Source organism: Loxodonta africana, chromosome X, assembly GCF_030014295.1.
Source record: "Loxodonta africana isolate mLoxAfr1 chromosome X, mLoxAfr1.hap2, whole genome shotgun sequence".
NCBI classification, from domain to species: domain Eukaryota; kingdom Metazoa; phylum Chordata; class Mammalia; order Proboscidea; family Elephantidae; genus Loxodonta; species Loxodonta africana.
The window spans coordinates 57,295,776-57,366,579 of record NC_087369.1 but is presented as its reverse complement, the minus strand read 5'-3'; the positions used below and the strand labels follow the sequence as shown (position 1 = coordinate 57,366,579).

The window sequence follows — 70,804 nt, the reverse complement described above, 5'->3', positions numbered from 1 at the left end:
AAGCCAACTCTTCAGACAAAGATTAGACTGGACTATAAGACATAAAATGATACTGGTGAGGAGTGTGCTTTTCAGTTCAAGTAGATACAGCAGACTAAATGGGCAGCTCCTGTCCAGAGGAGAGATGAGAAGGCAGAAAGGGACAGGAGTTGGTTGAATGGACACAGGAAATCTGAGGTGGAAAGGGGGAGTGTGCTGTCACAATATAGGGATAGCAACTACGGTCACATAACAATGTGTGTATAAATTTTTGTATGAGAAACTAACTGGAGCTGTAAACTTTCACCTAAAGCACAATAAAATAGTAATTAATTAATTATACAATAAATTTTTTATATTCTAGGTCCTTTGCATTGCCATATAAGTTTTAGTATCAGCTTGACAATTTCTACAATAAAACCTCCTGGGATTTTCTTAGGGATTGCATTGAACCTATAGATCAATTTTGGGAGAATAACCTCTGTATTCAATTCCTAGGGCCGCCAAAAAAAAATACCACAAATTGGGTAGCTCATAAGAATAGAAATGTATTGTCTCACAGTTTTGGAGGCTAAAATTCCAAATCGCGATATCAACTGTGTTGATTCCTTCTGAGGACTCTGAAAGAAAATGTTCATGTCTCTCTTAGTTTCTGGTAGCTCCAGACACTACTTGACTTGCAGCTGCAGCATCACATGGCATCCTTCCTCTGTCTCCCTGTCTCTGTATATCTTTTTCTCTTTTAAATGTAGACGAGTCATATTAAGGATGGAAAAAAGAAATTCATAGAATCCAATGAGAATGAAAACACTTCCTATCAGAACCTTTGGGACACAGCTAAAGCAGTGCTCAGAGATCAACTTATATCAATAAATGCACACATCCAAAAAGAAGATAGGGCCAAATCAAATAATTATCCCTACAACTTGAACGAATAGAAAGAGAGCAACAAAAGAAACCCTCAGGCACCAGAAGAAAGCAAATAATTAAAACTAGAGCAGAATTAAATCAAATAGAGAACAGAAAAACAATTGAAAGAGTTAACAAGACCAAAAGCTGGTTCTTTGAAAAAATTAACAAAATTGATAAACCATTGGCCAAACTGACAAAAGAAAAACAGGAGAAGCAGCAAATAACCTGAATAAGAAATGAAATGGGCGATATCACAACAGACCCAACTGAAATTAAAAGAATCATTTCAGATTACTATGAAAAATTGTACTCTAACAAATTTGAAAACCTAGAAGAAATGGATGAATTTCTGGAAACACACTACCTACCTAAACTAACACAAACAGAAGTAGAACAACTAAATAAGCCCATAACAAAAGAAGAGATTGAAAAGGTCATCAAAAAACTCCCAACAGAAAAAAAGCCCTGGCCCAATGACTTCACTGGAGAGTTCTACCAAACAGAGAAGAGTTAACACCACTAGTACTAAAGGTATTTCAGAGCATAGAAAAGGACGGAATACTCCCAAACTCATTCTATGAAGCCAGCATATCCCTGATACCAAAACCAGGTAAAGACACCACAAAAAAAAGAAAATTACAGACTTATATCCCTCATGAACTCAGATGCAAAAATCCTCAGCAAAATTCTAGCCAATAGAATTCAACAATGTATCAAAAAAAAATTCACCATGACCAAGTGGGATTCATACCAGGTATGCAGGGATGGTTCAACATTAGAGAAACAATGTAATCCATCATACAAATAAAACAAAAGACAAGAACCACATGATCTTATCAGTTTATGCAGAAAAGGCATTTGACAAAGTTCAACACCCATTCATGATAAAAACTCTCAGCAAAATAGGAATAGAAGGAAAATTCCTCAACATAATAAAGGGTATTTATACAAAGCCAACAGCCAACATCACCCTAAATGGAGAGAGCCTGAAAGCATTCCCCGTGAGAACGGGAACCAGACAAGGATGCCCTTTATTACCGCTCTTATTCAACATTGTGCCGGAGGTCCTAGACAGAGCAATTAGGTTAGGTAAAGAAATAAAGGACATCCAAATTGGCAAAGAAGTAAAAGTATCTCTATTTGCAGGTGACATGACCTTATACACAGAAAACCCTAGAGAATCCTCAAGGTAACTACTGAAACTAATAGAAGAGTTCAGCAGAGCATCAGGATACAAGATAAACATACAAAAATCAGTTGGATTCCTCTACACCAACAAAAAGACCATCGTAAAGGAAATCACCAAATCAATACAATTTACAGTAGCCCCCAAGAAGATAAAATACTTAGGAATAAATCTAACCAGAGACGTAAAAGACCTATACAAAGAAATCTACAAGACGCTACTGCAAGAAACCAAAAGAGACCTACATAAGTCGAAAAACATACCTTGCTCATGGAGAGAAAGACTTAACATTGTAAAAATGTCCATTCTACCAAAAGCCATCTATAGATACAATGCAATTCCGATCCAAATGCCAATGACATTTTATAATGAGATGGAGAAACAAATCACCAACTTCATATGGAAGGGAAAAAGGCGCCACATAAATAAAGCGTTACTGAAAAAGAAGAACAAAGTGGGAGGCCTCACACTACCTGATTTTAGAACCTATTTTACCGCCACCGTAGCTGGGTGGGTAGTCAAAACAGCCTGGTACTGGTACAGCAACAGATATATAAACCAATGGAACAGAATTGAGAATCTAGACATAAATCCATCCACATATGAGCAGCTGATATTTGATAAAGGCCCAGTGAGTTAAATGGGGAAAAGACCGTCTCTTTAACAAATGGTGCTGCCATAACTGGATATTCATCTGCAAAAAAAATAAATAAATAAATAAAATAAGACCTATACCTCACACCATGCACAGAAACTAACTCAAAATGGATCAAAGACCTAAATATAAAATCTAAGACAATAAAGATCATGGAAGAAAAAACACAATGCTACAAGCCCTACTACATGGCATAAAGAGTAAAAAAAACATTATTAACAATGCACAGACACCAGAGGAGAAACTAGATAACTGGGAGCTCCTAAAAATCAAACATCTATGCTCATCCAAAGACTTCACCAAAAGAGTAAAAAGATTACCTACAGACTGGGAAAAAGTTTTTAGCTGTGACATTTCCAATCAGGGTCTGATCTCTTAAATCTACATGATACTGCAAGAACTCAACAACAAAAAGACAAATAACCCAGTTTTAAAATGGGCAAAGGATATGAACAGGCACTTCACTAAAGAAGACATTCAGGTAGCTAACAGGTACATGAGGAAATGATCACGATCATTAGCCATTAGAGAAATGCAAATCAAACATCTCACTCCAACAAGGCTGGCATTAATCCAAAAAACACATAATAAATGTTGGACAGGATGTGGAGAGACTGGAACACTTACACACTGCTGGTGGGAATATAAAATGGTACAGCCACTTTGGAAATCAATTTAGCGCTTCCTTAAAAAGCTACTAATAGTACTACCATACAATCCAGCAATCCTACTCCTTGCAATATATCCTAGGGAAATAACAGTCTTTACACGAACAGATAATATGCACACCCATGTTCATTGCAGCACTGTTTACAAGAGCAAAAAGATGGAAGCAACCACGGTGCCCATCAACGGATAAATGGATAAACTATGGTATATTTACACAATGGAATACTATGCATTGATAAAGAACAATGATGAATCAATGAAACATTTCATAACTTGGAGGAATCTAGAAGGCATTATGCTGAGTGAAATTAGTCAGTTGCAAAAGGACAAATATTGTAGGAGAGCACTATTATAAGAATTCGAGAAATAGTTTAAACAGAGAAGAAAATATTCTTTGATGAGAGTGGGGAGGGAGGAAGGGAGAGGGGTATTCACTAATTAGATAGTAGACAAGAACTATTTTAGGAAAGACAACTCACAATACAGGAGAGGTCAGGACAACTGGACTAAACCAAAAGCAAAGAAGTTTCCTGAATAAACCAAACACTTCAAAGGCCAGCATAGCAGGGGCGGGGGTTTGGGGACCATGGTTTCAGGGGACATCTAGGTCAATTGGCATAATAAAATCTATTAAGAAAACATTCTGCACCCCACTTTGGAGAGTGGCATCTGGGGTCTTTTAAAAGCTAGTGTGTGGCCACCTAAGATGCATCAGTTGGTCTCAACCCACCTGGAGCAAAGGAGAATGAAGAACACAAAAGACACAAGGTAATTATGAGCCCAAGAGACAGAAAGAGCCACACAAACCAGAGACTACATCAGCCTGAGACCAGAAGAACTAGATGTTGCCTGGCTACAACCGATGACTGCCCTGACAGGGAACACAACAGAGAACCCCTGAGGGAGCAGGAGAGCAGTGGGATGCAGACCTCAAATTCTCGTAAAAAGACCAGACTTAATGGTCTGACTGAGACTAGAAGGACCCTGGAGGTCATGGTCCCCAGTCCTTCTGTTAGCTCAAGATAGGAACCATTCCCAAAGCCAGCTCTTCAGACAGGCATTGAGTGGACTATAGGATAGAAAATGATACTGGTGAGGAGTGAGCTTCTTGGCTCAAGTAGACACATGAGACTGAGAGGGCAGCTCCTGTCTGGAGGGGAGATGAGAAGGCAGAGGGGGTCAGAAGCTGGCTGAATGGACACAGAATTAGAGGGTGGAAAGAAGGATTGTGCTGTCTCATTTGGTGGAGAGCAACTAGGAGTACATCCCAAAACCAAAAAAAAAAAAAAGCTGTATATAAATTTTTGTATGGGAGACCGATTTGATTTGTAAACTTTCACTTAAAGCACAATAAAAATTTTAAAAAACTACACTAGTCATATAGGCTTGGAAGCCCTGGTAGCGTAGTGGTTAAGGGTTTGGTTGCTAACCAAAAGGTTGGCAGTTTGAAGGGCACTCCTTGGAAACCCTATGGGGCAGTTCTAGTATGTCCTAGAGGCTCACTATGAGTCGGAATCGACTCAACAGCAACAGGTTTGGGTTTTTTTTTTTTGTTTGTTTCATATAGAATTAGGGCCCACTCTGTTCTAGTATGATCTCATGTTAACCTAACTGAGAACATCTTCAAAGACTGACTCTATTTCCAAATAGGGTCACATTCATAAGTACAGGGGTTGTTGTTGTTACGTGCCGTTGAGTTGTTTTCGAATCATAGCCACCCTATGTACGATAGAATGAAACACTGCCGGGTCCTGTGCCATCCTCACAATCGTTGTCATGCTTGAGCCTATTGTTACAGCCACTGTGTCAGTCCATCTCATTGAGGGTCTTCCTCTTTGGTAAGCATACTTTACAAAGCATGATGTCCTTCTCCAGGGACTGGTTCCTCCTGATAACATGTCCAAAATATGTGAGACGTAGTCTCACCATCCTGGTTGTACTTCTTCCAAGACAGATTTGTTCGTTGTTTTGGCAGTCAATATTCTTCTCCAACACTACAATTCAAATCCGTCAATTCTTCTTTGGTCTTAATTATTCATCGTCCAGCTGTTGCATGCATATGAGGTGACTGAAAACACCATGGCCTGGGTCAGGTGCACCTTAGTGTTCAAGGTGACATCTTTGCTTTTCAGCACTTTAAAGAGGTCTTTTGCAGCGGATTTACCCAATGCAATGCATCTTTTGATTTCTTGACTGCTGCTTCCATGGGTGTTGATTGTGGGTCCAAGTAAAATGAAATCCTTGACAACTTCAGTCTTTTCTCCGTTTATCATGATGTTGCTTATTGGTCCAGTTGTGAGGATTTTTGTTTTCTTTATGTTGAGGCATAATCCATTGTGAAGGCTGTGGTCTTTGATCTTCATCAGTAAGTGCTTCAAGTCCTCTTCACTTTCATCAAGCAGAGTTGTGTCATCTGCATAAAGCAGGTTGTTAATGAGTCTTCCTCCAATCCTGATGCCCATTCTTCATATAGTCCAGCTTCTCTGATTATTCGCTCAGCATACAGATTGAATACATATGGTGGACGGATGCAACCCTGACGTACATCTTTCCTGACTTTAAACCATGAAGTATCCCCTTGTTCTGTGGGAACCACTGCCTCTTGATTTATGTACAGGGTCCACAGGAGCAAAATTAAGTGTTCTGGAATTCCCATTCTTCACAATGTTATTCATAATTTGTTAATTTATCTTTTTGGAGGCACAATTTAATCCATAACACCATCTTAACAATATTAAATCTTCCAAGCCATGAACATGGATTGTTTCCCCATTTATTTGGATCTTCTTTAATTTTTCTCAGCAATGTTTTATGTGTTTAGTGTACAAATCTTGTATTTATTTCGTTAAATTTATTCCTAAGTATTTCATTCTTTTGGATACCATTGTGAATGAAATTATTTTTAATTTCATTTTTGTATTATTCATTGACAGTATATAGAAATACAATTGATTTTTATGTGTTGATCTTGTGTCCTGCAACCTTGCTAAATTCACTTATTAGTTCTAATAGTTGTTTTTGTGGATTCCTTAGGATTTTGTACATATAAAAAAATATATAGGATCACATTATCTATGAATAAAGACAGCTTAACTTCTTCATTTCCAATGTGGATGCCTTCAGTTCCTTTTTATTTATTTATTGTTTTGCACTGGCTGGAACCCCCAGTACAATGTAGAACAGAAATGGCAAAAGCAGACATCCTTGCCTTGTCACTGAAACTAATGACAGCTGTTTCTCCACTCCAAGTAAGAAACTCTATGCCACACGGTTTCTTGATGATGTTTGAATGATAGTAAACAGTTACTTAAAAATGTCTTTTACCATTTTTATGTTTGTATTTATAGAAATGATTTTAAGAATTTTGTATTAGAGATTGGAAACCCTGGTGGCATAGTGGTGAAGAGCTACGTCTGCTAAGCAAAAGTTGGCAGTTCGAATCCTTGGAAACCCTATGGGGCAGTTCTACTCTGTCCTATAGGGTCACTATGAGTCAGAATTGACTCAGTGGCAATGGGTTTGGTTTTGGTTTTTTTTTTTTTTTTGGTATTAGAGATTGGAACTCTTATGCACTGATGGTGGGAATGCAAAATGGTGCAACCATTTTGGAAAATGATACGGTGCTTCCTTAAAATGCTAGAAATAGAAATACCATATGATCCAGCAATTGCACTCCTAGGAATATACCCTAGATAAATAAGAGCTGTCACACAACTAGACATATGCACACCCATGTTCACTGCAGCACCGTTCACAATAGCAAAAAGGTGGAAACAACCTAGGTACCCATCAACAGATGAATGGATAAACAAACTATGGTATATACACACAATAGAATACTACGCAATGATAAAGAACAATGATGAATCTTTGAAACATCTCACAACATGGATGACTCTGGAGGGCATTATGCTGAGTAAAATCAGTCAGTCGCAAAAAGACAAATATGAGACCATTGTTATAATAACTCAAGAAAAGGTTTAAACATGGAAGAAAGCATTATTTGGTGGTTACAAGGGTGGGGAGAGAGGGGGAGTGGAATTCACTAACTAGATAGTAGACAAGTGTCAACTTCGGTGAAAGGAAGGGCAACACACAATACAGGGGAAATCAGCACAACTTGTCCAAGGCAAGGTCATGGAAGCTCCATAGACACATCCAAATTCCCTGGGGGACCAAATTGCTGGGCTGAGGGCTGTGGGGACCATGGTCTCAGGGAACATCTAGCTCAATTGGCATAACATAGTTTATAACGAAAAGGTTCTACATTCTACTTTGGTGAGTAGTGTCTTGTGAGTGGCCATCTAAGATACTCCACTGGTCTCACCCCGTCTGGAGCAAGGGAGAAAGAAATCCAAAGACACAATGGAAAGACCAGTCCAAAGGACTAAAGGACCACAACTACCACAGCCTCCACCAGACTGAGTCCAGCACAACCAGATGGTGCCCCGCTACCACCACTGACTGCTCTGACAGGGATCACAATAGAGGGTCCCAAACAGAGCTGGAGAAAAATGTAGAACAAAATTCTAACTCACAAAAAAAGAACAGATTTCTGGTCTGACAGACTTGAGAAACCCCGAGGCTATGGCCCCCAGACACTCTATTAACTCAGTACTGAAGTCACTCCTGAGTTTCACCCTTCAGCCAAAGACTAGACAGGCCCATAAAACAAAACAAGACTAAGTGGGCACAGCAGCCCAGGGTCAAGGATCAGAAGGCAGGAGGGGACAGGAAAGCAGGTAATAGGGAACCCAAGGTCGAGAAGGGGAGAGTGTTGACATGTCATGGGGTTGGCAACCAATGTCACAAAACAATATGTGTATTAATTGTTTAATGAGAAACTGTTTTGCTCTGTAAACCTTCATCTAAAATAAAATAAAAAAAGAAAAAAATCAGCCAATGAAAACCCTATGGGTCACAGTGGTCCAATCCTGTTGTGCATGGGGTCATGATGAGTCAGGCCCGACTCAATAGTGGCTAAAAAATAAAAAAAAAAGAATTGTGTATTAATTGGCTTTTGCTGCATGACAAACAACCCCAAAACTTAGTGGCTTAAATGATAAACATCGGTTATTTCTTATGATTCTGTGGGTCAGCTTGATGGTTCTTCTGGTCTGATCCAGAGTACCTGGAGGGTACAAGATGGCCTCACTTACATGTCTGGTAGTTGGAAGACTGGTGAGCCTGAGAGGGCTTCTGCTGGGATGACTCACCTCTTCTCCAGGAGGCTAGCCGAGGTTCAGGATTGCCAAGGGCAAGACCCAATGTGTCAGCACTTCTGAAGCCTCTGCCTGCATCACATTAGACACTTCACCAAAGAGAATATAAGGATTGCAAAGAAGCACTTAAAAAGATGTTCAAATTATTAGCCATTAGGGAAATGAAGATTAAAATCACTATGGGATACAAACATGTTGTCGTTAGTTGCTGTGGAGTTGATTCCGCCTCATGGTAACCTCATGTGTTACAGAGTGGAACTGCTCCATAGGGTTTTCTTGGCTGTAATATTAAGAGAAGCAGGTTGTCAGGCCTTTTCTTACACGGTGCTGCTTGGTGGGTTCATACTGCAAATCTTTAGATTAGCACTTGAGCACAAACCGTTTGTGCCAAGTAGGGACCTTACACACATATTAGAATGGTTAAAATAACACTGACAATATCAAGTATTGGTGAGGGCACAGATTAATTGGAACTCTCATACATGCTGGTGAGAAACAAAATGGTACAGCCACACCAGAAAATGGTTTGGCAGTTTCTTATAACCTTGTGACCCAGCAATTCCACTCCTGCTAATTTACCATAGAGAAATGAAAACTTACAATCACATAAAAAACTGTATATAAATGTTTATAGAAGCTCTATTCATAATTTTCCCAAACTGTAAGCAATCCAAATATCCATCAGTATTTAAATGGATAAACTTTGGTACAGCCATACCATGGAATACTACTCAGCAATAAAAAGGATCAAACTATTGATAACATGCCACAACTTGGATGAGTTTCAGTGTAATTATGCTGAGTGAAAGAAGCCTGTCTAAAAAGATTATATGCTGTATGATTCCATTTATGTGACATTCTTGAAAAGACAAAGTTATAGTGATGGAAGACAGATCATTGATTGTTGGCAGGTAGAGGTGGAGGGAAGGGGTATAGCTATAAAGGGATGGTGCGTAGGAGTTATTTGGGGTGATGGAACTGCTCAGTATCCTGAGTGTGGTGGTGCTTACACAAATCTATATGTGCTAAAATTCATAGAACTGTACGCTAGAAGAAAAAAAGTCAATTTTACTGTACAATAATATTTAAAAATCAAAGATATGATTCTTGTCCTGAATAAAAGCTCAGGGAGATGTAGGTGTAAACATACCCTCAGAAATCAGTCTGATACCCACAGAGTGCTGCGAGAGCTTGGAGCAAGAAGTGGCTTGTCCGTCTGGTTGGGGAGGCTCAAGGAAGACCTTACAGACAAATAGCACTTCTTTGATTATCAGTCAGGTGTTAAATATGCTTTCATATGTGTTTTGGCCACTTGTGGGTTTTCTGTAATATGCAATTTGTCATTCTTTGCCTATTTTTAAAATTTGAGTGGTTTTTTTTTGGGGGGGGGTGTAAGAACTTTTTATGTATTAAAGATATTGATACCTTGTCTTTTCTTCCATTTATTTCCCTTTGAGTTTTTGTGTGCTGTTGATTTTGTGATAAAGAAATGCTTATTTTTGAGAAAGAATAAGAGTAAAAGTTTCTGTGGATGTTGAACCCACCTAGTGTGCTTCATACTGGCCAGCCTGTAGGATGAGTGGAGCATCCCAGGCTGACTCCATGGCCCATCTACTGGCTCCCCTCAGCAGCTCCCAAACCAGCTCTGCAACGACTTCTCCCACTGATCCTCTTGGTGATGCTGGGCCCTCCTCAGGGCACTCCTAATTGCTTTGGTAAACAAGTGTTCCCTGGGCCCTCCCATGGAACACAGTCATCTAGTAGGTTTTCCACTTCACACAGCATGCCCACTCCAGCATGCCCACTTCTTTGAATCTCTTGAACCCCTCCTTCAAACATCCGCCCCACTAGTTGTGGCATTTGTCGTTCCCTTGGCATAGTGCTTTCTCCAGATTTCCAGTGCTGAGCTATACATAAAACAAAATTTATATCTAGACAGATGGCAGTGAAATCTCAAAAATGCAGCGCTAAAAAGAGAATTGTAAAAAGCTACTGGTCCTACCTTGTCTGGAGCAAGGGAGAATGAAGAAAACCAAAAACCACAAGGGAAAGATTAGTCCAAAGGACTAGTGGACCACAACTACCACAGCCTCCACCAGATTGAGTCTAGTACAACTAGATTGTGCCCAGCTACCACCACTGACTGCTCTGACAGGAATCACAATAGAGGGTCCCAGACAGAGCTGGAGAAAAATGTAGAACAAAATTCTAACTCACAAAAAAGACCAGACTTACTGGTCTGACAGAGACTGGAGAAACCCCAAGAGTATGAACCCCAGACACCCTTTTAACTCAGTACTGAAGTCATTCCTGAGGTTCACCCTTCAGCCAAAGATTAGATAGGCCTGTAAAACAAACACTATTTCATGTAGTTCAACCATGTATACGAGACTAAATGGGCACATCAGCACAGGGGCAAGGACAAGAAGGCAGAAAGGGACAGGAAAACTGAAAGAATGGAAATGGGGAACCCAAGGTTGAGAAGGGAGAGTGTTGACACATCGTGGGGTTGGCAACCAATGTCACAGAACAATGTGTATTAATTAATGAGAAACTAATTTGCTCTGTAAACTTTACCTAAAGCACAAACACACACAAAAAAGATACAACCTAAAAAAAAAAAAAAAAGCGGCCTGTGAAAACACAGATTCTGGGACTTATCCCCAGAGTTTCTGATTCAGTGAGTGGGGTCTGAGAATTTGGATTTCTAACAAGTTCCCGGTGATGCTGATGCTGATGCTGGGAGATCACTCTTGTGATGTGATATGTGGTCCAGGGACCACACTTTGAGAACCATTAGCTTAGTATCTGGAGCCCTGGTGGTGTAGTGGTTAAGAGCTCGGCTGCTAACCAAAAGGTCGGCAGTTCAAATTCACCAATCACTCCTTGGAACTCCTATGGGGAAGTTCTACTGTGTCCTATAGGGTCGCTATGAGTCAGAACCAACTCAACAGTACCTAACAACAACAACAGCTTAGTATCTGGGTCCACAAATGTAGGAGGACACCCCGCGAGCCTGGAAGGGGCGTGAGGCCAAGGACCTTGTCTTGGTTATCTAGTACTGCTATAACAGAAATAACACAAGTAGATGGCTTTAACAAAGAGAAATTTATTCTCTCAGTCTAGTAGACTCTCAAGTCCAAATTCAGGGGGTCAGCTCCAGAGGAAGGCTTCCCCTGTCGACTCTGGAGGAAGGTCCTTGTCATCAATCTTCCCCTGGTCGAAGAGCTTCTCAGGCTCAGGGACCCCATGTCCAAAGGACGTGCTCTGCTCCTGGTGCTGCTTTCTTGTTGGTATGAGGTCCCCAACTCTGCTTGCTTCCCATTCTTTTCATCTCTTGTAAGATAAAAGGTGGTACAGGCCACACCCCAGGAAAACTCCCTTTACATTCGATCAGGGATGTAACCTGAGCAAGGATGTTACGTTCCACCCTAATCCTCTTTAACCACAGGCAGAGATTATGATTTATAACACATAGGAAAATCACAAAATGGAGGACAACCACACAATACTGGGAATCATAGCCTAACAAAGTTGACACATATTTTTGGGGGACACAATTTAATCCATGACAGACCTCATGGCTCGGTAGCAAGAGATGCTGTCTACCATGCCTTTGGCGTCCAACAGTCCTGGTTCCCTTAGAGGCCTGCATCCCTGAGACTTGCCTCCTCAACTGACAACTTGACAACATGGGAGAATGCAGGGAATCTAATGTGGGGTGAACTAGAGCTGACTTACAAAGCCTAGGTGCAGTAGAAATGGAATTTTTAGAAAAGATGTCTGACGAAACTTTGCAGTTTAGGTGTCAGATGGATTTCAGATTCAAAGAGGAAAGAACTGCAGCAGCAGTGAGCAGGTTTCCTGCAAACCCGGCTCTACTGTTGCCGTGGAGACCCTATAGGACAGAATAGAACTGCCCCGTAGGGTTTCCAAGGCTGTAATCTTTACGGGAGCAGGCTGCCACATCTTTCTCCCACAGAGTGATTGCTGCATTTGAACCACCAACCTCTGCGTTGGCAGCCAGGCGCTTAACCACTACTCTACCAGAGTTCCTTACCCATTGCAGTTGAATAGATTTCCGACTCGTAGTGACCCATAGGACAGAGTAGAATTGCCCCATACGGCTTCCAATAAAGTAGCAAAAATGTATTTTTTTTAGTGTTTTAATAGAGAAAATATATTCTCATTTGTTTTAGTATAGCTGTATAAACTGTGATTAATCTCTAAAAAAACCCCACAACGCAGTGCCGTCGAGTCGATTCCGACTCGTAGCGACCCTATAAGACAGAGTAGAACTGCCCCATATAGTTTAGTCCTTAGAAAATGGTGCAGGCTCTGTTCAAAATATAGCTGAGCAGCCTCTTCCACTCTTAAACATAACAAACACCCTAATACCTTACAACATGTTTTCCCCTATTCAAAATAGGTGATTGAGAGCTTGACATGACTAACGCCATAATGATGCTCTAAGTAATCTCTAAACATTTTTTTTTCACCAGCTACACCGGTCTCTTCCAAAGGGGTGTGGAGCTCTCTCAGCTCCTGTGGCCTTGGTCTCTTTTCTTCTTTCTTTGTTCTCTTGAGAAATGGCCTTCAGCCTACAAACCGACAGGAAGGCTTTCTCTCTTGCTCCCTATCTCAGCCACAGTGGACTTGGCGAAACAGCTCCATTAGCCGAGAGATTCTTAGGAGAGTTTTTCCGCCTGTTACAAATATGGTGATTAGAGTCCAGATGCCTGACATGTTTATCTTTAGTTTAATAAAGAGTTTTTGTAGTTGTTTTGTGATGTATAAGACCATCTGTGGACTACGTGCTCAAAACATTAGGTAACCCTGACCTTTCCCATATAAAACCCTCCCATCAACCCTTCAGGGCAGACAGAATTTGAGAAGAATTTAACCCCCTCTGTCTCCGGGTCTCTTGAATACCAGTATTCAATAAAGCCCTCTTACTGCTTACCTCCTCCTGTCTCAGTATTAGCTTTGAGGCAAGCGGCTCGAACCCACAATTTGCGGTAACACCAAGGAGCGGCTGGTGGATTCGAACTTTAAACCTTTTGGTTAGCAGCCAATTGCCTAACCACTGCGCGGCAGGCAACCTGTTTCCCAGGAAACTTCAGGGCTCAGTGGCATTTTTTTCAGACATGAAGGGCGGAAGGAGAGAATGGTGGTGGGGGCGGGGGGGTGAGTTTTTGGACATTTCTGGTGCAACACTGCCATCAAGAGGAAATTGTGATAAAACCACAAGTCATATGGGCTTATAGAACAAACATGGATCCTCAGAAAGAAATACCTTTTTGTAATGAAAGAAAGAAAAAGGATTCCGAAGGCAACTTGAAGATGATCCCAATGACTGAAGTAATATGATGTCAGAGATTTGTTTCAAAACAATCTGGGGTACAGATGAAATAAGATTGGCCATGAATTGATGGTCGAGTGATGGGTACATAATGTTCACTCTACTGTTTTCTACACTTTTGTGTATGTTTGCAGTCTGCCATAATCAAAAGTAAAATCAAATCTGACTACTGGAATTATAACTTTTATAAACACAGTGCCCTTATTTCAGAGCTTCTCTGAACACACTCTTAGAACATACCCCAATCACATAATTTGTATACATTCAGCTTGTGTGAAATGTGACTTAATACAATGTTAGATGTCCTAGTTTCATACAACTCTGATTCATGTTCCAAATTCATGGCACCTAGTTATTATTAAGGAAATAGCAACTCAGCCTATGCTTAGCTTTTCTTTTTCTATAAAGACAGACTTAAATTAATGTGGTTCTGCATTTTTTATGTATTTGGAGTTATGTTTTATTTACAGAATTCTGGGAAACACAGAATTTCACAACTTGCCCTTAACCGTTTCATAATTAATTGCACATGTAAGAAGTTCATGTTTCGCTGAATAGACACAAAAACAGTGGAGGGAAGGAGTGTGTTGTCTCATTAGGGGGAGAGCAACCAGGCGTATACAGCAAGGTATATATAAATTTCTGTATGAGAGACTGACCTGATTTGTAAACTTTCACTTAAAGCACAATAAATTTTTTTTAAAAGTTCATGTTTCAGCCGCTTCTGAGATATGAAGTGTCTGTCCTCTATCACCAGAGTTATCACTTAAAACCCTTCAATGTCTCCCCAAGTGCACACCAAACAAAATACAAACTCCTTCCTTTAACCTGCTTCTCCAGCTTCACCTTTCTTCATGTCCCCCTTGTACTATAAACGCCAACATCTACTACTACAATCACAATAAAAAACAAACCAATTGCCATCCAGTTGATTCCAACTCATGATGACCCCATGTGTGTCAGAGTAGAACTGTGGGTTACCATGAGTTGGAATCAACTCCACAGAAATGTTTTTTTTTTTTAATAGTGGCTTATTTGGTCAGTAAAACTGCATAAATTTAGGGGGAAAAAAGACATGTAGAATAAAATGCACACTTGTATTATACTTCACACTAATAAATCAGAGAAAGCATAATTATTTTAATTAAACCAAAATTATTAAACTAGCCTCATTTGCCAGAGATTTACCTTAATTATGTGAACCTGGATTCTTAAAAAGGTTCTGCATTAGTTTCTCTAAGTTTTTTTTTTAATTTTGTCCATTTAAAATATTTGAAGCTCAATTTTCCTGGAATTTTAGGAATGTTTGATTTGTATAAGTGCTTATTTATATCTATAAACCAATCAGAACAGAGCTCCTTGCAGTTAAGTGACTTCACAAAATTATGTATTGATACCCTCTGGAGATAGAAAAATGTCACACACACAAGACGTAAAGGCCTTGCTGAATTACAGACATGTAGACACACGGACACAGAGATGGCTTCTAGCTTCAATTCTACAACATCAACCATGGGTCAAGAGATCCAAGAAGCACAGACAAACCAGAGACTTTGCCATCTCTCACCCAACATCCACTAATTCATTTACAGAGATCACTAAATTGTCCCATCATAATACCAAATTCCCAACCATTGGGCCAGCAGTGAGGAATAATTTATCAGCCACAAACCAGAACCAGAACTAAGACACAGGTGCAGCCCGGCAGTATGGCCCGGCTGTGGCTGTCCATTTTCCCTTATTTGATCCACATGAAGAGCAGGGTGATCTGCAGTAAAATTTCTCTTTCCTGCACTTTGGCTGACTGCTGCTGGAATAGACTGTCTAAAGATACATACTTCTTTGCACTCCTGCTCAAGAGCCCACAGTGACTCCCGCCTTCCTGTTACCATGGATCCAGCTGATTATTTCCTTAGCTTCCATTCCAAGCCATCGTCAATCTGAATATTCATTGGGGCCCTGGTGATACAGTGTGTCAAATCACTACAAGGCCAGGGGAGACCTCTGCTCTGAGTCTGTCACTGGATGGATTGTAGGGTTCTTGGGAATGTCAGCTCCCTGGGGGCAGAGGTTTTGTCTGTTTTGTTCACTGTTAATCCTGGCACAGTGCCTTGCACACTGCAGACACTCAGCCAATATATGTCAGGAGAATAAATGAATTCACTTCCCAACCCTCATCTGAGTCGTGAGGAAAATGAGGCACAGAGTGGCAAAGTGACTGGCCCAGGACCATGTCATTGAGTAGTTAATGGGAAGCCAGGTTTTACCTAGGTTCCTATTATGGATTGAATTGTGTCCCCCAAAAATGTGTGTCAACTTGGCTAGGCCATGATTCCCAGTATTGTGTGGTTGTCCACCATTTTGTCATCTGATGTGATTTTCCTGTGTGTTGTAAATCCTACTTCTATGATGTTAATGAGGCAGGATTAGCAGCAGTTATATTAATGAGGCAGAACTCAGTCTACCAGATTAGGTTGTATCTTGAGTCAATCTCTTTTGGGATATAAAAGAGAGAAGTGAGCAGAGAGACAGGGGGACCTCATACCACCAAGAAACAAGAGCCAGGAGAACAGCATGTCCTTTGGGCCTGAGGTCCCTGCACTGAGAAGCTCCTCAACCAGGGGAAGATTGATGACAAGGACCTTCCCCCAGAGCTGACAGAGAAAGCCTTCCCCTGGAACTTGCACCCTGAATTATAGCCTTCTAGCCTCTGGTGAGAGAATAAATATCTCTTTGTTAAAGCCATCCACTTGTAGTATTTCTGTTACAGTAGCACTAGATAACTAACACATTCTCCAACTACTTACTCAACGGACGTCCATTTCTTTTCACAGCCTCTCTCCCCATGCCTTTCCTGGCAGGGGTAGACAGGGAAATGCATCACCTAGACCTCCTTCAAGGATGAACTCGCTGCCCAGCTGTGGGGAGTGTGGTCAGCAGGCAGCCTCCAGCTGTCAGCTCCTTCTGGGCTCACCTCATCTGCACAGAGCTGCCTCGCCTGAGGTCACACTCTTCTGGGACAGCCCATCTCCAATGACTGAGCAAGGTCTAGGCATAAAGGGCCAGCCATTTCTCCAAACAAGGGTACCCTGACAGGCCATACTTCCTTGAAAGCTTCCTGCTGGGTTGGCCAAGGCTTTATGGGTCCTGCTTCCAAGTTCATCTTTTCCCTCTGCCCAATCCTGCTTCCTCCCCCTTCCCTCCACAGGAATTGATCCCTAAACAACATCTTGTACCCCAAACTCCATCTCAGTTTCTACTTCTGGAGAACCCCACCTGTGACACTTGCTATCCAGCAAAGGCCCTGAATCCAATAAAATGTCAACTTTTAACATTTGATCCCTCAGGAATTACAGCAATTTGTGAGAATCATATGAATTCCTACCCTGTTTATCAGTGGAAGGTAAATATCTGACCAGTTGAAGGAGTCAATAAAGCTGACCTGAGAAAGTTGGAGCAGTAAAAGATGCTTGAAGTGACCGTGGGGACTTCACTGGCCCTCAGATTAAGCAGGTGAGACAGAGCAAGAAAACACAGGGCTGGCTTTTTTCAGAACACATTTCTGCCCAGTTCTGAAAAACTGAGGGGATATAAAATCCAAAAGCCCAAGAGAATAGCAGACAGATTGCATTTTTCTGAGTCTGGGAAATCAGTCTGCAGCTCCTGAAACAGGAAACAGACCCTGTCCCTCAGGAATTTGTGTTTGGAATTGATTCCATTCTCTTTGTGAATAAGAGGTTAAAGGGAAGAAAGGCATTCAATCTGAGACAAGGGCTCTGCCACTTCCTTATCTTGGGACCTGGGATAACATCACTTAGTTTCCATTCCAGGCCTTCTTCAAACTGAATACGCATTTTATCTTGAATTTGCATTGCAGCTGCTGTTTTTTTATCTTTACTGTTCTTGTCATTTAAAACTCTCTGAAACTCATTTAGTTGAATTTTGCATTTTTACTCAGTCTGAGGGCCTCTGTCATTTCATGTGTGAAATTTAATCCATTAATATTTATTGTCAGGATTGAAATTACTTCTTTCCTCTTGTTTTGTGTTTTTGGTATTTCTTTATGCTTCCTTGATGTTTCCTTAGTGTTCTACCTTTTGCTATGAAATTATTTCCCATTCTTTTTCAAGTGGTTTGGAAATTCTATCTCCTGGTTAAGTGCTACAGCTGGTAACCAAAAGGTCAGCAGTTGAAATCCACCAGGCGCTCCTTGGAAGCTCTATGGGGCAGTTCCACTCTGACCTATAGGGCTGCTATGAGTTGGAATCGACACGAAAGCAACGAGTTTTGGTTTTTAATTCAAGTTGTGGTTACCTTTAAGTTTTAAAAAAAACATAGTCGAACCTACATTTACCTAATTATCAACAGGAGAAATGAAAAAATATCTATTCATTCCTTTTCTCTTTGGTGAATAGTGTATGAATGCTCCTGGGCTCACACAAACACGGGTCTGGACACTCCAAGAATCACACATACCGGGATGTGGGCACACTTGGGGTAACAGGCTGGGGTGTGGACCCACCTGAGGTCATGCAGACTGGGGTTTGGAAATGCTGGTGTCAGACAGACTGGAGTGTAGACCCTCCTGGTGTCACACAGACTAGAGTTGATTTAGGAAATAGTATTGGAATCATTATTCCCTGCCCTTGAGCATAGAGAATATGACTCACAAAGACACATCAACTGGGCCCAGAGGTATAAAGACAACAGTTAAAATAATCTTGGAAAATATCTTTAGGGAACCTTTCACATAAAACAGAACACAAAAGACTTTCCACTCTTATCTTTTTCTATTAGCGCTTAGTGAATAGAAACTTGTTGGACCAGTGAAGACCTTCCTGACTGTCGGTTATGGAAATCTGTACCAGTGATTGTTAAGAAAGATGACTCAAAATGTAGGATCACAGTCTCTAGCCAATCTGTGAAAAAGCGAAGCTTTCAATGGTTTTGCCTATTTTGTAATGTTAATATATACTGACGACTCTCTAACTTCCTTTGGAATCAGGCAGACATGGCTGTGGCAGCATGCTTGTCCATTTTCCCATTCTTGCTTATTCTGTAATATTTCCTTGGATTCAGGCAGACATGGCTCTGGCACCATGCTTGTTTGCTTCTCAACTTTTGCCTTTTTGAATATATGCCAAATAAAACTTTCTTTTTGCTTTACTAAACTTTGTGATTTTTTTTTCACCCTACAACAGTGTGGATACTTTTAGGGTCACAAAGACTAAATTTGGACATTGTGAGTCACACAGACTAGGGTGTAGACATATGTACTGGGGTATGGACTCTTCTGGGGTCACAGAGTGAGCTAAGTGAAGTATGGATCATAGGCATGTCCATGTCCCAGTCTGTGACTCCACTAGAATCCACACTATTTCTGTGAACAGTTTTGTTCACACCGTGGTCTCTCACCCCCATTATATACTGACTGCAATCTGTATTACCCCAGTAGTGACCACTTTGAATTCCTAGTAAGTTCAGTAGTTTTCATCTCCTATATCTGAATTCAGATCAGAGGGCCAAGCCACTGGCTGTGGAATATTTACCATAAGCCCAGGTTTGAAGTTTTACCAAAATGGCATCGATGTTGAAAGCCTTAACCTGGTCCAGGTTAAGGTCAGAAAATAGAGCACTGATGGTGGGTTAGTTAATAAATGCCAGGGTCAGTACTCTAAAACAGGAGGGTCCCAGACTCGGATGAGGGTATTGATGGTGAAATCACTCACCAAAGGCCTTGCTTAAGGTCAGGCCAGAGGGGCATTAATAGTAGGAGCCTTATCAGAATGGAAGGCAACATCACCAGAGGGGAACTGATAGTGAAAGAATTGAGAGACAATGGTTCAAAGTCAGATGAGAAGGGCATTGATAGCAGAAGAGTTAATACACAGGGTTCAGTAAGAGTCCAGAAAATCATTGGTTATGGAATGAAGAAACCCAGATTTCAGATCAAATTAGTTAACAATTGGTCTGTTTGAATATCTAGACAGAGAGATGTTGATGCTGGAATCGTTGGCCAATGTTTGAACTCAAACTAGAGAGACACTCGTTGTAGTGTAGTAGTTAACAGGGACCCTGGTTTAGGGTCAGACCAGAGAAGCAGGGATGGGGAAAATTGAATATATATCTGGGTTTGAGGTCAGTCAAGGGGGGAACAGATTCTGGAGTAGTTAACAGAAGCTAGGATTTGAGTTCATACTCTAGGGACACTGATGTTTCAAGAAATAACTCCACAAGTTCAAGGACAGACCCATAAGGGCACTCACTGGTCACAGAACAGTTATCAGAGGATCAGGCTTGAGGTCAAAACAGAGGGAGTTGGTGGCATATTTAACAAAGAACTGGGTTTGAGGACAAGCCTGGAGTGGAGAAATTTTTGGAATAGTTAACAAATGTGTGTGTTAGATAACTAGACCAGTAGATCTTTGAATATGGAAGAGTAAACAAGTCTTTGTTAAGAGTCAGACAGATCAGAGAACAAGGATGGTGGAAGAACTTTGATTAGGGACCAGGATGACCCTACATACTACCCATTGCCATCCAGTCAATTCTGACTCATAGCAACCCTATAGGACAGGGTAGAACTGCCCCACAGGGTTTCCAAGGAGCACCTGGTGGATTTGAACTGCTGACCTTTTGGTTAGCAGCTGTAGCGCTTAACCACTACGCCACCAGGGTTTCCAGGATGACAGTGAAGGCAAAACAGCCATAAAAGAGGCTTGGTTTGAGAAGACACCAGGACACCGATGCTGTAGTGCTTAATAATGGACCAGGTTTTTTTTGAGAAGAGGTGAAAGGAGCACAGATGGTTTAAGTGTTAAAATGGCCTGAGTTCAAAGTCAAATCAGGGAATCGAAGGTTTGATAGTTAAAAAGAAGCCCAGGTATGACCACTGTGGCATTCTTGGATGAAGGATTAACAGAGGTCTGAGTTTAATCTGACACCAGAGAGGCCTTTAATACAGAATAGTAGTAAGTGGAGGCCTGGGTTCAAAGTCACACCAGAGGTGCAGTGATAGTGGAATAGTTAATGGAGGCCCCCATTTTTAAGGCAGACCAGACGGATACTGATGGTTGTAGAGTTAAAAGTGCCAAGGCTTGAGGTTACAATAGATAGGCATTGGTGGAGGAAACATTAAGAGGTGCCCTGATTTGAGGACAGAACAAAGAGAATGATGGTAAAGTAGTTAACAGTAGCCTGTGCTTCAGTTTGGACCACACAGGCATTAATGGTGCAATTGTTAATAGAGGTGCAGATCGGAATTGACACCATAGGGCATTCACTGATTGTGAGATAACAGAGGCCCAGAATGAAGGTCAGGTTTGAGGGTCCTTGAGGTTGGAATGGAGCAAAAGGGCACTGATCACAAAATAATTACCAGAAGCCCAAGTTCAAGGTCAGAGAAAAAAATTACTGGTAGAACATTATGCAGAAGTCCTGGTTTGAGATTTGACCAGTGTTACGCTGATGGGATGATAATTAACAAAGGCCCAGCTTCAGCTTCAAGCGCAAACCCGAGAGGCTCTTGATGGTGATGTAGTTAACAAATAAACAGGTTCAAAGTCAAACAAACTTCAATGATCACTGAATAGTGAATAGAAGCCTAGATTTGAGGCAAGACTACAGTGGCATTGACTGACAAGTTAACAGAGGCTCAAGTTTGATCAATAAAATAATTTTTACTTCGTTATTTATTTCCCCTTAGATCATGAGTCAAGAAAAGTCTCATGAAGATGAATTTAAAGTAGAATGCCAACTCTGCTACCTCAGAATTTCACAAGGAAACCCCCCGAATCATGTCCAACATCCATGATCAATCATCTTGAATGTAAACTCAATAAAGAATATGAAGAGTAGGAAGAAGGAAGTGTTATAGAAAAATGAAGTTTCCCCAAATCACCTTGCCCATCCATCGATCTTGGCTAAAATCAAGCATGTATTTGGTGCTGCATGCTGTGCAGAAAAGAGTTTTAACATAGCAGGCCTTAACTGCAATCCTTGGAAAGGCCTGCTTGCTGAGATGGCCCTCGTCTGTTATCTGGGAAATTGAATTTTAGGAGGGTTCCCGCCATTTACTAAACCGTTCATTCAAACAATGTGGTGTATAATGAACGCCTGCTTTCTTTCTGGGGCTCTGGAATTTGGGTATGTGCCAGGCAAGGGATGCCTATGTGACCACTCCCCAATAAAAACTCTGGGCATTGAGTCTCTAATGAGTGTCCCTGTAGACATTTCACGTATGTTGTAACGACTCGTTGCTAGGGGAATTAAGTGCATCCTGTGCAACTCAACTGGGAGAGGACCCTTGGAAGCTTGTAGCTGGTTCCCCCAGACTCTACCCGTGTGCCTCTTCCCTTTGCTGATTTTGCTCTGTATTCTTTCACTGTAATTAATCATAGCTGTGAATACAATTATATGCTGAGTCTTATGAGTCTTCTAGCAAAATCATTGAACCTGGCAGTGGTCTTGGGGATTTCCAAATACATACGTATATCATCTTAACCACATAAAAAATTCAGCTCACTGCTATCTGAATGTAGTCACTGTTTACCTTAAGGTCTAAGAAGTACCAGTTAGAAATGCTTTTGGCTGCAAGTAATCAAACCACCAAGTAACAGTGGATCAAGCCAACAGGAGATTATTTTCCTCCCTCCACAAGACTACTGTTTTTAGTTCAGTGGCTCAACAATGTTGGACTGGGTTGGGGGTCTCTGTGACTCTGTGGACTGACCCTTGAGGTCTCAAGATGTTAGCCACAATTCCCACTGATGTGTCTAGATGTGACAGCATATGGAGCTGGAGTGAAGGGAGTGGGTGGGGCAAGAGCCTCGTTGACACTTCTGGCAACTTGGTTTTGGGATCACAGAACAAGTCATCGATAAGCGATTTGGGTTATTTACCTCCCTGTCTATACTCCCAAGCTCTCCTCACTCAGGGCAGCTGTTAATGACATTCTCCTCTCAAATACTGAATATCATTTTTTGGTCTCTGAGCCATTCCAGGGCTTGAATTTTGGCCCTGGGCTAAGCATGGGAGGAGATGGGATGGTCTGAGGGTTTCTCTGGGGATGGAGATTCCCCATCATCTCCACCCTACAGCAGGAGCCCCTACCTACAGTTATTTCTGCATCAGCTTGGCATTCCACGTACTCCAAACCTCTGCTCACTGCTTGTGGAAGACAACCTGATGCAGAGAGACAGAAGCTCAGAAAGAGGCTTCCATGAGAAAACAGTAGTCCTGCAGCCTAGTATGATGAAACCTCTGTGGTACAACCCAACAGTCCCCACCCCAACTCCTCCACAGCCACCTCCCTAGTACAACTCAGTGGTGTCCTGACTATGCTCCTGCTTCCAACCTCACCCCCTAGCTTGTTCTCTTCACAGCAACCAGAGGGACCCTGTTACAACCCAAGTGAATTCCCATCCCTCTGCTCAAAAAACCCTCCAGTGACTCATCCCTCACTCAGAGACAAAGCCAAAGTCCTCACCAGTCATGACCCATGAAGCCCTACATGATCTGGCCTCTCTGACCTCATCTACTACCACACTCTGGTCCAGCCACACTGCCCTATACAATGTTCACTCTGGCACATCCCAGCCTCAGTGCCTTGGCTTTTCTGTCTAGAATGTTCTTCTCACCACAGACTATGGCTCCCTCCTTCATTCAGATCTTTGTTTAAACTTCACCCTGTCAGGAAGGCCTTCCCTGATCACGTCACCCAAAAAGAGCCCAACCTCCTACCCCCGCAAATCTATCTCCTGTCTGTTTTATTTCTCTTCACAACATCTTAGTTGACCTATTATCTATTTGTTTATTGTCTATCTGCCTCCACTAAAATGTAAGCCCCATGAGGGCAGGGATTTCAGTCAGTTTTAGGTCATGGCTATATCCCCGGTGCCTAGAACAGTTTCTGGTACACAGTACCCAAAACCCACAGTAGATATTCAATGTTTGCTGAACACACGGCTGTGTAAAACACTTAAATTACTGCCTACGACACAGTAGACATTGAATAAATGCTTGCTAAATAAATAACTGAATGAGTAAATGAACCCCATTCCATCTTGGGTCCTAGAGCTGCCCACTCCTATCATCCCCCCACCAAAACACCTGGGAGCCAGCCATCAGCACAACCACAGAAACTTTATTTACAAATGCCAGGCTGGGGTAAGAGGGGGGTGGGAAAGTGGACAGTGGCAGGGCCAAAAGGACCCTATTTCTGCTCGCGCCTCCAGACGATGACCATACCGCTGGCATCACTGGAAGCTAGCAGGCTCTCATCGCAGTTGAAGCTGACATCAAGCACAGGTGCACTGTGGCCCTGCAGCTTGTTGACGGCAGCCTTGGCTGCCCGCTCCACATCAAAGAAGTGCACACACATGTCCTCACTGCCCGTCACTGCCCAGATGAGAGGGAGAGGGCATCAGAACGATTGAGGTTGCCCAGGTGTGAAGTCTCTGAGGTGTCGGGAGATTTAGTCTAAAGTGTGAGGTCCCAGAGTGGTTTGGAGGTTTGGAGGTGTCCAGAATGTGAGGGGTCTGTGCTCTTTGGGGATCTGTCTCTCAGGTTGTGACGTGTCTGAGCTGTAGGTGGCGGCGGGGGCGGGTGGTTGTGTTCAAATCGTGAGTTCTCTGAGTTGTTTAGAGATGTGAGTCTCTGCATGAGGCTGCTGGGGCACGAGGGGTTGAGAGACCCAGAATGTCAGGGCATCAGGGTGCCCTGATGTCTGAGGCCAGATCAGTACCAGCCCTGGTCCCTGCCCCTCCACAGCCACCCAAACACCCTAACCCTGTGGGACTCACCCACACAGGCCCCCTGGCGGAAGGACATGAGGGGGCAGAAGATGCTGCGCACGGGGTGTGAGCTCTGCTCAATGGGGAAGCTCCTCTTCAGCTGTAGGGTCCCTTCGTTGTCCACCACCCTGAGCATAAGATGAGAGAGTGGGTCAGGGGTGGCCTCAGACTCAGCCCCAGAAGGGGGACCCATGGTGGACTAGTCTGTGTGCCCACCTTGCATCTGAGTTATTTTCAAGATTCACAGAATCTAGTGTGGCGACAACTGCATAAACCTGTAAAGTATGGCTGATGTGAGTTACTGACAGTTCAGACAAGGTGTCTACGGACACAAATGAGAAGCCTCTGCATTTTAACTCACTAGTTTTTCTTTCTAAGGGTCTCTAAAAGATCCTGGTGTGAAGATGGGCACAGAGAAAGAAATGGCTGAACAAACTGTGGTACAGCTACACTGTGCAATACTGTTGTTAGTTGCTGTTGGGTAGATGCTGATTCATATAACCCCCATGTATTCAGGGTAGAACTGCTCGATAGAGTTTTCAAGGCTATGAACCTTTTGGAAGCAAATCACCAGGCCTGTCTTCCCAAGGCGCTTCTGGGTGGATTCGAACCACCACCCTTTCAGCTAGCAGTTAAGCACTTAAACATTTGCACCACCCAGGGACATGTGGAATACTACACAGCTATTAAAAAGAATGAACTAAAGTTCCTGCAGATGACCCGGGGGATTCCACAAGGTGTCATCTGATAACAAAAGCGAGATGTGGAAAAGGACACAGAAGGAACCTGTTTCCGTAAAGCAATAATGTGTGTAAATATGTGTATGCCTAGGATCATATGATAGAGAACAAAATACGAGAAGACACAAGTTGCTTACATGCTTTACTGTGCCAGGGGGAGGGCTGATGTGGCAGGAGGAAGTTGGAAAGAAAGGAGAGGATGGGGGACTAGGCAAAAAACTTGTAAGAGTATAGTTAAATTATAAATTAGAATCAACAGAATCCCTGGGTGATGCAGTTAACATACTCAACTGCTAACCTAAAGGTTGGAAGTTCCAGTCTACCCAGAAGTGCCTTGGAAGAAAAGCCTGGTGATCTACATCTAAAAGATCAACCACTGAAAACCCTACGGAGCACAGTTCTACTCTGACACACAGGGGGTTGCCATCAGTTGGAATCAATTCGATGGCAACTGGTACTGGTTTTTAGATATCTCAATAAAACATTCTTTAAAGAGAGGAACAAAAATAAAATATTAAAGTAAGAATCATCCAGCTGGGAAGTGGTTTTTAGGTCTGGCTGGACATTAGAAACACTTTGGGAACTTTTAATTATATCAATGCCCAGTCTCACCCCCAGAGCTTCTGATATCATTGGCCTGGAGTGGGGCCAGGGCAGTATTTTCTTTAAGTTCTTCAGGTCATTCCAATGTGCAGTCTACGCTGAAAACTGCATTGGGGTAACATGACAGATGTGAGTGGAGATATTAAACCAAATAAAAAATAAATTAAACCCCCAAAATAAAGGAAAGAAAACAGGCCTCTATCCTCCAGGTACACTGGTCTGATTGAGAACACGGAGCCAATGCTCTAAGAATGAGTCTCTTTTATACCTCAGTTTACTCATCTGTAAAATGAAGGTAACAGATAACAGAATCTACTTCACAGGATTGCTGGGAGGATTAAATGAAGTAGCATGTGCTTCAAACAGGGCCTGGTCACAGCAATTGCTATATACGTGTTAACTACTGTTATTACTATCATTGGTACTCTTATTGATGTTATTGTTATTATTATAAGTCTCTAGGTGGTGCAAATGGTTAAGTGCTCAATCCACCCAGAGGTGCCTCAGAAGACAGGCCTGGCAATCTGCTTCTGAAAGGTCACAGTCTTGAAAGGCCTATGAAGCAATTCTGCTCTGCACATCCGGCATCGCCACGGGTTAGAACTGACTCAATAGTAACTAAGAACTACAACAATAAAGTACTATTACTTTATTACCTGTATTATTATTAAGAGACCAGACCTCAATCCTCAGTGAGAATAATCGGATGGAGGCAATAGGCTTCTGTCCCAGTAGGATCTCCATCCCTAGTGAGCTCTGACAGGGTAGACCCACCTGTAGAGCAGCAGCTTGTTGAGACAAGCATTGATGAGAAGGGAGGGGTCCCGAGCTTCACGGCTGACCCAAGAACGGGCAGAGATGCTGGTCACAGGACTACCCTCGTGCACCACCAGACGCTTGGCTTTGGTCAGTTTCCCTGCAGCAATGAAGGGAAGAAGGGACGAAGGTAAGTGTGAGAACTATGCACTGAGAGGGCAGGGGGGTGAGCAACTGGATGCAGGCCTGTTACCTGCCTACCTGTGGCCATGTCGAAGAGGAAGGAGAAAACACTGCCGCGGTCATCGCCAGCCCAGAGCAGCCGGCCAGGAGCATCGAAGGACAGAGCAAGGACACGGCCTGTCAGCTTGCTGGAGCCACCCTTCACTTTCTTGCCCGTGGAGATGTTCATCACATGAACGTTGTGTTTGGCATTCCCCACCTGTGGGTGGGACCCACACACCATCATCCTGCTCCCAGCCAGCCCCTCCTTGAATCTGACCACAGTGGGGCTGCTGCTAATGGGACTAAAAAGATCAGCGGCCTATAATCCCATTGGTCACTGGTCCCTACTGGAATCTAATCACAGTGGGGCTGCAGTGGATAGACTAGAAGGTGACTGAGGTCCGTAATCCCCCTCCCCAACCAGCCCCTCTTACAATCTGACCAGAGTAGAACAACTGCTTATGAAACTAAAGAGGTCTCAGACTTATAATGCTGTCCCTTGGCCAATTCCCCCTGTGGTCTGAACACCACAGGGCTGTCCCAGACCTATTAACTGGATAGCATTCCCCTGCTTCCTGGAGCATTGACTATAGGAGGGCTGCTGAAATTAAAAGGGTCCCAAACTGTAAGCTCACTCTTCGTTAGTTCCTCCGTACTTTATTCCCTCGAGGCCATGTTAGATTTTTAATTTCCATTCCTCGCTCTCTGAACAATTTGTCCTTGAGTCTGACCACAGTGGGGCTGCTGCCAATAGACCAGACTCAGTCTTGCTCCCCATCCAGTGCCCCCTGCAGTTGAAAAACAGTAGGACTGCTGCAGATGGTATGTGCCCCAGACTCATTAGCTACCTGCTGACTGTTCCCCCCACCCTGGAGTCTACCACACTTAGGCCATCCCAGATCTGACCGGTTTCTAAGTCTGACCACAGTAGGACTGTTACCAATAGGACTAAAGAGATCTTAGACCCACAATTCTGCCCCCAGGTGGTATCCCTTATACTGATTCCTGTGGAACAGCCCAAGACCCCACCTTCCTAGTCCAGAATTCCCGCCCTTGGTGACTGGTTCCCCCTGGAGTCTGACCACAGTGAGGTTGTTGTTGACAGGCTGGAAGGTGCAGCAGAGCAGTTCAGCGCCATCAGGGTCAGGGATCTCACGGATGCAGCGGCCATCCTCAGAGGCCCAAATACGCATGGTGGCATCAAGCGAGGTGGACACGAGGATGTCATTGGAGAGAGACCAAGCAAAGTCGGAGACACCACGGGTGTGGCCCCGCAGCACACGGAGTACAGTGGGTGGGGCAGGCACCAGCTGGCACAGTGAGATACTGCCATCAAGTGAGCAGCAGGCTAGGCGGTGCCGGTCATCATTGGCGAAGCGCACCCTTGGGACTGCAATGCCAAGGAGTCATTTGTGGGAGTCAGCACACTCACTGAGTGCTTTAGTTTATAAAAGGTCCCAATGTGTGTGCTGTGGCTGGGCCGCAGTGCACAAGGCACAATGGCCTCAGCAGAGGGCTTTCCTTGATGGGTAAAGGGAGTTGTAACCCTACAAGACCCTCTGTCAAAAGCTCCCTGTATCACAGCAGGTACTTTATGAATTGCAAAAGTTTTCTACAATATGAAAAAGCTCCTACATTTTAGCAAGCACAGTACATTTACAAAGGTGTTGACAGTCTGCAAAACCCTTAACACTCTGTAATCCACTCTGCCCTTTACAAGAGGATTTACCTTCAGCAAAGGCTTTGAACTCTTCCAAGCAACTCATAAACTCAGGAAGCCCTTTTCAAAGAACTCTGTTAAGCTTTTGAGGCCCTTTACAGTATACAGAGGACCCAAGATTTTGCAAATCACTTTGCAGAGAGCTTTTCAGTTTGCAAAAGGCTTTATAGATCATAATTCCTTCTTCTGAGATGTGCCAAAGGCTTTACTTTACAGAAACGGATGCAATGGGTGGCTATCAGTTTGGTTAAAAATTTGGTGATAGGACCCGCCACCCACTGGCTTACCTGCCTCGTCCACGTGCTGGTCAAAAACATGGTACATGCCAGCAAAGGCGTAGTTCTCGCTCAGCGATGTGTCCCCAGCCATGGCTCGACTTGCCTCTGCTGCTGACGTGGGCACCACACTGCCAGGAGGCCTGGGCCCCAACAGGAGTAGAGGGTGACAGGAGGTAGGTACAAGTGTTTGGCCTGCCACTGCCCAATGGCCCCTCTCCTCCTCATGAACCCCTCGCTTCTCATCGCCTCTGGTGCATACCTGTCCTCATAGACAGCACGATTCATCTGTGCCTGCAGCTGGTAGGAGCCACGGCTGACAGAACGGCGGTGCCCACGGGCCCCCAGAGCTCGGGGATCATCTTCAAAGTCCTACGAACAGAGGAAGTCAGGGTGGATGCATCCTGAAAACAGCCCTCAAGACCCTATGAGGTCCAATGCCTTCAAAACATACTCAGAGCCAGATCTCTTCTTACCATGTCCACAGCTACCACCATCAATGCTTTCCTAGGCTACTGCAGTGGCCTCTTCACTAGCAATCCTGCTTCCACCCATGCCCCACTCTGTACATGCTCAATAAATGCTCTTCGAACAAAAAACTAAACTCTTTCCCAAGAAAACCACTCGGCTCAGTCCCCCACTTCATTCAAGTTTCAGTTCAATTGTCACATCCTCAGAGAGGTCTTCTCTGATAATTGCCATAAAAAATAGCTCCCTTCTGCCCCTCCCATCCATAACAGTTCTTTTTTATCCCCTTAGTTTATTTTTCTTTCTTAGCACTTCTTGCTACCAGACATGGTGTTTACTGACTTGTTTACCTGGTTTGCTACGTTTGTTGACCTATTTTTCTTGTTTATCAATCTGTTTATTGTCTATTTACTGGCTTAGCTTGTATATTCTCGTTTTGTTCTCTGCTGATGCTGAGAGCTTAAAACAACGCTTGACAAGTATGTTGAGTGAATGTACATAGGTGTGGCAAGAAGCTCACCTCCATGCGGTCAAGGGTTGTGCGGCTGCTGCGTATGATGCTGTTGCTATAGGCACGAGCACTGCCTGGCTCGGAGAGGGGTCCGTAACGCTGGCCCAGCAACTGCCCACGCAGCCTCAGGTACTGTCGACGCAGTGCTGGGGGGTGCCCAGCCTTGGCATTCTCCCGCAGCAGCTGGCTGCGCCGCCGGATGTATTGTGTCCGGAACTGTGGAAAGGTTGGCGTGCGGTACGCGTTGTACCTGCCAAGGCAGGAGGTAGAGCGGGCAGCAGCAGGCACAGGATAAAGGGGAATCAATCAGCTCAGGGGACAGAGAAGGAAAATGAGGTGTGTGGCAGTGATTTGGGTCCGAAGGCACCAGTGATCAGTATCAAGCTAGAGTAGTGATGGGGGTCCCGCTGATGCTATGATAGAGGTGATTCTGCATTAATAATGGTATCAGTGTGGCATGGTGATGAGGTCACTGTAGGGAAAATGGAGTGAGTCTGCAGCTTTGCTGAGGTCGGTGTGGGGTGACTGAGTCAGTTCAGACAGTAACAGGAATCAGTCTAACATAGAAGTCAAACTGCTACGGTGATGGGAGTTCACGTGGAGCGACAATGGGGGTCAGTGTCAGGTGGTGATAGGGTTAGTCTGGGGAGTGATGCAGTAGACTGGGGAAGCGATGATGGTAAGAGAACTCTGGGATGCAATGACGAGGGACAGGAAGTCACCAGCCTGAGCTCCATCCCCCTTCCAAAGGCTGTAGTAACACGGCCTCTCTGCGCATGCTCACTTCTGACAGTATTTTCCCAGCATGCTCTTTACGGCCATCTCTGGTCCGGCCATCTCACAAAGGCATGCTCCCACACCCCGCTGCTGCACACACTCACCTCCGCCATGCCTATGCAGCCGCATAAGACACGTTCTCCGCCTAGCCTCACTCATCGCCCTTGCGCATGCACCTCATACCTTCCGTTCCCATGGGGTCCAACCCGTCCTTACCTCGCGTCCACTGCTAAGACCTGCTGCCACACCGCGGCCATTCCCTGGCCTCCGGTACCTTCTCCGGCGTGTCCGCCCGCGGGAGCCTACAGGACAAAAGCCTGGAATGTCAGCTTCCCCGGTCTCAAGACAAAAGATCTAGTCCCGCCCCTTCCGCCAGGCGACCGTTGCCATAGACGCAGGGACGTCACGAAACCCCACCCACTACAAGCGCACAGGGGGTTACCATGGTCACCACCGCAGCCCTGCCTGGGCGGCGCCCCTTCACCCTCAGCAGCGAGTCTGGCCCCTCCCCCACCTAGCAATCTTTCTTGGCATTCCCTCTTATTTTGCCCTCGCCGACCCCCGCCTTTCCTTCGCGGGTCCAAGAGCAGGGCCCGGAATCAAGGACCACCTCAGGGGCTGCCTCCGGCTCTTGAGGCCCCCGGGGCGGCCCTGAAACCGATGTCGCCCGTCCCTTCTCTTCTCACTCTCCCAGACTCCAGGTAATATGGCCGTCCGCTGGCAGGAAAGGCTGCCAAGGCAAGAACGAATCGATTGGAATCCTCCCGGGGGAAGACACTGGGAGAGTCGCGCAGGCTCACTAAGGAACAGTAACTTCCGCACGGAGACCGGGGCTCCGCCCCTAGATCATATACCACCGCCAATTGCTAAGGGCACCTTTTGTATACACAAGGACTAATGCCCAAGAGCCATAGGGGGTGGGACGAATCTGCGAATCGCTCATAGAAATAAGATCAGAAACATGACTTTCAAAAAGAAATACAACTGGTTCATTCCCGGGTTTCGGCACCAAACCCCTCCCCCCCAAAATACAACTTTATTTAGTGTGGTTTGGGCTGCTTTTTTTTTGCAGCACATGTTGACCAGACAGACACCCGTTAAAAAAAAAAAAAAAAGCAGACACCAAGCATAGGAAAATGTTTTATTAAAGAGAACTTCCCTAGTGGCGCAGTGGTTAAGAGCTACAGCTGCTAACCAGAAGCTTGGCAGTTCAAATCCACCAGCTGCTCTTTGGAAACCCCATGGGACAGTTCTACCCTCGCCTATAGGGTCACTGTGAGTTGGAACTGACTCAACGGCAATGGGCTTGGATTTTTTTTTTTCCTTTTGGTAAGTGGCTGCAACCCTGGGGGCTCAAACACAGCAGATTGTGAGGATGGTACTGGACTGGGCAGTGTTTCATTCTATTATACATAGGCTCGCTGAGTCGGAACTGACCAGACAGCACATAACATTCCCTGTTCATTAAATTCCTTTTAATTCTTTCAAATGGTCTGACAGGCCAACTCTGTCAAGGATCACGCATGCAGAAGCCCCTACAAAGTCCTCCCATTTCTAAGTGTGACTGATGCGCCTCCGGACATCAGTGGGATGAGTCCATTCTGTGTGTGACTGGGGTTGGGGGACTTGGATGCTCCCAGGAGGGTTGGTTGGGGCTTGAGTCTCCAAAGGCAAGAAGACAATTAGACAAAACAAACTTTTAGATTTGGATCCACGTGGAGGCTATCATAATCATTTTTATTTCAACTCCAACAGGAAAATGCATCTGAAATTGTTCATCTCAATCAGGATAAACAGAATTTACAAGTTTTAAATACAAGGTTTAGTAACTGCCTATTGGATCTTAACAACTGCCACAATTTTGAAAAGTTATTCTTCACATTTTTAAATGATACAATCACCTGAATGTTTTAAAACCAAATCAAACCCACTGCTGTCAAGTCAATTCCGACTCATAGAGACCCTACAGGACAGAGTAGAACTGCCCCATAGAGTTTCCAAGGAGCGCCTGGTGGATTTGAACTGCTGACCTCTTGGTTAGCAGCTGTAGCACTTAACCACTACACCACCAGGGTTTCCAAATGTTTTAAAGCCACTTAAAACTAGGGACACATCCAAAAATGTATTACCCTCTGTGTCATAAAAACAGACCAGTTTTTGTGTTGATTTAGTACCTCCCCTGTTCATGTAACTAAGCTTTTGAGGTCTTTTCATATTATCTTTCTGTAACATAATCGCTAAAGAATAAATTGTATTTCACTGCAAAAATCTCTAACCTTAACAAGAACCACTAACATTTACTCAGTATGTACAGTGTGCTGGGACTGTCCAAGTTGATTTACATACTAATTCATTCAACCCTAATAACTGAATGTTGTGGGTTATATTATCATCTCCATTTTATTGATGAGGACAGCTGAAGCCCAGGGAGTTCAATGGCCACATTTTATTGAACCAATACCTTATTTGTGGCAAGCACTGGGTTTATTTCCAGGTTCTTCTGTCATCATAAAGGATGTTGTGATGCCTTTCCCATTCACCTCCAATATTCTTGCCCCTTCATCCCACCATTCTTCCAAAGAAACGTGGTCGGAGGAAATCATGAGTTAGGGATGCCAGGAAGATTTACTGTATCACTGCTGGCTTTTTAAATTAAAATATTCATATATTAAAATTTCAAAACGTTATTTTTAAAACCTCATTCCTATAAGGCTATGAGATACTAGACAGAACCACCTAATGACAGGGCTGTTGCATGAATTGTTTCCTACCTGCCACGTAAAAAAGCCTCAACGAACAGTTTGCTATTTTTTTCTGAGGCAGTACAATTATGTTTCAAAAGGCAGCATAACTTGGCCACTGGCATAGGCTCTGCCAACTATGTGGTCTTGGGCAAGTCATGTAATACCTCTGTGATTCAGTCTCTTCATCTGAAGAAAGCTGGCACATAACAGTTACGGACTAAATACTTGTAAAGCTTAAGGTTAAGCATCTGGAACACAGAAAATATCCACCAGGTATTAACCATTATTGTCTTAAAAACTTTCCCCAATAACAGATCCACCTGCCAGAGGTAGTCACATTCTGTGTGAACTAGAATGGCCATTGTCACCTCTTGCATTTTTTTCCCCACATTGACACGGTTTCATTGGATTGAAATGGGTTTTGAACAAGCTGATGAAGGCACTTTCAGTTTCTTGGGAGTGTGGACAGAGTTTACCTGCATCAATAGGTAAATGGGTGAGGGGAGTGGAGTGTCTCAAGCCTGGGGGAAGCAGCTCCTGGAGGTTGTGAGTAACCTTGGTTACAATCATGACATCTAGAAAAAAACTCAAACCCATGGAGGACCACAAGTCCCATTAATTCCAACATGATCCAGGGTTATTTTACCGTCAAAGTGAGGGCTGAAGGTCCAGTTAAATGAACAAAAAGTTTAGGACAGAAAAGACAGGTAAGCCAGAGCTGTTTGAAGGTAACACCTCATTTTAAGAATGACTCAAATGGTGGGGAAACTGGAAGGACCATGTTTTTTCTGGCCCCTTCACGCACCCCTGCCTGTTTGGCCTTGAGTTTAGAAATGTAACGGAGAGCACTGGGCTACACTAGCTGTGTCCCTTTTTTCATTTCTAACACAGACAGAAATGATACCTGCCTCAACAGACCCCTTCAGCAGTCCCCAGCAAGCTGAAATGGCCAGCCAGCCTCCCAACAAATATTTAGCCTTTAGGTTTGTTTTTTTTATGGTCTACTATGTGCCAGAAAACCCTGGTGGCATAGTGGTTAGGAGTTCAGCTGCTAACCAAAAGGTTGGCAGTTTGAATCCACCAGGTGCTCTTTGGAAACCCTACAGAGCAGTTCTACTCTGTCCTATAGGGCTGCTGAGTCAGAATTGATTAGACAGCAACAGGTTTGGTTATTTTGATTTTTATGTGCCAGGAACCAGCAATAACTCAGACGAAATGGTCCCTGCAATCATGGAGCTGACATTCAGAAGTCGGTATTTTCTATAAAAAAAAAAAAAAGTAGATTGGTTAGTGTTATGGAGGAAGGGGAGATGGGACTAATGAATGAGAAATTTAAACTGAAACCAGAATGAAGAGAGCCAGATATGCCAAGATCTAGGTGTGGTGAGAACAGCCAACAGGAAGGCAACTAAATTGCTGTTCTAACTAGAGGATTCAGTGGCTAGTGAGGCTGCTCAGTGATTCAGACGGGAAAAAGCCATTCACAAGATTAAGCCACTCTTGCTTTCCTATAAATCTCACCTGGTTGTGGTGACAGCCTACATTTACTGAGCTCTTACTACACTGATTTTATTTTTAATATTTTGTTGAGAATATACACAGCAGAACAATTTCTACACGTACAATTCAGTGGCATCGATTACATTCAACTTGTGCAACCATTCTCACCCTCCTTTTCCAATAAACTGATCTTCCTATTTAACCCTTTTGTGCTCATGGGTACCTCCAGGGACCAAGTACTTTTTCTGCCTCTGAAGGTTTATGGGGGAAGCTGCTGCACCACTGACAGTGCATGCTGCCACAAGGCAGTGGCCTTTATGACTATTTGAATCCAAAGAAACGGGTGTGTGCTCAAAACTACTGTTTTTAACGACTATTGTATAAGGTGTCTGAATTTTTGGTAGGAAAAGTAAAAATTTATTTGTTGCACATATGCACCAACAGACGCCGGTGAACTCTGGGGTATAATTAGTGGTACTTCGTATGTACCACTACACACTTAGGGTAGGCTTGTGGGAGGGGGCAAGAAAAAGAAATCCATACTACCTACCAAAAATTCAGACACACTGAATGATTCAGCATGCTTCCACTAATGAAAACACATGGTATCAACAAAAAATTCAAACCAGAAAATAAGTGGTTCACGAAAGGGTTAACTGTCACAACAACCCTGAAGGAGGTGGCATTTAGTCCCATTTTGAAGATGAGGAATGTAAAGGCTCAGAGGGATTCAGTAACCTGCCATAGCTACATATGCAGAAAATAACAGACCTAGTATTTGGACTTAGGCAGGGAAGTCAAACTTGACTAAGTTCCCTATCCTGGACACTGGACATCACCATCCTTTCTTCCAGCCAATAGTGTTGACTGGACAATAGCACACCATCCTATTCCTCACTCTGCATTCTCTGGCTAATTGCATTAACTCCTCAGTCTATTTCTGCTCCTGTCTCTCTTTTGATCTCCTGGACTGGTACATCCACTCTGAAATCCACAATGGCTTCCAACTGCTGTGAGGAAAACGCTCCTAGGCCTCACCCACAGCTGCCCCTGCATGCCCATCATCCTTCTCCAACCTCATCTCTTAACTTTCTTACTCAAATCAGGTTATGCTCTAGCCACAATGGCTCTTTCACAACCTTTGAAAACTGTAACTGTTCCTGTTTTCTGGAATGCTCTGTGCCTTCACATAGCTAACACATGTACTCATCCTACAGTAATAATACCAACAATTTCCTTACATGAACACAGAACCTCATTTAATCCTCAAACTAACCCTATGAAGTTGACATTTCCTCCATTATCACAGAGGAGGAAACGGAGGCAATGAGATAAAGTTACCTGCCCAAGGTCGTGTAGTCAGTGATGGAGCTCGATTCAAACCCAGGCCAAGGGCTCCAGAATCCTTGCTCTTAGCCTCTATACTATTTAAATTTGACGATCTTTCCAACTAAGTTACTCTGTGAGCTCCTCTTGCTGGCCTGGACTACTGCAGTGGCCTCCTCACTGCTTCTGCCCTCACCCCTCCCCTAAGTCTATCCTCAGCAGGCAGAGGGATTCCGTTAAATCCTCAATCAGGCCACGCCCCTCCTCTGCTCAGAGCCCTGCCATGGCCCTACCTCACTCAGATGAAAAGATAAAAGTCCTCACTATGGCCCAAAGGCCCTATACCATGTAGCCTCCATCGTCTCTCTGATCTCACTCTCCTTCACACTGCTCCAGCCTCAATGGTCTCCTTCTCACAGTTCAAGAATGCTAGGCACCACCTCAGGGACTTTGTACTTTGCCTTTTCTTCTGCCTGTAATTCTCTTCCACCAGTTGTCAACTCAAGTTAAGGCTGAGATTCAGCCAATAAAGAAACATGTCCTTGCTAGATTTGAACATTTCTTCTTAGCAATACCAAGACTAGTCATACATTCCAGTTCATGTCCCTTGTACAAGGCAACACTGAAACAAAAGGGGCCAAATAACTGCAACATGGATAGGACACATTACTGCTAAGGAAGAGCCCTGGTGGCACATCAGTTAAAGTGCCTGGCTGCTAACCAAAAGGTCGGTGGTTCACACTTCCCAGGTGCTCTGCAGGACAAAGTTGGCATCTGTAAAAATTAGCCTTGGAAACCCTATGGGGCAGTTCTACTGTGTCCTATGGACTCGCTGACTCAGAATCGAGTCGACTACAGTGGGCTGTTGTTAAGGGGCCAGTTTCACAATAAAGCAGGTAAGCGGTTTTATACCCCAAAGCGGGGTGGTACCAAAAGCCTCATCCCTAACCCTGGGAGGTGATGAGAAACTGTCTCATATGACAGCCTCCTCGAACGGAGATTGGGAAGTAGCCTTGTAGCAACAGCTCACAAGCCTCCTGTGGTCTCATACTTCCATTACCTATCATCACATTATGCAATTATTAGTTTGTCATCAGGCCCCACCAATACGTAAATCTTGAGAGAAATGTTATATACAGCACACGTAAGAACGAGTTAACGTTTACTGACTACATTCTAAGTACCAGACACTGCTCTAGCTGTCTCTGGGGGTGCAGGGCAGGCCAACAGAAAATACCTGATAGCAACCCATCTCCCACCCCAACGCTGTGATCAAACAAAACAAACCACATCCCTAAGTTTTCTCTAACTTTTTATTATGAAAATCTACAAAAAAATAGTATAATGAATCTTCATATACCCAGATTCAATGATTATAAGCACACTACAGGCTCCATGATCATTTTGCTGGTTTGGAGCCAGCTACTGGGATAATAGGAAACCCTGGTGGCATAGTAGTTAAGAGCTGCAGCTGCTAACCAAAAAAATCAGCAGTTCAAATCCACTGGGCACCCCTTGGAAACCCTATGGGGCAGTTCTACTCTGTCCTATAGGGTCCCTATGAGTCGGAATAGACTTGATGGCAATGAATTTGGTTTGAGATAAGTCATTTAATACCCCTAGCCCCTCTGTGAGGTGGGTACTATTACTTCAGTTTTACAGACAATGTAACGGAGAGAAAGAAGGTATTAAGCTAGGAAGCAGTGTGTGAAAACACTCATTTCTGTCCACACAGGGTGGGAGCACTGGCTTGGAATTTACAGTTGAAAGCACAATCTGGAATTTATTCTGGACCTGGAAATGGGCTGGGAGGGTGGGGCATGGTGTTTATATTAAACTTTTAGGTATAAGACACAAGATCCAGAGCTTGAAAATACAAAGTATTTGCAGGCCAGGAGTTTGGTCTGCACAGGCCTTGGGACACAACGTACCTTTGACGTTCAGTGGTTTCTGGCCTCAAGGAAAACAAAACCAGTTGCCATTGAGTCAATTCTGACTCTTGGTGGGTAAAACAAAATAAAAAACAGTAAAAACTTATCTGTAGGATTTCCAATGGCTGTGATCTTTTCGAAGCAGATCACCAGGCCTTTCTTCTGAGGCACCACTGGGTGGGTTCAAACCACAAACCTTGTGGTTAATAGCTGAGCCCTTACCATTTGTACTACCAAATAACGAGCACTTTAAAAGGTGATAGCTGGTGGCCTCCTTTGCCATGAGAACAGAACCGGATGGTGCCTACCTACCATTACTGAACACTTTGTTAAGATTCTATAGAAAAATCTTAATCAAAACGGGTAAAAGTGCAAAACAGAATTTCAGAACCTCATGGATTTGACTTTCTGGAGCCATGGAGGCTGGATGAACCTCTGAAACTACTGCCTTGAGATAATCTTTAAACCATAAGTCAGTATCCCCTGAAACCTTAAAACCAAACAATAGTTTAGCATAACTGTTAAAGAATATCTGCTTTGAAACTGTGCTCTTTTAAGATCCATATAGGATCAAACTGACAATAGCAACTTCAAGTTTAGATAGGAAACAAAACCTAGGAGCAGTGAGTTTATACTAATGGGGGAAGAACTCTGAAAAGAAGGGTGAGAATTGCTGCACACCTTGAAAAATGTAACCAATGCCACAGAATTATCCATGTAATAATTGTCGTATGTTCTGCTATACGCACTGTCAACAACAAAAATAAAATGAAGGATAGCTAAACCCTTGAATTTTATCCATCAGGGATTGTGGGCACTGTGGAAAACCAACTGTGACCCCTCCCTGACCTTTTTTTCTTTAGACCAAATAGAAGACTGGGTTCCATGGGGTGGACTACCACCACAAAGACTTCCTGAAATCAGGAAAGGAGAGCACAGTTGTTAGTACAGGTCTATGGGGTTACTTAGAAGCCTTGCTAGTGATAGGTTGGCAGCTGAAATCCACCCAGAGGCCTGGTGACCTGCTTCTAAAAAGTCAGCCTTTAAATCCCTAGAGTGGAGTTCTACTCACTGGGTCACCATAAGTCAGAACAGACTCACTGGCAACTGGTAGTAAGATTACTTATAGTCTTTACTAATCCCACTTAGATCCATTTTGTTGCAGTAATACTGTGGTTGACTATGGGATCCTGCCTCAGGCCACAGTGGCAGTGATTGATAGTTACATTTTTCTTTCCTGGAGAGCAGAATCCCTGTCTACATACACAGCCCCCGCCCACCTACAAGGCAGTATAATGGTGGTCCTCCTGCCAATTCTCATGGCCTTAGCTTACGGAAGGCCCAGCAAAGAATGCCTCTTCAGACCAAGTACCCACCTGGTGGGAGTAGCCATAATGCCCCATAACCTGGGCCTGGCTCAGTGGGTGAGGCAGGAAATCTGAGAAGTTCCAATCTCTATCCACCTGCCAAAGCAAATTCATAACTTTTTTTTGTGGGGGAGGTGCTTGGGGCCTGCCCCAGCGAAATGGGAGACCCAGGAGGCAGTCCTCAAAGGCTGAGACTCACAACACAGGGACCCACACCTCAGTAATGGAATAAGGTGGCTCAGGATAATGTACTGGAGTTTTTTTTAATCTAGTGGTGTCTGTGGAAATCACAGATACCACTGATTCTTCTGTTGCAAACTGGAACCAATGGAGAGATCGAGCCCACAGGACTCCAACTCAGCCACCACAACCAACTAAAGTGAGAATTAGAACTGAAGAACTAAAACCACCTAGTTACAAACACAGACAAAAAAAAAGGGCCCTCACCCCCACCTTACACTGAGATCGAATCCCTGTAACTGAGAACTTTGCCATCTGTTTGCAATGGGTATAAATACGCCTATTACTTAACCCTCAACAGAAACTGCAACGGGTTATGAAGCCTATTAGGAGCCTGAGACAAGCAGAAGTCAGGGTCAAACAGCTAGTAAACAGCAGAGCCTGGATTTGAACTCAGAGTCTAGACTCTTAAAACCATTTTCGAACCAGGTTTTTCCCATGTTTCTCATAAAAGATTAGTTAATAAGCCTCTCCCACTCTTGTCACTTCTGGAGAAAGAACTGGAACCCCTCTCCATGTACGGCAGGGATTAGTTTACACCATGGGATTAAGTGCTTACATTCCATCATTAAAACAACCCTGAGGATACTCACCTGATACTCAAGAGAAGCTAGGAATATTCAAACCCAAACATTCTGATTCCCAAGCAGACACAAGAAAATGGGACCATTTTAAGAAACGCAATCCCAGCCGTAAGGGGATTTCACCTGTACTCACCATACCTCAGAGCCCCAGTGGCCAGTGGTTAAGAGCTTGTCTAACCAAAAGGCTGGCAGCTCAAATCCACCAGCTACTCCTTGGAAACCCTGTGGGACAGCTCTACTGTCCTAGACAGTCGCTATGAATCAGAATGGACTTGATGGCAAGAGGTTCACCATACCCTCAGGACTCAATGTGCACCCAAACTGATCCTAAACTTGGCCAAACTTTGAAACTCAAAGACCCTCCCCCTTCAGGCAGTCCCTGCCCACCCCCTTTCTCCCTCCTCCTGACCTTCCTCTTTTTAATTTGCAGACTAGATTAAAGAAACAACACTATCAATATCAATTTTCAGATTTCATCTTTTTAATTGGCTCCATGAAGGACATCCTAAATACTACAAGAAACACAACAGAATATTTTTTCTTCCAGTATTAAAAGAGAAATGACATTCACAAACATTTTTCAGCTCTTCTATATAATCAGGGTGGTGGTCTCATAATGTAGAATAAAAAACGACTAAATAATCACATTCTTGATGCAGATTCCTTGTAGGTACATTCAGAAATTGTTTTCTAACCATGATAAAGAAACATTGTGTACAAAATTTTTAAATGTTCCTAGATATTAATGGGGGGGAACTGTCTGGCCAATGTTTTTTTTGCCAGAGTAATCCTTAGCACCCAAACTAAAAAACTGGTAAATTGGAAAATACCCCGAGACTCTACAAATGTCACAGAATTTGTCTTTAAATGGGAGAAAAAAAGTTTAAAAAACATATGGAATTTACTAAAAGGTCTTTAACAGGCTACTCTGGGAGCTCAATTCAAAAATAGAAGTTGATGTACTAAAACAAAGATGTTTCAGTGCAGCTCCAAAAATCTTTTATAAATACAGCCATTTGGAAGGACGATCCTGGATCAGAAGAATTTTTATTCCTTGTGTATCTGAGAACAGTGAGAAAGGAGAAAATTGTAGTGTCAGGAAGGGGCAGGTTGATAACAGGCTTACCTCCCAGGGTTGATAAGGATGCTGAAGGCTGGATAGCAGGGACCTCCCTTCACCTCCTCCATGCCCAGGAAGACTACATCATTTTCAGACCCGCCCCCATCCCCGCCAGACTGACATGCACTTCAGAGAGCAAGGGAGGCTGGAGGCCTAGGAATGCGGTTAGGTGGGCTGGCTGGGTGAGATATGTGAGGGCAGTGGAAATGCTGAGCAGCCTGGGGAGGGAAAAAAATGAGAGAACACCACAGGGTGGGGTGAACAGGTCTGTCTGCTCATGCTAAGAACACACAACTCTCACCTACATTATATGTGCACGCCTCATCTCAGTTGTCGTAATTGTCTCTGTAATTCCCCCCAGGGTAGCGGTCATAACCACCCTGGCTTCTAGGAAAAAATATACACAATTGCCCTGTAGGAACGTATTTACATACACCTGACAACATTAAAAACAACCATGTATTAATAATCTCTATGTACCATAAGAAGGAGAGCTAGTGACACGGTGGTTAAAGTGCTCGGCTGCTAACTGAAAGGTCAGCGCTTCAACCCCACCTGCTGCTCCAGGGGAGAAAGGTACGACAGACAGTCTGCTTCCGTAAAGACTACAGCCTTAGAAAACCAATGGGGCAGTTCTACTCTGTCCTCTAGGGACACTGAGTCAGAATTGACTTGAAAGCAGTGGGTTTGGTTTTTTGGGTTACGTATCATATACTTCTTTGTAATATATACTATAACATAACCTGTAACATACATAAAAAAGTCTTAAGGATATAAATATGTAATTATACAGCAGTTTATATGTAATATTGTCATGATTATGTATCAACCCAATAGTTATATCTAACACAGTAACTGAATACGTATTATCTACATTATACATGACTCATGTAATTAACAAAATCACTTTAATGTTATATATAATCTAAAGACACTAAATTACGTACTTGTTTATAGTATCACATACATTAACAAAAAGCAATAACACCAAGGCATGATATGATCTGTCATACTTACAAACTTATTATAATTCAAAAGTATACTATTAACAACATTCTTAGTATTAAGTACTATGTGCCAGACTCTGTTCAATTCACTTTACCAGCATTAAAATTCAGTATTCACAACAGCCCCGTGTGGCTGGTACTGTTACGCCCGTTCGAGGGACAAAGGACTTGCCCAAGTAGCACAGCTGACTACTGCTTGGATTAAAACATACCTGAGCTCCTAAGGAGGGGAAGTAGCACTAGAGTACCCCAACCCCTTGACTACCCACCTGCCACTATAGTCTCTGGACCTTCCATATCCATATCCTCCAGGTCGACTGTCATATCTGCTGCTCCCATAGCCCTGGTCCCCACCACCTGCAGCAAGTAAGAAACATTGATATGGCAGTTCTCCAGACAAAGGTCACTTCCCCCTTGCTCCATGATCAAACTTACCAATGTACTTACCTCTGGAGTAGCTGCGGCCACGCCCATGGGCACCAAAGGCACCTCCTCTGGTTCCCCGGGCTGACTTGCCTGCGTGATCCACCCGGATCTGACGGCCATCCAGGGACTAGGTATGGGAGGGAGACATAAGGATGGGTTGGCAGTCATTCAGGGTAATGGTATGTACAGGAAGAGTGGGCATGGGCAGATGGGCAAAGGAGCCCAGAAATTCCTGTTGGGCACCAAGTTCTGGGTGCCCCGTTCCAGCACAAGCTCCTTTGACCAGAATGGCTTTATCAGGAGCTACAAAAGCCCACAAAATGACCTGAATCCACCGTGTTTCCCCTGCTACTACTTACATCTTGACTGAACTCAGGTTGAGTTCTCCTCCCCACTCCTCTAAGCTGCCCAACTATTAGGGCTAGAAAGACACCTCTTGGTTTGAGGCTTCAGAGTCCATCCCAGAAGACTCACGAGGTCCTCTCCGGGCCAGGCCCACAGGTCTGCAGACTCTACTACCTAAGCCCAGGGCGGGTCAACCATCCACAGGTGGCTTCTCGGCCTCATGCAGGACCAGTCGTCGCCTCCCAAGCAGCCTGGCTCTGTCTGCCGCTGCCCTCCACCCCCTAGAACAGAAGGTAGTCACGCTCCCGTGAGTGGGCACTGCAGGGCCTGGTGGCCGCGCTGCCCCTAGCAGACACAGAGGGAAAAACAGAAGAATGGAGAAGGTGGCAGATGGGGGCAGGGCCCCTCTGTGGGTAGGAGGCCTCACCTCTCCATTCATGGCTCGCATGGCATCTGAGGCATGCTCTGGATTGGTAAAGGTGATAAAGCCAAAACCCCGGGATCGCTGAGTCTCCCGGTCCTTGACGACAACCACTGGAGAAAGGAAGAGAGACAGGAAAATGTAGATCAGTCAGCACCAGAAAGGAGAGAGCAAGGGGTGGTCTGAAACAGGAACCCCTCCCACCCATCCTGAAGAGAAATTAACTGGGTTCTCCTCAGCATAAAAAACCTATTCCTTAAGCCTAGGAACACACGTATAACGTGAAGGGTCCGGAGCGCCGACCTTTCTGTTTCTTGACGTTCAAGGGCCCCAGACTTCCTCCCACCCACCCCTTATCGTGGGCCTGATCACTGTCTCACCCTCAGAGATAGGACCGAAACTGCTGAAGTGGTCTTCCAACGCCTGCTCATCGGTGTTGAAATTGAGCCCTCCCACGAAGAGCTTCCCTTCTTCAGAGGACATGGCAGTGAATTTGGGTCCTGTGGGATAAACATGAGACCTGGTGGTGCAGTGATTAAGCACTCAGCTGGTAGCCAAGAGGCTGGTGGTTTGAACCCACCAGCCGTTCCCCCTGGAGAAGGATGTGGCAGTCTGCTTCCTTAGAGATTACAGCCTTGGAAATCCTATGGAGCAGTTCTACTCTGTCCTACACGATCGCTACGAGTCGAAATCAACTCGAAAGCAGTGGCTGGGTGGCTAAGGAGAGACGGAGGGCCGAGAAGACAGGAATCAGCAGGCTCACAGAGCGAGGTCGCCATTTGAGGGCCGCCATCGCGCATGTCCGTAACTTCCCCAGCCACCACGTCCGTCATTTTGAGGCCACGCAGGCCCAGAAACCTCTTGCGGTCCCTCTATGCGCGCGGAACAAGATGGCGGCGGTCACGTGAATGGGAAGGAGCTGTTCTCGGCTGTCGCGTGGTCGCTGCCGCCGCCACCGATGCCGCCAGCCACTCCTGGCATTCCTCCCATCGGATACCGTGCGCCAGCCTCCCACCAACCGAAATGTTTCACCTGAGATTATGGGACCCACCGGCCCAGAGAAACCCAAGTCAGAGGCCTCTACTCTCCTCCCGCGCACCCCTGCTCTTGCCAGGCGCGACTGAATAAGGCAAGGAGCTGATGCTCTGCAGGGTATACACTGCTTACCTGGAAAATAAAAAACAGAACAGCCGAAACAGCTAACGCCGAGGAGTACAGAAAAGGGGAAGCTACCGCGCGGGAAGACGCTTGATAAAGCGTACGTTACGGACACGTCAGGGAACGTCCCCCGCGCGCGCTGGCGTGTGCGTTCATTGGCTGAGACGAGCGAGGTTGGGAGGAGGCGAGGAGAGAGGACGGGAAGGCAGAGCAAAGGGAGCGATGCGCTCTGCGCACTTCCGGGAATGGAGGCGGCTTGTGCGTGACTGGTGAATCCCGACGTCGTCGTCCGTCCCGCGCACGAACTTTTTCTCTCTCACGGCTCTGATCTCACACCCCTTTCCGTCCCTGACATCCTCAGCGTCCTTTATGTCATCCCCCAGTTTGTTCTGACATCCTCCTCACCATCACAGTTGTTTTCCGCTTGGTCCCTGACGGCTTAATTAACGTCCTTTGATGTCCACTGATGTCTTTCCTCTTCGCCTTCTAGTCCTCTAGCCTCTTCTCAAGTACCGGCGTTTTATCCCCCACTGTCCCCTGAATTCATGAGTCAGAATCGACGGCAACGGGTTTGTTTTGTTTTGGTCCCCTGAAGTAAGGAGCCCTGGTTGCACAGTGTTTAACTGCTGGGCTGCTAACCAAAAAACCTGTGGTTCCAAAGATGGGGCAGTCTGCTTTCGTAAAGATTACAGCCTTGGAAACCCTATGGGGCAGTTCTGCGCTGTCCTATAGGGTTGCTAGGAGTCGGAATCGACATCAACGGATTTTGTTCCCTGAAGTCATCACCCTTCAGTCCCTGACATCAGACTTTCCACTGCCCTCTACGTTTTCAACTCTGTGTCCAACATCTAACCACGTGTCATGGGACCGTTTTCCCTAAGGTCATTCTTTCTCATCTTTGACTTCAGCCCTCATATTCATCTGACAGCCCCCTGAAGCCAGCCTATGATTTCCAGTACTCCCTGAGATACCTTCTACAAAACAGGATGCTCAGTCTTCAGAGGGTGTATATCCCAATCCACTGAACAGTTTTTGCTGTCACTCTGGGTAGATGAGCCCTCGATCCACAAAAAGAACTTTAACAATACACAAAGGATTTATGGAAGCCAAAGTTGCATGAGCCCGCTGCCCGCAGTTTGGTCTTGTCCAGACTTCAGTGCCTGAATTACCTTCACAATGAATCCATTTGACAGACTTTTCATTTTTGAGATCCCCATCAAGGAACAATGGACTCGTTTGATCTCAGAGGCTCTAAATTCCTTATCCGTAGAATGGACTTATCAGCCCCCAAAACACAGACTAGATGTGTTAACCTTCAGAGTACAGCACACAGAGTACATCCACAAAATCGATTTGTCTGGCTTTCACCATATTCAGGCCTCCTATCGCCAGAGTGGACTTAAATGTATTTCATACTGCGAAATCCTGGTGCTGTAGTGGTTAAGTGCTATGGCTGCTAACCAAAAGGTTGGCAGTTCAACTCCACCACGCGCTCCTTGGAAACTCTTACAGGGTGGTTCTACTCTGTCCTATAGGGTTGCTATGAGTTGGAATCAACTCGATGGCAACAGGTTTATTTTACATATATATATATATACACATACAAACATACATACATATTGGTCTCCTTCAGAGAATATGAACCCCCCCCATACAAAAATATACTTGTTTGCCTCTCAGAGTGTCTGAACTCTGACCATACTCCACCGTCATTGTTCCATACAAGCCCCTCTCATTTATTTTTATTCCCACGCCCAACTTCCATTCCCTTCCTCCCATAATTAACCATTTTATTTTGTCTTTTTGCATGATTTCATATAAATTTTGCATTTTTGTGTCTATGTGCTTAAATGGTTTTATTCTGTTGTTCAACCACCGTTTTTAAGATCCCTGTTGCCACGTGTACATCTGATTTGTACATTGTTTCTAATGGTTATAATAAGCTCTGTGATGTGCACCTATCTACTACATCATTTTACCCCTTCAAGTTGCCAAAAAAGTAGACTTGGGTTGCCTCCAACAATAAATACCCCCACCCCATTGCCGTTGAGTTGATTCTGACTCATAGCGACCCTATAGGACAGAGTAGAACTACCTCATAGGGTTTCCAAGGAGCAGCTGCTGGATTGGAACTGCCGACCTTTTGGTTAGCAGCCTAGTTCTTAATCACTGTGCCACCAGAGCTCCCCAACAATAAATATATATATAATGCCTTGTAAATGCTCCCTTACAAGCCAATGTGAAAAATTCTTTAGGATGTATACTCAGAGAAGAATTGCTGGATCATAGGGGATGAACATACTTAATTTTTGTAAGCAGTGCCAGATTGTTATCTGGAATGGGTGTACTGTCTATATTCCTACCAGCGAAGTATGAAGGTGCCTACATTCTCCCATCCTTGCTAACATTTAGCATTATCCAGCTTTCTGAAATTTCCCAGTTTTTTTTTTTAGTAGATGTAGCATATTTCATTTTAAAATTACATTTCTCTGATTGAAAATGATTTTGAGCACCTCTTCATGTGCTTGTTTGACTTTGGGTTTCCTTATGTAAATTGCCTATTTATATTTTTTTGCCCATATAACTACTGGGCAAATTCTCATATCTCTCTTGTTTTTCAGGGGTTCCTCAGATGTCTAAATATTAATTCCTTGGGTGTTAGAAATTGCAAATAGCTTCTTCCACTCTGGTATTTATTAATTTTATAAGTAGTGTCCTTGGTTGAATAAGGATCCTTAATTTTGATATAATAATAAAAAAAAATTTCCCTTATGGTCTGTGCCTTTATGGAAATTCTCTTCTCCCTTGTCACATGGATGTTCTACATTTTGTTCTATTATCTTTATAGTTTTTGCTCTCACACTTAGATCTTTAATCCATGTAGAGTCCATCTTTGTATGTAGTATGAGATCAAACCGATTGCCATCGAGTCGATTCCAACTCACAGTGACCCTATAAGACAGGGTAGAACTGCCCCAAAGCGTTTCCAAGAAGCGGCTGGTGAATTCAGATATCTGACCTTTTGGTTAGCAGCCAAGCTCCTAAGCACTGGGCCACCATGGTATAAGATAGGCAGCTGGTTTTATTTTTCTCCGTGTCGTGAGCTAGATTTCCCATAACCATCTGCTAAGCAGTCTGTCCCATCCTTTTTTTTTTTTTTGTGGTACCACCTCTATCATATACTAAGTTCTGCCGATATGTGGCTCTGTATCTGAGCTTTTTTTTTGGTCCTATTCATTGGTCTACCTGTCAACTCCTGGGCCAATATCAGTTTTTTTCCCCTTTAATTACTAGGGTCTTTAGTATGTCTTGGAGCCCTGGTGGCACAGTGGTTAAGTGCTCACCTGCTAACCAAAAGGTCAGCAGTTCAAACCCCTCAGCTGCTCTGTGGGAGAAAGACGTGGCAATCGGCTTCCATAAAGATTACAGCCTTGGAAACCCCATGGGGGCAATTCTACTGTGTCATATATGGTCGCTATGAGTCAAAATCGACTCGAAGGCAGTGGGTTTGGATTTTAGTATGTCTTAGTCTCTGGTGGGGCAAGTACCCATCAGCTTTTCTTTTTGAAGGTTGTCATAGCTATCCATGATCCTTTATTATTCTAAATTATAATGTAAGGTTTACTGCAATTCTTAAAAAGGTAATGGAAGTTTTATTGGGATTGCATTGAATTTATGGATTTGAGGAGAAATAACACCTTAATAGTATTACCTGTGGTTGTTTGAAGGTATGTCCACAGATTCTTGGATACTGTTCCCTTCAAGAGTTGAAACCTAATCAGTTTCCCCTTGAGTGTGGGCTGGACTTACTAACATAATAGAATCAGGCAGAACTGATAGTGCGTCACTTCCCACTGGGTCATACATAAAAACATAAAATGCACTTTGGCTTCCTGTTCTCTCTTTCACACAGATTGCTCACTTTCTGGGAAGTTAGCTGCCATGTCATGACCAGCGCTATGGAGGGGACTCAGTGGTAAGGAACTGAGGCCACCTGCCAATAGCCTCCTGAGTTGGCCTTCTTTGAAGGGGATCCTCCAGCCTCAATCCACATCCTGACTTGGAACTTCATGAGAGACTGAGGCAAAACCACCCAGCTAAGCCACTCCCAATATCTTGACCCTCAGAAACTGTGTGAGATAGTGTTTGTTGTTTTAAGGCAGTAATTTTTGGAGTAATTTGTCACACAACAGATAATATATTACCGAAATCTTCCCAGCAGAGCATGAAATGTCTCTTTTATTCAGATCATCTTCTGTTTATGCTATTAGAATTTAAATTTTTTCTTAATAGAGGTCTTTTGTGTTGACTAAATTCATCCTTATATACCTTCTTGTTGGTATTGCTGGCGTATAGAAATGCTTTTGATTTTTATAGATTGATCTTGTATCTGGCAACCTTGCTGAACTATGTTATTATTCCTAATAGTTTTTTTTGTTGGTTCTTTAAGGTAGTGGATCATATCACTTCTAAACAAGTTTTATCAAATTTACACCTCATTTCTTTCCAGCATTGGCTGGTTCCTCCATTATTATATGAAACAGTACTATTGAGAGTAAGCAATCTTGTCTCTTTCCTGATTTTAAAGGTAAAATGCTTTTAAGATTTGCTGTAATATTTTTGCTGTTTTTTTTTAAACAGATAAAACTTAGCAAATATTTTTTCTACTTTGAAATCATTGTTTTCCTCCTTTAGCTTATTAACATGGTAAATTACATTCATGAATTTTCTGATGTTGGATCATCTTTGCATTACTGGAATAAACCATATTTGTGATTCTTAAAAATACACTGTTGGATTTAGGTAGCTAATATTTTATTGGAATTTTTGCATCTATATTCATAAGTGAAATGGGTTTATAATTTTATTGTCTTGTATTTTCCTCATCTGGTTTTATAATCAAGATTACACTAGCCTCATAAAGTGGGCTGGGCTGCTTTTGCTTTTTTCTCTATTTTCTGGAAAAATTTGTATAGATAGAAATTAACGGTTTATTGAAAGTTTGATAGAACTACATCTTCGAAACCATCTGAGTCTGGGTCTGAAGCTTTTTGTTACAGGGATATGGGGTATCTTTGACTATCATTTCAATTTTTCTTAAAACTTATTGGTATGTTCAGATTTTCTATTTCTTTTTGCATCAGTTTGAGCACACTTTTATTTTACCAGAAACATGCACATCAACTAGGTTTCCAAATGTATTAGCTCACAGTTTAGCCTCTTTTTGTGTCTGTAAGTTTCTTTTTTGTTGTTCTCTATAGTTTGCACTCTTTTAAAAATCAGTATAGCTTATTAATGTTTTCAAAGAACCAGATTTTGATTTTGTTAATCTTTATAATTACTTTTTTATTCTCTTTCATTTATTTCCTTCCTTACATTTATTACTTCCTCCATGCCTCAATCTTTTGGGCTTGTTCCCTGTTCTTTCCCAAAGTTCTTGAGTTGAATGCTTAGATCATTTTTTTCTACCTTTCTTCTTTCCTGATAAATTTAAAGCTATGCATTTTCTTCTGATTTTTGTGTCCAACAAATTTTGATGGGTAATGTTTTAATTCTTTAGTTCTAAATATTTTTAAAGTTCCTTTATGATTTCTTCCTTTGTCCAAGAGTTACTTAGTAATGTTAGTTTCCAAAATGGGTTTTTTTTTAGCTTTTTTGTTATTAATTTCTAATTTTATTGCATTATAGTGAGTGAACATGTTTACTATTAATCCTTTCGAATTTACTGAGGCCTTCTTTGTGCCCTAACATAGTCTGCTTTTGTAATTGTTAAGTTGTTGTTGCTAGGTGCCGTTGAGTTGATTTCGACCCAGAGCAACCCCACGTGACAGAACTGCCCCATAGGGTTTTTTTGAGCTGTAATCTTTACAGAAGCAGATTGCCAGGTCTTTCTCCCCTGGAGCCAGCCACTGAGTAGGTTCAAACTGCCAGCCTTTCAGTTAGCAGACAAGCGCTTAACTGTCTGCACCATAAAAAAAAAAAAAAAAGGGTTCCTTAATTGTTAAGTGCAGGCACAAAAAGATGTTTTCTCCATTTGTTAAGTGGAGGGTTACAAAGAGAGATGTGTGATTTTACATATCACACGTATATACAGATAGATGTGATATACATATGTGTATGTATTTTTTTTATATACATATAGATATAAAAGTTTAACTGTTGTTCAGGGCTTCTTAGGAATATGTATGTTTATGGTAGACATATCTTCTTTGTCATTGAGTATATATGTCCTTTGTCCTTTGTGATCTTAGTCTTAAATTCTATTTTGGTAGCTATTAGGATGGCTATCCCAGCTTTCTTTGGGCTTTTATTAGTCTGCTATATCTTTTTTCATCTGTTCATTTTCAACATTTCTGAATCTTTGTATGTGTATGTGTGTATACTCTTGGATTTGTGTTTTTAATCCACGGAAAGTCTCTGTGTTTTAAATAGTTTAATCCATTTACGTTTTGTTAATTACTCTTATATTAGGATTTAGTTCTGACTTCCCATTTCATATTCTCCATTTACAGAATACTTTTTGTTTCCACTATCATATTCATACCTAATATTTCCTTTGGGTCCTTTTTATAATTTCATTCCTGCCTGTTTTATATTCTAATTTATGTCTTATTTTAAATTCTTATATTTTATCATGCTTGGTAAAGTAGAGGTCAGTAGAAAAGAGGGAGACCCTCAATTAGATGGATTGATACAGTGGCTGCAATAATGGGCTCAAACATAGCAATGTTGAGGATGGCAACATTTTGTTCTATTATACCTAAGGTCGGTATGAGTCATAGCCAACTCAACAGCACCTAACAACAACATACTTGTTTAAAATTCTTCATCTGTCGGCCCCAATACTTCTGCTTCAGATATCATGTTACCCAGTGTGGTAGCCAGTCACCAATATGGCTCCCAGTGATCCCTGTCCCCTGGTGTTCACACCCTGTATAGTTCCCTCCCATGCTGTACCAGGGTTGGTCTATATGACCACTAGAATACAGCAGAAGTGGTGTACCATTCCTGAGATTAAGTCAGAATAGACATTGTGGCTTCTGTCTTGGCCACAGGCTCTCGCTTGCTTGCTCACATCACATACTAAGAGCAGCCCTATGAAAAAGCTCAGGTGGTGAGGAACTGAAGCCTCCTTCCAACTGCCATATGAGTGGGCCACGTTGGAAGTGGGTCTGTTAGCCAAGCCAAGCCTTCATCTGACTACAGTCCTGGCAAGCAATCTCACCAAAAACCTCATGAGAGACCCTGAGTCAAAACCACCTAGCTAAGCCATTCCTGGATTCCTGACCTTCAGAAACTGAGAAAATAAATATTTGTCGTCTTAAGCTGTTAAGTTTTGGGGTAATTTGTTATACAGTAATAACTAATACATCCAGTTTATTTTTCTCTGGGGGCAGTTATACTGCCCAGGTGTCTAGTTATTTTGGCTGTGAGCTAGTATTTCCCTGAAGTTATCAGCTATTCTGGCCGGTAAAATGTACTGAGGAAAAGCTGAAGGCCAGACTCTAGCTGGTCAATTACCTGGAGTTTAAGGGGTGAAGGGATGTGAAGGGAGATGAGCCAGAAGGTGGACAGTCCCAGGCACAACAAAACCATGGTTATTACTCCCATCTGCTATCACACTGCCTGACAATTCCTCTGACAAAGGCTTCATCTTTAAACCCTCAGAGGGAAGCAACTTTAGGAGGAGGCAGTCTCCCTAGGTGTAACCTACCAGCCCTAGTGTCTGGAGGGAGAGAGATGGAGGAGTGACTGTCTCTGGTGGTCATTTCTTCCCCCTAGGAGAGGGTCTGGATGCTGTGAGACTAGCCCTATAGACACCTGTACTGATGGTTTGGATGATTTCTGAAGTGAGGGGGGCAGAGAAGGACCTTCCCAAGGCAATACTGGGGCAAGGTTAGATCCAGAACTTAAATCTCTTTTCCCTAACCAATCCTCTATTTGCTGCCTCTAGCCATCCACCCCTCAAAACACACACCAGTTAAAGACAGCCTTCCATTTCCTCACAGGTCTCTCACAGTTGTGCTTCAGTTTCTGGAATCAATGTTTCCCTCTGTAGTTTCCCCAAGATTGGTTTCAGGCAAGGGAGACAGCAGCTTCTGCTGGTTTACCATCTTGGCAGGAACCAGAAACCCCAAATATCCTAGAGGAATAAAAAAGGTTTCTGGCCTTCAGGGTATGGGATCCTCCTATTCACAGAAAGGACTCTTCTGGGCCTCAAAGGTAGCAAACTCCCATACACAGAATTGACCTGTCTGGCTCTTCAAATATCTGAGCTCATTAATCACAGAATGCACTTGTTTGACTCTAGAGAGTGTCAGCCTATTACTGACAAAAGGAACATTTTAGGTCCTCACGAGGGCCAGACACCCTCATACGTTGGATGGTCCCCCAGGGGGTCTGAGCCCTTATCCACAGAATACACTTGTAAGACTCACAGTGTTTGAGTACCCTAGACACAGAATGGTCTTATCCTGCTCTTCGAGTGACTATGCCCTCATTTGAAGAATGATCAGCTTCCCCTCAAATACTGGGGAGTCATGTGAGCTTTTTAAGGGTCATCCCAGCTTTATAATGACATTCTTGGGGAAAAGAGGTTAGAGGATGGCTGCCTTTGATGACCCCCTCATCTCTGTTAGCATTGCCCAGAGCTTGGCACGGCTAGGCCATGACCTGAAGGACCCCAATTACCTCACCTCACACATCATCTGCCACATCCTTTGTGGAGGACAACAATTGGCCTGAAGGAGAATCCTGCTTTCTGAGAAGGTAAGGTGGGACAAAAGGACCATCTTTTCATCATTATTCCTCAAATAAGTAAGGTGACTTCTTTCAGGGCCTGAGTTTTATCAGTGCTTGATTTGTTTGTATCAGTGGGATGGAGAAGACAAATAAATGGTTTCTATTGCTGAAACAGTTAAGATAGGTACCCAGGAGCTGGAAACTCAGCTTAGGGTTTAGACTATGGTCAAAGCCCAAGGTAGAGCAAGGCCATAGTCCCTCAAGTTGGCCCAAAAGTCACTGACAAAATAGGAGCCTTATTCCCCTGCCCAGGGTTGCCAGCATTAGTGTGTAAGACTCACAGGGAAGGGTCTAGATTCTAGAAATGGTGACATACGGAATGCCAGGGGTGGGTAGCTGATCCAACATTTCTATGTAGTCCATAGCTCCCAGTCTTTGTAATGAATCTTGCTTTTTTTTTCAGCTAGGAACTCTTTCGTTCATCTCTATATTCAGAATATTTAAGTTAAGGAGGTCCATCCTGAAAATATACATTCACAGCCATAATACAGGCCCTCACAGGCAGACAGGTATTACCAAAATAACATTCAGGCCTTCCTCAAGCAGTCCCCAACCTGAGCTCACCTTCTAGAACCGATTCTCAGCATCCACTCTCTCCTACCACTGGAAAAGCAGGAGCCACCCTCCACCAAGTAGAAGTATTTCAGCTCCATCAGGTATATACCCCATGGGCACTCCATCTACAGCAAAACCAGGGAGGGGACAGAGAAATACACAAACCACAGTGACTTTCATGTGTGCAAAGTACAGTTGTTAAAAACAAGACAAAACAAAACAAAACAAGAGGCTGTGGCCTCCATGGGGCAGTGCTGAAGCAGAGCCCCACACACTCAGACCCAGGGAGAGGGCTCCACGCTCCAACAGGTCTAGGAGGGCTGGCAGGCAGGGAGGTGGGGTCTCACGTGAGGCCCTCATGGCAGAGAACAGTGATCTGGTGGGGCTGATGGTCAGCCAGGCAGGGCCTGATCAAGATGGGGCTGTGGCCTCAGCCCCTTCCTCCGAGTCCCATACTTCTGACTGCAGGTAGTCAGCAAAGAGAGCCTTAGCCCTGCGTAGGACACGCCCCAGATGGTGTTTTCGCACAAGGCGGTCAAAGTGCATGGCCAGCTCGTTGTAATCCAGCCCATTGCGCATGATGTGGTCACGGTGCTCCAACAGGATAGCAAGGCAGAGGAAGAGCATAAATGGGTTCCCCCGACCAAATTCTTGGGGTGGGGGTAGGCCTAGTGGTGGCTGGGGTGGCAGGGACTTCCCAGGGTCCTGTGGAGAGCCCACCTCTTGCATCAAGGGGGATCCCGCAGTCACATCACCAGCAGGAGAGGCCTCCTGAGTAGATGGTGGAGATGAGGAGGATGGGGAGTCAGGATGGGAAGAAGAGGAGAGCAGTGGGTCTGGGGAGTTCAGCGAGGGCTCAGAGAGGGACTTTGAGCTGATGAGGGCAGCTGGGCGTGGCAGCTGGACCAGAGGGTCCCTTCTAGTGCCTGTGTTACCCCTGAGTTGCTGGAGGTCATCCAGGCTGGCTTGTCTCAGGAGACGCCCTCCACTACCAGGCCCCTGGCTGGTTGTGGCCAAGTGATCAACAGCATCTTCAAAGGCACCACGTCCTCCACCAGCAGGCCTCAGCATGTGCCTCTGTCGCACAGGTCGCCCCCTGTGGCCACCAAAGCCAGCGTCTGCCACTTGACTGGGGGGTCCAACGAGCTCAACCTCATGTTCAGGAGGATCTGGGGGCAGTGAACTCCAGGTGACCTCAAGCATGCGGAGGGCATCATCAAAGGCGAACTCACGCTTGAGCTCGAGCAGCAGCCAGCGGTAACAGAAGAAGAGATCATCAGCACCAGCTTCTTGCAGGTACTGGTAGAATTCAGGGTCAGCATGTCGCAGCAGCAGCTTGAGGTGGGTGAACTTGGTGGCCATGGCACGGCCGTCAGGATGGAAGTTTGCAGCCAGGCGCTTCATGATGCCACAAAAACAAACAAAAGCATGGCCCTCGTGGTCCATGACGGCGAGAATGGGTGAGGCAAGGTCGCTCATGCCCTGGCAGTAGGATACCTGGGGGTGGGTGACGGCATAGGTGGTAAGCAGGTCGTGCAGCGCCCGCAGGTGTGGGCCATCCTCAGGCCCCGCGTAGTAGGGATGGGCCCGGTCGGTACGCAGCACATCCTTGAGGACTGTGCTGCGGATGAATTCCAGATCCTCAGGGCTTGCCCGCTGTGCCCACTCGCTCTTGAGCTGCTCATACTCGCGGCTCTTGCGTTTCATGTAGTCCATCCGCTCGCGGCCTGTCAGCCCATCTGGGTATACATTCAGGAGGTACCGCCACACCACCTGGCCAGGGATGAAAGGGATGAGGCTAAGGTTCTACAGATGAGCCACCATACTCCAGTGGATATTCATCACCACCCACCCACCAACCATGGGCCTCTGTGCTCCTGAAAAGTCTCCCTGTCTACCTCTGACTCCCCACCCTCTCCTGGAGGAGAGCTGCCTACCCTGGAGCACCCCCATCCCACCCCCCAGCAATGTGGTAGACTGTGTGTGTGTGTCTTAGGAGCTTTTAATAACTAAGTACAGAGTGAATGAGGGGGAGGGATGGATCCAATGAGCAACTGAGGAGACTCACCTTTCGCAGGGAGGGCTCAACACCACCATGATAGATCCGCAGGCGCAATTCCTCAGGGCGAGAGAGCTGACCCTCATGGTTCAGATACATGTGAAACTCAGCATCGCTCAGGGGTGGCTTGAAAGGCTTGACATCTTCCCCATATGACCAGCTTAGCACCTGTTGGACCTTAGATAAGGTGCGGCCCACCTGTGAAGGAAGAAGGGCGGGAGGCCGCTGGTGAGCTGGGTAGGCTAGGAGCAAATGCCCACCAGCATGCTAGAATCCAGGGTACTGGGGATTCCTGAGGTCTGCCACGTAGGCCCTGCCCTCCAACCACAGCTGGGCCCCAGGGGTCCCTGAAACCACCTGAGAGAGGATGGACTGTGTGAAGGGTAGGGCAGCTGTTGTCAGCGATGACCGTTTCTCAACCAGCAGCACGTCGGAGCCAATGACATCCTTGGGACTGATTATGTCCCAGTCTTCCAGCAGTGGGCCTGGGCATACAAAATGAAGTGATATGGGAGATGAGAACCCCAGACCTCAAAGCCAGGTTCCTCTCCTTCTACCAAAACCAGGCCACCTACAGGGCAATGAATGACTCCCATGCCCTCTTCCCATGTCACCCAAAACATGTAAAAAGTAAAACCATTAGTGATTCTTTTCTGGTAACCATTTCACAAAATGGCTGGGCAGCTTCGAAAATGTAATATTGTAATTATATAAAGTAATCTTTATTGAGCATTTACTATGTGTCAGGCACTGTGCTAAGTGCTTAACCTTAACATAAGAAATAATAATCGCTAACCCTTCCATAGTACTAAGTGCCAGAAACTATTCTGAGCCCTTTGCAAATATTAACTCATTTAATATTCATATCAATCTTATGAAGTAGGCACTGTTATTATCACTACTCTTTATACGAGGAAGCAGGCACAGTTAGGTTAAGGTACTTATCCAAGGCCTCACAGATACAGAGTGAAATAACCTAAATTTGAACTCCGGGTTGTCTGGCTTAAGAGCTCAAACTCTTAATCTTATATTCATGACAGACCACTTCCATAAAGGGTATACACTACCATTATCATTCCCATTTTACAGATGATGCTAAAAAGGTTTGGCACAATTATTAAATAGCCAAAGGCCCTATAGCTAGGAAATGCTGGCATCTGAACCTCGCTTACCTTACTCTAGAGAAAGTATTTGTGGAACTGGTATGACATATACATTATGCAAAGGACACAATGCTATTCTTGACTTTATCCAGTCTGGCCCTTGAAACATCAGTGTAAGTCTGTTCCTTCTCTCTCATCTTACTCCCCCTCACATTCTTTCCTCCTGCCTCAAATGTGATGTGGCAGCTGAAGCAGCAGTGGCTACTTTGTGACCATGAAGGAAAGCTCAAGAAAATCTTAAGAAATGTCGGCCTTGATGCCACTGAACTGCTAAAGCCAACACCGGCAATACCCAGTGGCCAACTTTCAAACTCCATTATATATAAATATATATAAAAAAAACCTTTATTTGTTTAAGACACTGTCATTTATAGGCAAATGTCACCCCTAACTAGCATTCCCAAGAAGTCCACTGCACTCTCTCCCACAGAGCTGAGGGGAACAAACCCTAGGCCACACTAGGGCACGGCAAAACCTAACGTGTCCAGAAGAGGGGCCTAAGATTCACCCTCAGACATGACCCCTTTCTCTGCAACTCAGCTGACTGAAAAGCATCTCTATCTGTTCAGCTGCTTAAGCCAGAAAACTGAGAGACATCCTTGATGCCCCCCACTCCCTCAACTCCCAGGTCCAAACCATCACTAAACCTTGTGGCTTCTGCATGCAAAAAATACTTCAATTTCACTTCTCTCATCTCCACCTTGTCACCCTGTCTGAGCCACCATCATCTCTTACCTGAAAAACTGCCTCCTAACCAGTCCCTGCTTCCTCTCTGTCTCTCTCAATCTCTCCCAACAGCTACCACCAGGGTAGTCTTTCTACAACATTAATCAAATCATTAAAATATTTAACAGGTAAAATGAGGAAGGTCATACTACTGAAAATCAAACTAATGGTGTATAAGACCAAATAGAAGAACTACTTCAAAGAACACAGCTAAAGCTTGATGATGTGAATGGAAAAGGAGAGAGAGCTAGAAGATAAATTCAGGAGACCTAATTTGTAAACACTAGGAAATGCAGTGGGAGAAAAGGGATCAGATGGGTATGTTATATAATTAAACAAGTAATAGAGGAAAATTTCCCTGAAATGAAGAAATGCCTCACCAAGTCTTCCAGCACACCACCAACTGCTGCCGAGTCAACCCTGACTCATGGCAACCCATATTAGAGTAGAACTGTGCTCCATACAGGTTTCAGCGGCTGATGTTTTAAAAGCAGATTACCAGGTCTTTCTTCCAAGGAGCCTCTGGGTGGACTTGAACTTCCAACCTTTCAGTTAGCAGCAGAGTTAACCGTTTGCAAGTCTTAGATAGGATTAATTAAAAAACAAACCCATATAACAACCTCCTCCACCCCATTCATATGCTGGTGAAATGCTGGAATTCTAAGAAGGAAGAAAAACTCTTGCCAGCTCCCAGAGATAAAGAACAGCCCACTTAAATGGAAAGAAGGTCTGACTGATGATGGACTTCTGTTCCACAACTCTGAAAGCAAGAAGTGGCTCACAGCACCTATGAAGCACTAAGAAAAAGGCTTGAGATCCAAGAGTCCCACATTCAGCCAAGACGGTATGTATCTATCAAAGCCAAAGAAAGACCTTTTTGGCCATGCAGGGTTTCAGAGCCAAAACCCATGCACACTATTGGAAGAAAACACTCAAAACAGTTCTTTGAGCAAATGACTACAAAAGAGAGGGTAAAAGGTAGTGGACCACAAGTTTTTAATATATAAAAGGACAAAGGGCAAACGACAAAAGATACTGTGACTTGGAGTTTGCAATATAAAGTGTTACGTTAGAATTGCTGAAATATAAACGACTTGCTATATAATGGAAAATGATAGCCTGGAATTTGAAAAGAAAACAAATTAAAGCTGTCTAAATAGGGTTAAATAAGGTCAGGGATCAGAGGAAGAATAAAAATTAGAAGTATTTCAAAGCTTTCATTTCAGAGGCCAGGGAAGGGTGAGAGAGGCTGGAAGAGAAAAAGTAGTCTAAAGGTTTCACCGTCAATTGTGTAAAAAGGCATAAATTCTGCTATAGGGTTTTTGTGAGATACACACCTAAAACTAGGTGACAAAGAAAGGTTGAAAACTAAAAGTAAAAGGCAGACACACACACAAACAGAAAGCAAGAGCATTTGTGAATGTCAGAAAAAGCACCACACAAGGCCAAAAGCATTGAACAGGAAAAGAGAGACAATATGTACTGATGAAAAAAAAAAAAAGAATCCGTTAATAAAGGACAAAGGACTTCTACAAGCACAAACTCATCTAAAGGCAAAACCTGATCTGAACTGACATGGGGCTACATACTGGGTCCTTACGTAACCCACTTAGTATGAATATGCACGTATTTCCCTGAAGAAACATCCAAATGATTCATTATGGGGTATTGCCCCAGCTCATGGTATTACATAACATATGCCAAACACACTACATTTACTTATCATAAAATTGTCAAACTTTCCAAACCCAAAATGAATATATAAATCCAATGCAATGACAATCAGAAGTCTAATGGGGTTTTTCCTAGAACTGGATAAAATAATTATAAGGTTCATAAGGAAAAATTCATGTTCAAGAATAGCCAAGAAAAAAAGAATAGTGGGAGGATTGCAAGGGCTTGATTTATTAAATTTTATTACAAAACCACTGTGTTAAAAATAATGTATTAGCACAGCAATAGACAAATTGATCCAATCAGTTAAACGCAATAGAAAGCCCAGAAATCCATGCATATATGGAAACACAATATATGACAAAAATGGCATTTCAAATCAGTGTAGCTACTTATCGCAATGTTGACAGAGTATTATATGTAAAAAAATAAGTATAATAGGAAAAAATTTAGGAAAATATTTGTATAAGCTTATGAATGGAAAAGATGTTCCAAGGTAAGATGAGAAAATCAGAAATCATAAAAGAATAGTGACACATGTATAAGGCTGCATACAAATTTTAAATTTTTATATGACAAAACAAAAAAGATACCATAAACCAAAAAAAAAAAATAAATAAAAACCAAGATAACTGGGAAAAATATTTGTAAAGTATATAACAGAAAAAGACTTTGTATCACAAATGTACACATCAATCAAAGGTCTAGACTTGGTGATGTTCACACTGTAGAGGTGACAGAAACTATCTTCTTCAGAGAAAGAGGAATGGGCCATCCAAGTGGCCATGATATACCTGTTGCTTTCAGACATGAAAACAATCACAATGACATTAATAATATTTATAACAGCTTCCATCTATTGATACCATTTTTTTTTTTTTTTTTATGTTAAATCCATACCATTTATATATACACACACACACACACACACACACACAGATGGAAACCCTGGTGGCATAGTGGTTAAGTGCTACGGCTGCTAACCCAAGGGTCAGAAGTTCAAATCCGTCAGGTGCTCCTTGGAAACTCTATGGGGCCGTTCTACCCTGTCCTATAGGGTCGCTATGAGTCGGAATCGACTCGATGGCACTGGGTTTGATTTTGGTGGTTTATATATACATATATATATACACACAAATACTAACATACTCATATATCTCTATATGTGGATAAATTTTTGAGTATATGTGTGTGGGTATGTGTAAATAAATAAAGAACCTGTAAGGTTACACAGAGCCCTGGTGGCACAGTGCTTAAGAGCTCAGCTGCTAACTAAAAGGTTAGCTGCTAACCAAAAAGTCAGCAGTTTGAATCCACCAGCCGCTCCTTGGAAACCCTCTGGAGCAGTTCTGTTCTGTCCTATAGGGTCGCTATGAGTCCGAATCGACAGGACAGCAATGGGTTTTAGTAAGGTTACACATGAAACCAATCAAAGTGGTTTCCTCAGGGCAAAATACTAAGGGATCAAGAAAAGCTGTAGTGGTCCCAGGAGACTTCAGCATTACTTGAAATGTTTTCATTTTTAATAAGGAGAATTATTTACTGAAGAATTAAAAATTAGTTTTTTAAAAAATGTAACTCCAATCAAATTCTCATCAGGATTTCAATGGAATAAGCTAATTCCATTAAACGAAAAGAACAGTGAGTGCACAAGAATACTCAAGAAAATTTTTAAAAGAGGAAGACATTAAAACATAAAGTTACAAGGATGAAAACAACATGGAACTGGCTTACAACTTAACAAACAGATCAGTGTAAGAGAATCAGGAATTCAGAAACAGACCCACACATATGCAGGAGTTTAGTAAAAACAAGACTTCTGAAAACAGTAGAAAAAGAACTGGTTTATCAATAATTGAAATGATCATTCTCCAATTAAAAAAAAAAGTTTTATTAAACTTATTTTTTACCAAACTGATGGATGTCTGCCTCTGTCTGTCACTATTTGCTTTAATTTACATCCCTCTCAGTTCTTGTGCAGCTGGGATTTTCTTCGCATGTTTACTAGTCACACAAATTTGATTTCTTTACTGACTTGAATACTGCTACTGGGTCTATTTTACAGGTAAGGAAACCAAGGCTTGGGGAATTGGTTATGTGACTGACCTAAGCTACTTAGTGGCAGAGGTTCCTCTGTCTCTGGTTAGCTAACTTTCTTCTCCGTCACTTTCTGACTCTTATTTCTCTCTTTCTGCTGATCTCTCCATCTCTCTCTCAAGACTGTCAACTTTGACAGAGTCAAAGGGAAAGGACTCTGAAACCAGACCTCCTGGGTTCAAATCCTACTCCACCACTTACTGCCTACATGACTTGAACAAGCCCCTTTCCCTCTGAGCCTCGGTTTCCTCATCTATAACACGGGGACAACAATTGTCCCTACCCTGTAGAATTATTTTGACAATTCAATGGATAAATATTATGTGAGCAGGATGGCTATTTATATGTTATTATGACCTCAATGAAAATGCCTCAATCATCCATGCAGGACAATGGGTTTCTCTATATATGGCCTTTCTGGCCCTGGGTTTGTAGTTCTGCTAAGATGATTTGCTAGGCCACAATCACGCTAGGGGATTGGTTAGTCTACTATGTAAATAAGGCATGTGAAATCCCTGCAGGGACTGGTCAATTACTATGCACACTAGGTGGCTGTGGCCTACTCAGAGGATCGGTCAGTTTTGCCATCCTGCTAGGCTTAAAAGAACCAATCCCACAGGGGCTGAGGGGGACCTCATTACCACCAAGAAGGAGGGCCAGGAGCAAAACATGTCCTTTGGACCAAGGGTCCCTGTGCTGAGAATCTCCTAGACCCAGGAGACAGATTTGTAACACTGCAGCTACAAGAAGTGGCAGAGCAATGGCAGAGCCAGGCGGAAGCAGGCCTGAGCAAAGTGCCCAGTGGTAGTAGGAGTTGAGAGAGGTCTTGGTTGGAAGCTGTCCTGATTGAGGAACTGTCCCCTGTCCCCTGAGTTGTTCCTGTTACTTCCAAGTTGATCCTGATCCTGAGTTGTAGCCTGTTACTTCCCTAATAAACCACTTAACTGTAATTAGATTTTGTGAGTTCTGTGAGATGTTGCAGCGAATTACTGAACTCAAAGAAGGGGAGGTAGAGTACTGAGGGGAGGGGGAGTAGTTAGTGTGAGAGATGGAGTGGTACAGCAGCTTGAAGAAGTTGGACATTTGAGACATCTTTAACCTCCACCTCATAGGAAACAGCTTTGTGCTGATTCTTATTAAAGAAATCATGCCTTTAATCCCAAATGGCCATGTGAGTTCCCCAAGGCTGGAAACCATAATTTCCAACTCCACAACTTTTTATTTAAGAAAATTGCAAACCTACAGTAAAGTTACAAGAATACATTGAACACCACACATTCCTTCATCTAGCTCCTTCAACTGGCATCATTTTTGCCACATTTGCTCCATCGCACGCTCTCTATATATCCTTATTAGTTTTTTGCCAAATCATCTGCAGACATCATGACACTTTACTCTGAAATATGCACTGTTTTTCCCAAGAAAAAAGACATTTTCCTTCAATAATCATGATATCATTACCACACCCAGGAAATTTAATGCTGATACAATATTACTATCTAACATACAGTCCATTATCAAGTTCTTGGGACCATGTCTTAATTTATCTGTGTGCTCTCAGAGATCAGGCACAGACAAAAGTGAGAAAAAACAAATATGAAAAGAGAAGTGGCTGACAGACAAAGGGAACAAACGAGTGAGCAAGACCACAAATGATGACTGCAGAATGAGGAAATTAATAAACAGTCATTATTATAAGTATTATTATATTTAGATATTATTATAACTAAAACATATACTACAGCTATATTATTACAATATACAATTATGTTACTAGATTATATGCTATGATACCATAATGCAACATAATAAAATAATCATTATTATTAGAGTTAACATTTTTTTGAGCGTTCACTATGTGGCCATGTACCTTTTCAGGCATTTTACATGAAATTCACTGTTTAATCCTCACAACAGCCCTAAGATATCATTATCTGTATGTTAACAGGTGAAGAAATTGAGGCCCAGTGGCCAGTCTGCCCAGATCACAGAGAGGGAGTGTATTGGGAAGGATGGAGTCATAACCCCCATGCTATGTGGAAAAGGTCCCAGAGCAGTGCCCCCAGGGTGCTGGGTACTCACTGTCCTCGGTGGGCCGGATGTCTACACGTAACTGCAGGTATGGTTTGCAGGCGGTGGCAAAGGCCGTGCTGAGGTCCCAGTCAGATAGAAGTGAGAGGTAAGCTTCCTGTCCTAGCCGATCTCGGCCCAGGTAGCTGATGCCAAAGTTCTTTTTCCTGGACAGAGACGTGGAGAAGTCTCAGTGACTCTAGTACCCTGGAGGCCTCTGGAACAGTTTCCAAAATGAGGACGGGGTGTTGAAGGTGTTGAAAACAGCTTCCTCCTGTATGCTGGGTACTGTGGTAAGAACTGTGGGCAGCCTGAGACCTGGTCATTTATACCCATTTTATTACACAAACGCAGAAACAGACACACACCTGCTTACACCGGGAGGGTACACAGAAACTGGCAAAATGTTGGTCCCCTCTGGGGAGGGTAACAGGGTAGTTGGGGGATAGAAATTGGAAGAAAGCCGCCTTCTTACTATATTAAAAAATAAAGCAGTTTGTATGTTTATTAGTTTTCACAACAAAAATGTTTATGGGGAGGGAGAGGGAACGTGGGAGTATTCCTTAGGGGGCGCTGAATTTAAATTAATGGTGGTAGAGTGACTTGAGAAAGGATAATGAAAATGGTTACACAGCTTGAAGAATGTAATGAATGTCACTGAATTGTACATGTAGAAATTGTAGAGATGGCATATGTTTTGTTGTGTATATTTTTACCACAATAAATAAATGCAGCATTTGTTCAAAAGATGTTTATACAAAAAAGTGAAATAAGCTAAGAATTTATTCTTCTGATATATGCATTTAACCTGCAAAGATAAAAAAAAAAAAGCTGTGCAGTAATCATTAAAACCATGGAAACATCCTAAATACCTATCACTTTTATACTTTTTGAATTTGTTACCATGTGCCTGTACTTCTCTAAAAGAACCACCACAACAAAATAACCATCATACCTGTTCCCAAGACACACGACTTTTCATCTATCAGGCTGGCAAATGTTAAAATGTTTTATAACAACCAGTGTTTGCTGGTGAGATTGTAAAATGAGATTATAAACCAATTTTACTGAGTAATTAAAACATTAAACATTAGGTTCTTTAAAAAATGCAACTCCAATCAATTTCCCATCAGGATTTTAGTGACTTAAGCTAATTCTATTAAATGAAAAGAACAGTAAGTACACAAGAACACACAATAAAATTTAAAAAAGAGGAACACATTCTTAAAACGGCAAAAGTTTTGTTACACATATTTTAAATAAAAAAAATTTAAAGGAAAAAAGAGGAAGATATTAAAATACAAAGCTACAGTGATGAAAACACTGGTAAAACTTGTCTGGAGAGCACTGTGGAAACATCTGTCAAAATTTTTAAAAGTACACACCCCTAACCAGCAATATCACTAAGAATTTATCCTATGATTGTTGATACTGAGGGCTATCAAGTCTATTCTGACTCATAGCAACCCCATGTGACAGAGCAGAACTGAGCCATATGGCTTTCCTGGCTGTAATCTTTGCAGAAGCAGACTACCAGGTCTTTCTCCCACAGAGCAGCTGGGCAGGTTCAAACCATCAAACTTTCAGTTAGCAGCCGAGTGCTTAACTGTTGTGCCACCATGGCTCCTTCATGCTATGACTATTCCACAAATACTCCAAGATATGCATACATGGCTATTCACCTTGGGATTATTTGTAATAGTAAAACAAACAAAAGCCCTACCAAACAGCCGCCAACGCTCATTGCAGCATTATTTAAAATAGCCAAAAGGTGGAAACCACCCAAATGTCCATCAACAGATGAATAAATAAACAAAATGTGGTATATACAAACAAAAGAATACCATTCAGCCATATGAAGAAATGAAGTCCTGATACAGGCTACGACATGGATGAACCCTGAAAACATTATGTTGAGTAAAATAAAAAAACCCATTGCCGTTGACTCGATTCTAACTCATAGCAAGCCTATAGGACAGAGTAGAACTGCTCCATAGGATTTCCAAGGAGCACCTGGTGGATTTGAACTGCCCAGCTTCTGGTTAGCAGACATAGCTCTTAACCACTACGCCACCAGGGTTTCCTGAGTAAAATAAGTCAGACACAAAAGGACAAATATTACACGATCCCACTTACATGAAATATAGAGACTAGGGAAATATATAGAAAGTTTACTAGTGGTTACCAGGGGCTGGGGGGTGCGGATGGGGAGTTATTACTGAAAGGGGTGCTAAGTTTCTCCTGGTATGATGAAAAATTTTTGGAAATGGATAATGGTAATGGTTGCCCAACATGGTGAATGCAATTAATGTCACTGGTGGATTGTATACTTGAAAATGGTTAAAATGGAAAATTTTTATTATAATGTTTACCACAATAAATAAAAAAAAAAACCTGAACTATTAGAGGAGGCAGTTTTTGGAGGATGAGAGTACAGGGACTATGCCTTACATTTATGCGATGTTTGAGTTTTTTTTTTTTTAGAGTAGCTCTCGAATCGATATTAAGAGACTCAAGTTTCGTGTCCATTATCAGTATAATCCTTCCTCCCATTATCAGGCTAAAACTGCTCCTTATCGGCACGTGTACAAGCACACGTGTGTGTACACACACACATACAGTTTTTTTTTAATAATTTTTATTGTGCTTTAAGTGAAAGTTTACAAATCAAGTCAGTCTCTCACATATAAACTTATATACACCTTACCAAAAAAACATACTCCCATTTACTCTCCCCCTAATGAGTCAACCCGCTCCCTCCTTCCAGTCTCTCCTTTTGTGAGCATTTTGTCAGTTTCTAACCCCCTCTACCCTCCCATCTCCCCTATAGACAGGAGATGCCAACATAGTCTCAAGTGTCCACCTGATACAAGTAGCTCACTCCTCATCAGCATCTCTCTCCAACGATGTTTGAGTTTTTCCTGTCAATATGTACATTGCTTTTAGAGTAAAACAATGTATTTTTAAATGCTATGTTTGTTTTTTACTTGAATGATACCAACTCAATGTTGGAACAGCACAATATGCTGCTCAGAAAAGCTTTAGCCATTCTATATGTCTTATATTTTTTAAATGGAAGAATTAGAATTCTTATCTAATAAACGGAATAAAAAAAAAACTCAACCACAAGAAAATAGTGAAATAACCCCTGTTGCAGTGGGTAGCCCACTGCCCAGTCCCCGGCATCCCCTCACTCACCCATTCAAGTCAAAAGCTCGGATGAGGATGTGCTGTAACACATCCAGAGACGTGATCTGGGGGTCGACAGCGAAGGAACGGAACTCAGGCGGCAAGAAGCTCTCACACTTCTGGGGGAGAGAAGACAGGGCAGGCCATCAGGGGCCACATCATCACGCTGAAGTGTAATGAGTGAGGCACAGAGTGGTAGAAGACAAGGTCAGAGAGGTGGCAGGGGCCAGATGGAGGAGGGCGTTTTGGGTCATGCTGGGGACTTTGGTTTTTGCCCTGAGTGAGGGGGGACCCACAGAAGGGTTTTGAGCGGAGGAGGGACTTGGCCTGACTTAGGATTTAACAAGATCCTTCTGGCTGCTCAGAGAAGAACAGTCTGGCGGGCGGAGGTGGGGATATCACCATGTCCAGTCTGGCCCTATTAAACTTCTGGAAGCAACCTTGAACACATCACTGCTCCAGGCTTTTGCTTATGCAAATCCCCCTGCCTGGAATGTCCTTCCCACTTTCTTCACCTGGCTTACTCACAGCTCAGGTATCATCTCTTTTCTGAACCCCCAAACCTTTACCATAGCACTTCCTCATTTATAGTGAAATGATCTGTACTTCTCTCCAGAATCTACCCTTTTCTCGTTACCGCCACCGACACCACCCTGTTCCAAGCCAGCATCACTGCTTGCCCGGTCTACTGCAACAGCCCTTTTACTCAGACTACACACCAAAGAGAAGCCCTGGTGGCGCAGTGGTTAAGGGCTCGGCTGCTAACCAAAAGGTCGGTCGGAACACACCAGCTGCTCAGCAGCAGTCCGCTGCCATAAAGATTTACAGCCTTGGAAAAAAACCCTATGGGGCAGTTCTACTCTGCCCTATAGGGTCGGTAGGAGTCGGAATTGACTGCATGGCAATGGGTATACACCAAAGACCCTTTGCCATCTTCCCCTGCCCCTTACCTCTCTAACTGACCTCCTACCACTCTTCTTCACTCTCTCAGCTCCAGCAATATGGGAACCTAGGGAACACGACAAGCTCATCCCCACCTCCCGGTCTTTGCCCTTGCTGTTCCCTCTGCCTAGAACACTCTTCCCTCCCCCCGCCCCCCATACGCACGTGCATGACTCCTTTTCATTCCAGTCCCTGCTTCTTCAATACCTCCTCTGGGGCTTTCCCTGTACAACCTCGGCTAAAGTAACTCCCAGGTTCATCACCTTTTTCATGATTTCCTCATGGCATTCATCAGTGTCTGAACCTTCTCACTTATTTAGCTGTCTGTCTCCCCCACAACCACGTCAGGTCACCAAGGGTGGAGACTCTCAACACGTTATTTGTTGACTGACTTCAGAGCCTCCCCCTCAATTCCTCAGGGCCCCACCCCTCGACTACTACAGCCCATCCTCCAACTCAATACCCCTTCCCTCTACCCATTATCTTCACCCGTCCATTCCATAGGCCCCCATCCCTCCATTTTCAGTCTTGCATCCCAGGATGTGTCCCTAAGGCCCGATGCCCTCAGACCCTGCCCCCACAGTCCCAGGTTCAGCTTCCCCCCACCACCACTCTGCCCTCAAACCTCGCCCCTCTGGTAACGCCCCAAATCTCGGGCCCCGCCCTCCATTCTAAGACAGCCAGCGCCTTCCCCTCCCCTGGGATACGGGGGCGGGCAGGCAGACCCGCCACCGGCCTCACCTTGACTCGGACCCGCACAACCTCCCGCTCCTCTTCCTCAGCCGCCACCGCCTGTGCTCCCCCGCCGGGCGGAGGCGCGCCGGAGCCGGCCAAGTCCGGAGACCCTGAGACCGTTGCCATCCCTCCGTCACCCGCTCACAGTGACAGTTGACCGTCGACCCCTAGCCCTTTCACTGTGCGCACCCCAGCGCGCTGTAGCCCGCGACCCCACCTTCCGCCGAGGCGCAAGCGCAGAACGCACCACACGACCCTGCCCGCACCGCCCCTCCCACCTGGCACGGGGCGAAAGCCTGCGCATGCGCCTAGAGTGCTCTTGTCAAGGCCCCGCCCCCAAAGCCGGGCATTTTGCCTCCCGTCAGCTAGTGTGAAAGCGCCTAGCGAGGGCTCGACTCCCCTTCTCCTGCGGTTTGGTTGTTTTGGCAGTTTACTTACGGTTCACCTCGTTATGTGTTACAGTGACTACCTGTATTTCAAGTGAGAGAAGCGGACGCGCAAAGGAAGCTGCTGCGCTATGACCTCAAAGCCCCAGACCCCGCCCCAAGTCGCCTCACGCCTCTGCTGACACATGATGTCACCTATTTCAAATAACCGTGGTCCTCGCTTCAAATGAGTCCGATGTACTGAAAAAAATCCTTTTTCCAGAGTGTTTAAAAAAAACAGTGTACCAAAAGGAAAAATACTGTATAATTCCATCTGTATGAAATACTAGAATAGGCAAATGCTCACAAACAAAGGTTTATTCGTGGTTACCAGGGGCTGGAGGGAGGGGGCAACGGGAAGGTATTGCTTAAGGGGTACTGAGTTTCTGTGTGGGGTGATAAAAAGCTTTTAAAAATGGATAATGGTGATGGTTGCACAACACAGTGAATTTAATTAACGTCATTGAATTGTACACTTCAGAAGAGTTAAAGTGGCAAAACTTTTGTTAGACATATTCTACCTCAATAAAATTCTTTAAAATAGTGTACTATTTTCCAATAGTGAAAATTCATGGACCTGCATATTTATGATGTTTTGCAGTTTCTGTACACATGTTCAGAATATTCATTAAATAAGTTACCAAAACAGGCATGTTTATGTTATCTGAAGATCCCAGCTTTTTAAAGTTTGCCTTCATGTTATTTAATCCTCACAACATATTGAGGCCGGCCTGTTACTAAATGGTGTGCCTCCACTAAATATCGGTTGAATGGATGAACATATCTTAGTCTCCTTTGAGAAACTTCATGTGTTGCAAAAAGGCCCTCTTGTCACTTCGTTACACAACATCCACGTGCTTTGGGTTGGGACAAAATATCCACTACCCTTACAAATGTTATTTCTAACAAAGGAGTCTTGTAAGATGCCTGGAATTCAGTTACTGTTGCAGTGCTGTGTGGATGCTACCCTTAAAGTTAACTTTTTAGAAAAGTCAGAAATTCTATTTTGGTATCTTTTAAAATAATTTTTTGCCTTGGTATTAATATTTAGATAGACATCTCTATTTTCTGGAAGGTATAACTAATGGGGGAACTTTCTTTGAAATCCAGAAGAGGGTTATTGGCACTTCTCTCTATTCCCATGTGCATGGAGCAAAAAACACCTATGGCACTGCTGATTTTCTGGTGGAAACAAGGAGTTTGAGAGTCTGCTTCTCATGTAGATTATAGGGTGGGATTAGCAAACCATTATCCTGGAGCTTGAAATTTGACTTAAAGGCATTGGGGCACAGGTTTTAGACAAGGGTGTGATGTGGTAAGATACCCCTGTCTTGGTTGCAGAGAG

General features: G+C 43.6%; 3 protein-coding genes and 1 long non-coding RNA gene across 17 annotated transcripts; 1 reads left to right on the top strand and 3 right to left on the bottom strand.

The window, feature by feature from the left end:
- Window positions 1-24,109: 24,109 nt before the first annotated feature.
- Window positions 24,110-31,636, bottom strand: WDR13 (WD repeat domain 13). Of its 5 annotated transcripts, none has more exons than XM_003418040.4 (10): window positions 31,368-31,635; window positions 31,070-31,155; window positions 30,086-30,326; window positions 29,360-29,469; window positions 29,110-29,240; window positions 28,185-28,492; window positions 27,139-27,319; window positions 26,896-27,037; window positions 24,788-24,906; window positions 24,110-24,383 (listed from the first exon to the last, which is right to left on the bottom strand). In XM_003418040.4, exons 2-10 carry the CDS (start codon window positions 31,108-31,110, stop codon window positions 24,199-24,201), a joined length of 1,458 nt encoding a protein of 485 aa, XP_003418088.1. In that variant the 5' UTR covers window positions 31,111-31,155; window positions 31,368-31,635; the 3' UTR covers window positions 24,110-24,198. The 5 variants fall into 5 exon arrangements, with proteins under 5 accessions (XP_003418088.1, XP_010596010.1, XP_023413657.1 ...); XM_010597708.3 differs by having other exon boundaries at window positions 31,464-31,635; XM_010597710.3 differs by having other exon boundaries at window positions 24,271-24,654; window positions 31,368-31,636.
- An 801-nt stretch (window positions 31,637-32,437) lies between these two features.
- Window positions 32,438-45,163, bottom strand: RBM3 (RNA binding motif protein 3). 8 transcript variants are annotated; one of them, XR_002787688.2, is made up of 7 exons: window positions 45,032-45,163; window positions 44,245-44,364; window positions 43,871-43,977; window positions 43,120-43,225; window positions 42,942-43,029; window positions 41,672-41,883; window positions 32,438-34,857 (listed from the first exon to the last, which is right to left on the bottom strand). XR_002787688.2 is itself a non-coding variant. In XM_010597712.2 (7 exons), the coding sequence occupies exons 2-6, from the start codon at window positions 44,345-44,347 to the stop codon at window positions 41,992-41,994; spliced, it is 462 nt and encodes a 153-aa protein (XP_010596014.1). In that variant the 5' UTR covers window positions 44,348-44,364; window positions 45,032-45,163; the 3' UTR covers window positions 41,005-41,607; window positions 41,967-41,991. The 8 variants fall into 8 exon arrangements, 7 of the variants coding, with proteins under 7 accessions (XP_010596014.1, XP_023413662.1, XP_023413659.1 ...); XM_010597712.2 differs by lacking the exons at window positions 32,438-34,857; window positions 41,672-41,883 and adding exons at window positions 41,005-41,607; window positions 41,967-42,049; XM_023557894.1 differs by lacking the exons at window positions 32,438-34,857; window positions 41,672-41,883 and adding exons at window positions 41,005-41,607; window positions 41,971-42,049.
- Window positions 45,164-48,151: 2,988 nt separating this feature from the next.
- TBC1D25 (TBC1 domain family member 25) lies at window positions 48,152-70,088 on the bottom strand. Of its 3 annotated transcripts, XM_064278255.1 has the most exons (6): window positions 69,041-70,088; window positions 67,367-67,476; window positions 64,181-64,335; window positions 56,796-56,923; window positions 56,448-56,636; window positions 48,152-56,152 (listed from the first exon to the last, which is right to left on the bottom strand). In XM_064278255.1, the coding sequence occupies exons 1-6, from the start codon at window positions 69,158-69,160 to the stop codon at window positions 54,791-54,793; spliced, it is 2,064 nt and encodes a 687-aa protein (XP_064134325.1). In that variant the 5' UTR covers window positions 69,161-70,088; the 3' UTR covers window positions 48,152-54,790. The 3 variants fall into 3 exon arrangements, with proteins under 3 accessions (XP_064134325.1, XP_023413666.1, XP_023413663.1); XM_023557898.2 differs by lacking the exons at window positions 67,367-67,476; window positions 69,041-70,088 and adding an exon at window positions 67,293-67,354; XM_023557895.2 differs by lacking the exons at window positions 64,181-64,335; window positions 69,041-70,088 and having other exon boundaries at window positions 67,367-68,301.
- Window positions 53,638-59,831, top strand: LOC135228910 (uncharacterized). The gene is made up of 2 exons (XR_010319780.1): window positions 53,638-53,791; window positions 55,468-59,831. It is a non-coding gene; the product is annotated as an uncharacterized LOC135228910 (long non-coding RNA).
- Window positions 70,089-70,804: the final 716 nt, after the last annotated feature.

Excerpts from the sequence above, each read along its gene's own strand:
- WDR13 (XM_003418040.4), bottom strand. The coding sequence starts at position 31,110 with ATGGCCGCGGTGTGGCAGCAGGTCTTAGCAGTGGACGCGAG. Across the intron at positions 29,241-29,359 it reads CGTGCTGTCTATGAGGACAG|GCCTCCTGGCAGTGTGGTGC; the intron begins GTATGCACCAGA and ends GTTGGGGCCCAG. Across the intron at positions 24,907-26,895 it reads AACAAGCTGCTGCTCTACAG|GGTGGTGGACAACGAAGGGA; the intron begins GTGGGTCTACCC and ends TCTTATGCTCAG.
- RBM3 (XM_023557890.1), bottom strand. The coding sequence starts at position 44,347 with ATGTCCTCTGAAGAAGGGAAGCTCTTCGTGGGAGGGCTCAATTTCAAC. Across the intron at positions 43,978-44,244 it reads TTTCGGTCCTATCTCTGAGG|TGGTTGTCGTCAAGGACCGG; the intron begins GTGAGACAGTGA and ends TCCTTTCTCCAG. Across the intron at positions 43,226-43,870 it reads TGCGAGCCATGAATGGAGAG|TCCCTGGATGGCCGTCAGAT; the intron begins GTGAGGCCTCCT and ends TCCCATACCTAG.
- TBC1D25 (XM_064278255.1), bottom strand. The coding sequence starts at position 69,160 with ATGGCAACGGTCTCAGGGTCTCCGGACTTGGCCGGCTCCGGCGCGCCT. Across the intron at positions 56,924-64,180 it reads CATCCGGCCCACCGAGGACA|GCCCACTGCTGGAAGACTGG; the intron begins GTGAGTACCCAG and ends TTGTATGCCCAG. Across the intron at positions 56,153-56,447 it reads TTGAGCCCTCCCTGCGAAAG|GTGGTGTGGCGGTACCTCCT; the intron begins GTGAGTCTCCTC and ends ATCCCTGGCCAG.